This window comes from Numida meleagris, chromosome 3 (genome assembly GCF_002078875.1).
Source record: "Numida meleagris isolate 19003 breed g44 Domestic line chromosome 3, NumMel1.0, whole genome shotgun sequence".
Lineage (NCBI taxonomy): Eukaryota > Metazoa > Chordata > Aves > Galliformes > Numididae > Numida > Numida meleagris.
In genome coordinates, this window is record NC_034411.1 from 91,840,053 (window position 1) to 91,912,141 (window position 72,089).

Consider the following 72,089-nt stretch of genomic DNA (forward strand, 5'->3'; position numbering starts at 1 on the left):
TTTTTTTTTTTTTGCCTTCTTCACAGCAGTGCTGTGCTTTGGGAACAGCAAAAACTGACATGCCTATATTCTGTAACTACTGAAACACTCCAGTCCCACCAGAGCTTGAATAAGGATGCCACAGTTGATCAAACAATTTCCAGGCTGTTGCCGATCTTCTGAGAACTGCAGCAGTTTTCATTCATCATCACACACCCAAGTAATTGAACCTCCAGGGCAATTCTGTCAAGCATCGCAGTTACAAGCATATGACACTGGTGGTGTTGTTATGACTGCAGTTCATGGACATTTAGGGAGAGGAGACAGCAAGAGAAGAGAATGATTTAAATTACTTTTCAAAGTATTCAACTGTTTTCTGCACAAGAGATAGGAACTATATATTGGTCTTAATTTAGTATTTCTTTAAGTTTCTTCCCTGTATACCCATCCAGATATCTTAACCCATAAGTATAGAACCGTGTGAAAATTAAAAAAAAAAAAGTTAGTAATCAAATCAGTAAGATTTAACATTCTGTTATTTGATTTCAATTTTTGTAAAGATCGCTTGGTAGAAGTAAGAAACAGAAAGCTCTGAGGGAAGAGAGGGAAACCATCTGCAGGCTTCAAGTTTGTCAGCCTTCTTTTGTACACTAGCGTGAAAAAAGAGAAAATACAGAAATTGGTTTGGGCATCAAGCTTACCTAGGAAATGGAGTTGTTTTGTTTCAGGACTATGTTTAATTCCTTCTACATGTTTAAGTATAAAATTGACTTCTTTGCATTAACACTTTTTTTTTTTTTTTTTTTTTACTGATAGAAAACAAAACTGATAAGCACCCTACTCTCTGAAGCTTTGATCTGCACTCAGCAGCCCTCGAGCTTACCTTTGTTACTTGATGTAAACATCCAGGTGTGTTTTGAGGATCAAGGCTGTTTCCCCATTCAGTGCAGTAAAATGGCAAGAGGCACAAAATGACTTGAGAGTAAACAAAACATGCTGAAGAACAGACTGTTATTTTCTCTTTCAGTTTCTCATAAACATTGAAAACACAGAATCACATGTCAAGTGGTGAGATTTTGATTAGTCAGTCCCTGTAGGATGCCACTTGTTCCCACCTCAGTCTGAAATTACTCCCTGGAACTGAGAAAGGCAGGACAGGGCAAGGCTAGAGTGGTGAGCATTCAGAAGCCATACCCTTATCCAGGGATGTAAATTCAAACCCTCAGTATGCACAGTAGCTTCAGCATCACACACAAAAAGAATCTGCCTGTCAATGAGGAGAAGCCAAAACATACAGGCAGAACTCAGCATCATAAACTTCAGAAACCTACCAATACCTCACACAATAAGCTTTTCCTTTACACATTCCAAATATTATGCAGTAAAATTGCCTTTGTAAATAATGAGGCACTATCCTTAGTAATCCATTCCACAGTATCTCCAAAATGCAATCTTTCTCCAAATGTCTCCTAAATGTATTGGGATATATACCAAGATATCACGCTTTAGATCTGATTATCCACGTTAACATTTTTATAATTGGAAAAAATGTAAATAATAGCTTCAAATTATTATTCACTGAAACATATTCCCTTGTTTCATTTTTATTCCTTACAAATGGAATCACAAGAAATTGACTGAGTTTTTAACCATTTTTAGTTAACGTGTTTACCTATCTTTCTTGACTGGTTGTGGATAAACAACCATCAACTGTCTTGAAAGAATGATGATATACTTCACTGTTTAGGGCAGTCCTAGAAGATACCTATTCTACATGAGGCATTAATCCAGAGCAGAGCATTCATCTGGAAGGTGGGCTCTCAGCTTCAGAGTCATAGAATCATAGAATGATTTGGGTTGGAAGGGACCTTTAAGACCATCTAGTTCCAACCCCCCCCACTATAGGCAGGGACACCTCCCTCTAGACCAGGTTGCTCAAAACCCCATCCAGCCTGGCCTTGAATGCTTCCAGGAAGGGGGGCATCCACAACTATCTGAAACTGTCTTCTTCATACATACAAAAATGGCACAAGACATTTGGATGCAAAATTGTACTGGCAGTTTCTGGAGGAGAGAAGTTGAGTTTTTGTACGTATATCTGCAGCATCACACGTTCCTTGTTAAGCAGAGTAGGGACTGCAGAGTGTCTCACTTCTGAAGGCAAATTTGTCAATCAGCTACTGAGAGCACTTTTTTCACCAAACACTGGTAAGCACACAGTCACCTGCATTCTTACATTTCTGTGAAAAGTTTTCTTTTCCACAAGACTGACCTTTTCTCTCAAAATGAAGTTCAACCTAAAGTGTTGGTTCATCAATTTAAAATTAGGATTATTTACAGTTACTTCCCATGAGTGGGGAGAGATGCTGTTATCAATTTTATTTCACTGGTAACATTGGCCAGTAGAAGCAGCTTGGCAAAAGCTCAGTACTGCTAGGAAGCTTAACTTATCTCTGCATATTACTTCTCCAATAAATTATGCAGCATTTATTAATGAATGTATTGCCTACCCAAACAAGAAACAAAATCATCTACTGTGCATATACTAACAGTAGATAGAGTATGATACATTATGCTGCAAAGAAACAGAAAGAAGAATGGTGTGGCAATGTAGTGCTGTAAATTCACAGTGAAACAGGAGAGATGTTTACCACAGAGTGAAAAATGTTCCATAAGGAGATGGTGAGTTGAAGAGAACATCAAAGCTGTGAATATTACAATGCATTTATCTATTTCTAAGCCAGTAATAGAGGAAGATCCTGGCACTTCATGGAATTGCCCTGCTGCGTCCCACATTTTAGTGTGAAAACAATTCTCATTCATTTCTTCAAATTATGTTGAAGTGTTGCTTCTACTAAATAGTGTCACTTCCACTTCTCTGTACATTTGATCAATTTTTGGGTCATACAGTTTATTAAGCAGATCTCTATGAAATCAACCAAAACATTTTAGATATTTGAAATTTATAGTTTAATAACCAGCTAACCACTACAAAACCAGCCCAAACATCCTGACCAAAGCATATGTGTAAGGTATTTTAAACTAGCTATATGTGTTCAGCCTCAGTCTTCTATTGTCACATTCTTAGTCTAGCGAATGGCACAGCCCTGTGTTATGCTATCACTGTCAATTAGTAAGAGCTTAAAATGGGACATCGACTTTTTACTAAATAAAAAAAAACAAAAACCAACCAACCAAAAAAAACCAACTATTTTCTAAAAGAACCCTTGTTAGTAAATCAGGCTAAAAAAAACCCACAAAATATCCTTTGTTTGGGATTCCTACATATTTTTCAGTAATAAATTGCAATGTTTAATTGCAATGTTTAATAACATAGCTTTTAAATTTTAGAAGTCTTCCAAGTGTTGATATCTATGGGTTTTTTTTTTTTGGTTCTCTGTTGGAACCATTTAATTCTCTGGAAAAAGGTTTATTTTGGACCGACAAAACAGAAGTACTGAACATGTTGTAGGAGTGACTGTAATTTTCTTCAGATACAATGTTATGATATATTTGATAATGGATCAGCAGTATCCGAAAACACAATACGAAACTTCACCATCACTTTTTAATTATAAATATATGTCTCTAGAGTTTGTACTTTTAGACTGCTAAATGGAAAATATAACTCTTCAGGTGTTAATGGATATTCTCATTTTTAATTACAGACATAATTTAGGTTTTCTACAAAATTCTGGTTACTACTACGAACAGTAACAGTAAGTGTACTTTGATCACAAGACTTTGTAATATGCCAGCTGGGATAGCAGCTAATTAAACAGTATTTTGTTTCTGCGTTTGTTAGTGTCCCACTTTGTGTTGTCCTCCAATTCTGCCTGTTATCTCCATCATTCTTGGAGACAGTAACAAATTGCCTTCTTCTTTCCCCTGGGAGTCAGAATGACTCATTTGTCAATGTCTAGTTAAAACCTACTACACAGTAACCAAGATCTTGAAAAAGTCATAATATGTCTTCAAATCTTGATCTTTCTGAAGGATAATGTTGAAAATACAACACAGATGCACACACAAAGTTTTCAGCCCCACTTGTCTTGTAGAAGAAACTCACTGCAAAGTTCCCATTTCAAGCAAATCCATTGTGTTAATTTTGATGCCTTGTCATTCACCCTACATCAAATCCCAAGCTTGCTACTGTGAAGTAATTATGGCCAAAAGGTGCGTATGTAGCTGAGCAGATTGTGTGTGATTTTTCTATGGCTGTATTAAAATGCTAATGTGAGGCAAGTTCACTGTGGGTGTTTAATATGCCATCCATTGGAGGACTGAAAAAAAAAAATGCATCAACAGAATAGAGCAAGAATTCCAATGATGGAATCAGCCTTGGCCCTTCTTCCGTTACCTCTTTCACATAACGATAGCCGAGATCTTCTGCTAGATACTCCTGTATCTGTTTTCTCCGGTAAGAGAAATGGGTGTATTTAATCACCATCCAAAGTCTGTCTCCCACTACTTCGCAAAATGAGAATGTGAATCTCTGCTGTGTGGTTTCTGGAGATCATGCTCTTTTCTCCTCAGATTATGGGAAATCGGAGTTTACTGTTCACCTTTCAGGCTAAAGACATTGAATGCTAGCAGATATATAAGGTGTATGAAGATTCAAGGACTGCATATAAATCAATTTTAGCTTATGGTGACATAAGTCACAATCCAGTGCAAGGAAAACACATCTGACATAGTGTCATATGAAATACAACACAGGTAGACTTTCCCTTTTATCATTCCTTGCTGCTCTTGAGTATTCTTTGGTGACACTTCAGAGGTTCTTTTCTTCCATGATTCTGCTCTGCTGTAAGTCCTATCATCTAAAACCTCACTTCTATTCCACAATAGTGGCAATGCCTTTGTTAAACTGAATTTGACCCCTTCATTACCTGAAGTCCTCCATCAGTCACTTTTGATGTTGCTTATTTACCAATGCAGACTTGAAAACTGAGTTTACCCTGGGAAATATCTCCTGGTCTGTATAAAGAATTTCTTCTCTTATCGTTTTTAGATTTTAGATCAGCATGGAGATGCTCAGAAATACCAACTATAAGCAAGTCCCATATTTAAAGCAGAGCTCGCTTTCAGACCAAACAGAGTACCTCTGGTATCAAGCAGAATTCTGAAGTTACAAATAGGGGCCCTTAAAGAAATTCTAATAAAAGAAATAGTAATAACATGTTCTTTTCTATGAGTGTTTTTTACAATATGACATAAATCATTCCAAGAAATCCTCTCCCAGGCTGGGTTTAAATTCTCAGCAGCTGGCTAGCTAGGAAACATAACAGACACATAAACCTTATGGAAGCAAGGATAAGTTTTAGCTAACAGAAGAAAAGGGTAGTGTTTGAACTGCATGGGCTTTCCTTGATTTTAAAGTGCCTAGCATGTTAGCATAGGCCAAAAAAAGTAGCATATTTTGGCTTAGCTTCAGGAACATCCTCCAGCTTCTCTGTGCTGTTTCTGTGGTACAAGACAAATATTGAAGTGCTTAAACAATTACTTAATCAGCTGCTTCACCAGTGCCAGGAAAGTGAAAATCTGCATCTCTAGCACAAAACTGTTTTTAAAGCAATTGTATGCAATAAAGACAACGGAAATCAAAAGGAAAAATAAAACACATGTTCTTTGTTTGTACTAAGGGAATTCACTTCTATATCAACATGATGAGCTGAAAAGTACTGAGGAAAAGGTAAAAGTAAAATCTTTATATTGCAGTTCATGACCACACAGAAAATCTGAAGACAACAATTTAGAGCCTTACTTCAGATCATGAAATCCATGATTTGCAATAATCTACTTCAGGAACGTTGTTCCATTGTGATTTTTGGATTCTTTTGTTAAAGCACGTCAAAAACTGCTGAGATGGAACGACCTCAACACTAACTCTTACGTTAGTTGAAAAGCACTTTAAGAAGTTTCTTTTCAGAATGAAATCTGATTTGCAAACAGAGATGTTCTGTTCTCAGAAAGGAAAATGACATGTTATACTTGACAGGCAAAGAATACAATGACATATTAGAAATGTAGCATTTAAAAAAAAAACACCTCGAGAGCTTACTACCTCTCCATATTCTGAAAGTGAAATGATTTCCAAGTTTTAATAATTTGTCTATCTCATAAAGGAAGCTGACAATGGATATTAGTGAAACTGAGTGCAACACTCAAAGTTTCTAATTAAAAAATAAGTCCATTCTAAGAAGTGAAAAAAGTGACTCCTGAATTTTACCACTGAGGGAAAAGAATCCTCACTGACTCGAGTTTCAGTTCTGTTGTGCAGAGTTAAAACTGCAAAACCAGCACGGGCATAGGAGCTCCTTGAGGAGATGCCTCTTGATGCAACTAGAAAGCAAGTTTTTAAGAAACTGGAACAATAACATATCCAGATTTTTCAGAAATATTTCTTAGAGACAAATACTGAAGAGATTGCCTAACATTCAACTGCAGAAGCTAGTTGTTATTAAAACAGCTGTTGCCTCCACATAATTCATCGTTTTCATGGAGACTCCATCAGCAGATACAAAAAAAAGGGATTTCCAGCTACATAACCAAAGCTATTTTTTGTCACATATTATTACAGACAAATGTTGGCTTTAATATTTTATAAGGTGTGTGACCATTCCAGTGACTAAATGTGTGATGAAAGCTGATGGAAAATAATCAGCAAGTAGAGAAGTCTAAGTCATTCTGCTTGAAGCTCTTTGCTGTGAAAGCCCTTGCTCTTTTTCTACATAATACTTCCACTAATATCAGTTGTAGCTCTGCACAGGATAAGAACTCAGGATTTTCATACATCACTGAGGCGAACATTGCCAGAAGTTATCTAAGATTTATGCAAACACACTCTACAAGTCAGCATTCCTTCTGCATGGAAGTCTCATTTAAATTAATGCAGTTTTTGGCTTAGGGAAAGAATTCCTTCTAGCACACTGTTCCTTAACTTTGCAGATTGATGATCCAGAATCAAAGTAAAAAAATCATTCACGATCTGTTCTGTCAGAATGAAATGCATACATGGGTGCAATAAAAACTGCATAATTTACTTGGGTATGGGTTCAAAAGATGGATTGGAAATATTGCCTTGAAGGTCACGGTGCCTGGTGGTAGGAAGAAAGCATTTCTTTCCTTTCTGTTACATGTGTACTCCTCAAACCTTATGGCAATTGATTGTTTCATGTTTTTACATCTAATTGTAACTTCTCTTGCATACAGAAGATCCCATGATTCTATACAGCACTTTTTGCACTTCCCTCATGTTCAACTGCTAGAGTTAGCTTCACCTTTTACTAGAAGGCAGTAAATATATTGACAATTCCACTGCAGCACAACTTCTCCAATCTGAGCTGCAGGCTAAGGCAGGGCTAGCTTTCCTTACTGAACAGCTGTCTGAAGACTGCCCATCTGAGCTTGGGACTAAGGCACAGAGCCAGGGAATGTCAACTCTTGCAATCTATCCTTAAGCACAGGGGAGGAAGACCATCTTCAAGTGCAGACTATTCACACTCTACGAGATAAACGTTCTTATTTATGATACATCATCACTCCAAAACAACTTCTTAAGAGAAACATGGTACTGAAGAAATTAACATAACAGCAGGCACATCTGACAAATACCAACGAACACTCAAAACAGGATATGCCATTCAGTATAAAAACAGACTGAACAGCTAGCAAAATAAAACAATGAAAAGAAATGTGTCTCCATAAACATACAGAATTCTATTCCAAAGTTGATTTAAAACACCAGCATCTTTAAGGCTGCACTGGCCTTGCTTTTATTGGTTCCTACTCCAGCAAATGCCTGAATGCTGACCTCTATAGGACTAAATAATGTGCAGCTGTTGTCAGAGGGAATATTCATGTTACTAAAGCTGCATGCAACCTTAAGTGCGCAGTGACTATGAGCTTCAAGACCAGCTCTTCCCACACATACATCAAATGAGCTTTCCATTTACTCATTCACATTGGAGCAGGAAAGATGAGATGATTCTCATGTTTGTTTTTGTTGTGGTTTTTAATCACAACAATGTAAAATGAATGTAGGAATAAAACTGTCCGCATTTGGGATTACATCATATTTGTCCAAATTAAATCAGCTTTCTTTAGTTTGCACAACCCAGGAGAGTGAAACAGTAGATAAAAAAACGAGGACAACAATGCTGTTCTGAGTGCAGCTGTTTCAAATACATATGAGGAGGAGAAACCACTGAGAAATTAGTTTAATTTATTCTGAAAACAAGAGACAAATAAAGGCCTGGAAAACATTTTTTAAAGAAAATTTGTGTTACTTTTTTTTTTTTTTAAAGAAACCTGAGAACCTTTCTCTTTTACCACAAGATGTTCCATAAAGCAAACGCATAAAAAGAGAGACCATCTATCTCACATCTGGCTTACACAGGCTCTATTCCTTTAAATATCTCATTCCTGACTTCAGAACAAGCAAATAAAATGTGCAAATTTATTCCTTGTTGTTGACAAATGTTTGTATTACTAATGCCATATATAACCTTAAAAGTTTGCAAACTATATGAATATAAACTATACCATTTAGAAGCGTTCACACTGGAATCTTCAAATACTTCAAGTGTAATCAATCATTGCATGCTTTCTTTGCAACTAACTCTGTAGCAGATGCACTATAAACAACTTTTGCTGTCTGCTCAAGTGCAGACTTGAAAATACAATAGCATTATGTTTCTCAATAGTGTTTGAATAAAACCATACTGAAACTACTTCCTAACAATCATGACACACAACAATAATACATACTGTGAATATACCACACCTTGTTATCGTAAGGAAACTAATGAGTAAAATCTGACACATTAGCCTATTGAGAGATTTAAAAATATTTAGAATCACGCATTCTCCAGATTTTGCAGATTTTATTGTAAAAAGTGTCTAGTGTAATGTGCATATTTTCTTATGCTGTAAATGTAAAAAAATATTCAATATCTACACGCTGCACAATGCAGAATGGTAGCAATATATTTCTACGCAATTTGAAAAGGTTTCCACGAAGCTGAAAAGTCAAAGCACTCTGCTTTGAGAGTAGTGCTAAAAAGCATAAAGAGGTAGACATATTAGCCATACTGTGATCAGGAGGAAGTTTCATACCATCAGGGATTTTACCAGGACCCATTATTAAAATGTTAGCAAAGAAGCTCACACCAGCATATGAGCTTGACTGCTCCTGCAGATGAAGGAGCTGGCATGCACACAGATCAAAGCAAAATTCACTTTAAGTCCTTGGCTCTGTATTTCAGTAAAATCTTTCATAATGGCCAGAATAAAAGTGGAAATATGTCAATCACCACAAATAATAATTACAAGTAGTCATTAGGGCAATAGCAGAAACACTAATCTATATAACTATTTTAGTGGTACACACACAGAACAAGAAATTCGTTCTAATTTGATAAAATAATGTGAATTTTTTTTTTATCACTAGTAGAAAAATAAGCAACATTAAAATTAGGCAAAGTAGATCTTATTATGTGTTATTGTTTCCTTGGAAATGTCAGGATTATGCGTTGTGAAATGCACTTTCCTTCCACAGAAAAATTCAGGCTTTCTTACTGATAATTATTGGTGTCGTAAATACAGAATAAGTATAAAAAAGTTAAGAGTTAAGGACTCTTGAAAGTCATTGGTAACAGTAGTAAAACTGCCAGTTTTCAGTGCAGATTACTGAATGCTAAGATTAGCGAAATGAAGATTAGCAAAATTCTCTGGGGTTATTAACGTGCTTGTAAAGCTTTCCACTAGATACCAAGGGAAATGTTTGTATTGTAGCCAGAAGTACATAGATGTGGCACTGTCAATATTAAACTAAATCATGAATTTTAAGATACTTTTCTGAACTACCTCTGTCCAGAATTATTTATTTTAATAAAAGGAAAAAAAAAAAAAGACGTATTTCCCTCCAAATTCTAACATACGAGAATTACCGAGAGTACAGATGGCACCAAAGCTGGCAGTACCTGCTGCAAATGCACCACTCTAGTATTGACATTTACATGTACATACCCTAAAAAGTCATATTTTCCTCCAGAAAAAGGTTTTTGTTGTTCCTGTCAATTATTCACACTGAAAAGTTAAAGTACTTGTATTTCCTAAATTCTACTGAATATTTCATGCATCTTCTGAGTGAATGCACACAATTCAACAATGCCATTTGTTTTGATTATGAAACATTCAAAAAATTTTACTTAAAAAAATTACTTAATTGCATCCTTAACATTTAACTGTATTAAAAAGCCTTCCATATTTAATTGACATAAAATTGTGTATGGGTAAATGAGTCACCTACTCTCTAGCATTCTTGTAATTTGGGTACAAATTTTGCACAAACTCATTTCTTCTCAGAGATAGACAAAATAACGTTGGCATCCTAGCTTGAAAATGTACACTAGGCCTTAACAGAGGGGATACGAGGATTCCCAAAACAAACCAGGCCAACCGGGGCATTCACTTACAAATTTATCAAAACAAAAAATGAATCAATGGTTTATGAAGCAATAACTTATGCATAGGGGCATCATCTCCTTTATCTATGAAAAGAGAGATTTTTTTTTCTTGGTATAAAACCATTATTGAAAATAATTAGACTTGTCCCTATTCCAGATCCATAGGAATATTCTTACTATTCACTGAAACATGCAGCACTAATTTAAGTCAATCACAAAAGTCACATCATGGAAGTAAATTCCACAACTGCATTTGCCCTTCTGCATTATACTTGTTCTGCTTTTGAATATTTACTCACTCAGGATGTATTAAAAAACTAGAACGTATGGTTTTCCTGGTCCCATGGAAAAAATGGGATGCATCATTTGTCAAGAATGTGCAGTAGGTGTATTTTGTTTTCTTTGATTATTATCTTCTCTAAATAACACAGAGCAAACCATCTTGACATTCATTGGTGTAGGACTGCTCCTCACATATTTTTATCGAGTCTACTACATATCTGACTCCTACTCTCTTTGCTATGCTCCTTCCTGGTGGCAGGGGCAGTACAGATTCAACTTGGTATTTCAGGCTGGGGTACTTCTAACATGCATAGGTGGTGTTTTAATATACTGCATTGTACTCTCCATCTCAATCCTTACAAATATTCATATTTTATTTTTTGTTTAACTGTCATCTTAATTACAGGTCTTGACTGAACTATTCATAACGAAAGTTGAGTCTTCTTTCTATGCTGTTAAAGTTTCCACAGATCACAGTGACATACAGAAGTACTGTTACTCATATCCTTTCTGCACAGCAGTATCTTTCTGGAGAGCCAGACTTGACTATGAAATGCTGTGGAATTGAAAGGACATTTGCCACATCATATCTGCAGTAGAATGAAAAATGCATATTACAGTCTGTACATACACTGCAAGATCAAGACATACCAGATAACAGGGTGAACAATAGGCTGAACTGCCTACTACGTACTCCCCAGTCTTTGCCTAATTGCTTTGAGTATTCTGTTACTCTCATAATGCATCAGGAGTTCTACACAGAGAAGTTCATTTACATCATAGAATGTTTCTAAATAAATTGCAAATTGTTATCAGCATTGTACTCACAGTAGAGAAAGCTTAATACTTGCAGCAAAGTTAACACAGGCTTTCTCTTCAACAAATACATATTAAAAAAAACCCATACAGAGCCACTGAATTAAACTGATAAGAACACAAGCCCATAAGAACATCAACAGCAGGTCAGATCAAAGGCCAGTGTTTCCAGTGTACTGTCCTCCATGATTGCCAGCAGCAGCTACTTGGAGAAAACCATGTTTCCATTTTCTCTCAGTCTTAGGACAGAAATGTTTAAGTAACAGCAGAGCACGCTATGATGTTTTACCTGAATCCAGTAAACTATAGTTTCTAGCTTCCAGCAGCTAAAGGATTTCCTAAGGCGAGTTGAATCATCAATATTTTTTTCTGAGATCGAAATGCTGGACAGAACCAGAACTTGTGTTAATTCTCACACGTAACTAGAATCAGCTCTGTGCAGCGGTAGTCCTCTTTAGCACCACATTTTCCAGACCTCAGCATTCAGATAAAGTTTGTTTTAAAAAGTCACCTCTCTAGATTCTTTGTATTAAGAAGTCGAAAAGTGCTGGTATTGTACAGGACTGCCTATTTATCTTTAAGAAGGAAAGAAACAGAATGATCAGAAAATACTAAAGAAAAAAACCCCAAGCCATGAATAGAACCAGTAAATCACTAGCGGAGTTGTATAGGATATAAAATAGGTCTGGAAGAGAAGCTGTCATTTTCACAGTCTTTGAGAAGATAAAAGCAATCTACTGAAATCTTAACAGCCACAAAATTAACTTCTTCAGTGTTCTGGTAATATAGCAAATCATATTTATTAATATGATCCTTTCATGAACTTCTGTGAATAACTGACATAAGCTAGAACAGAAACAACATCTGCTTGAGGATTTATGGAAGTCACATCTTGGGACGGCACCAACCTTCTAACAGGGCACGCTGGCTGTCACAAAGACTCAAGTCAGACACAGGTCTATAACATGCCTTTCTCACTTCAAAGTTGAGCAGTAGCCAAACACAGTGTTTACCATGACAATGTAACCTGCCCGATGCAGATTACTTCCAGAAAGGAAACAGTTGTCATCTGCCTGAAAACACATCCTTGCTACCCTTGAACTTCTGGAAGATGGAGCAACCCAAAGTAGCTGCACTCATGGGATTGATCAAGAACACTACCTCTGCCTTCTGCAAATTTCGTTTCCTCCAGGCATAAAATAGGCTCCTTGGTTTTCAAACAACTCACATGGACAGGTGTAGCATCTGACATCCTTGTCAAAAAGCACAGATCAAACCCATGATTTCTGAAGCAGAACACGTAAGCCTTTGCAGTTCACACTAAAGACAGCTACCCAAACAGAGACCTCAGTGTTGACCAACTCATTCTCTTTAGATTGGGTGCAGAGGGGGACGCAACACACACATTTATTTACGGATCCACGAATTCCACAAGCAGTACCTTTGAATGACTGAGATGTGAAATGTTTATTCTTAATAATTTACATCTCCTTCCCACAGCAGATATTTTTTTATTCTGTAAAATATGCTTCTAAGTTGTCCCACAGATGTGCAGCAATGTGTGCAGATAAACAAACTTACTTCCCGAGCTACAGAACTAACTGCCAAAACTTTGCAAAGGGCTCCCCACGAAGAGGGGAGAATTAATAGAATTATTAAGTAGCATTACAGTAATGCTCTATTTGAGTAGGGAGTTTGGAGATCCAAGAGACATCATTCTTTGGAAAGTTCGACTCTATATAAGTGAAAACAGCATTATTTTCCAGAGGACCTTTCCTGCAGCAAAACATATCATTATCTTTTGATTATATGATTTTAGTTGCATACATGTTAAATATTTTTACTACTGCCTTATTTTATTTTTATTCCCTTTTTAAACCACCCTTATCCATAAAGTTGGAAATGCGGAAGAAGTATGAAAGAACGGTAACAAAAAAAAAGGAGAATTATAAAGCAGGCATAGTATGCAATAAAAGAGAACAAATCTAGTGTATAATGTCCAAGTTGAACAACCCTGTCATGAATGGTATATCTCACAAAAGGCAAATAAACATCCGTCTTACTTTTCCTTTCCATGTATGTATCTGTGGTATTATGAATTTATCAAACATAATACAGTGCAAACAAACTAAACAAGAAGTGGCTATTTATAAAAGGAATGCAAAGTCCAAAGAACATCTAAGACAATTATTTTTTCAGCAGATAACGAATGACAAATTTACTGAGTTACAGCACTAGCTGCAAGGTCTTAAAGTCCTTCGCTTCCAGACTTCATCTGCCTAACTTCTTCTTCCTAAATTTATGAAAGTTAAAAGCTTGAATTGTTTTATTGTTTTTCAGAAACTGTTCAAGATATAAAGCTGAACCTCTTTGAGAATAACACGTAATCTATAATTTTTTTTTTTTTTTTTAAGAATATACTTTGCTTCAGCAGTTACATTTGCTATTTTGGACTACTTTTCTTAGACAGACTCCAGATGGTTCATCTGAAGCTAAGGTTAACTTTTTTGACATTTTCTTAAAACAGCACCAATATGTGTGTAAAGAAGAAAGAGAGAGAAAGATTTTCTACAGTAATGGCCTGCCTCAAAAATCATACTCTCAATTCTGCAGTGTTTATTCAGGTAAATTCTGGGTCTCACCTTGGCATTTGGTTAGTCACTTGGAGGAAAAAAAAACAACCACAAAAAATCCTCAACTGGGCATATATTTGCACTGCATAACAGTTATTGCTTGATTATCCTTATTTCAAAAGCAATATTTATTCGCTTCACCTGCTAAAAAGTGTTAGCCTCTCTGTTCTCTGTAAATCATATCAAATATAAAAACATTTTCTCATTTCCCTTTTATGTCCAATCCCTTTGTTTTCCATCTGCAAAGCGATGTCCTTAGATGTCTCTTCACACTGTCTCTTACCCAAATTAGTTTGACAAACACACAAAAGAATAAGAAGAAAATATTTCCAATTTTTGCTCTAATGGAATATTTGTCCTTTAAGATATTTCCTGCCTCGAGCACGTACTGTGCTTTACTCAGTTTAACTCGATTCATTTTTGCCATCCAACATAGGGAAGAATGTCTTTCATTCATTCTCATCATTCAGATACCATTTCCAATCTCTCGCTCTTGTGTCATTTGAGTCAAGCGTTCACCACTAGTTGCTTTGAAAAATATGAAGAGGAAAATATGCTCACCTTCAGGCTCCCCACAGAGTGTACACTGTGACTCTGAAAAGAAAAAGAGAAAAATTATAGTTTCTTGTTTTTAAGCTCTGTGTGGTGCAGAGTTATGAAGTCATAACTACATCCGAATAAAACAAACCTCATGGAACTCAGATTTAGCATGAAAAATGCAATTCCATTTTCAGCATCTATTTCTTAACAGTTGCAACATAACATTCAAAAGAGTTTTTGCAAAAAAAAAATTTTCTAAACAGAACTATAAATGTCTCTAGTTATATTTATGTAACTATCACCTCCACATATTCCAATCGAATGAATGCAGGTAGCAGGACTTTTGGGTTTGCTGTGACTTTTTTCTATTTGTAGCTGTAGATCAGTGACAGCAGCCATTCAAATAAAAAGGTTAAGCTTCTTAATATTTTATCATTGGAGGCAGTAAACAGTAAAAGTGACAAAGTTGTTATATTCCTTACTCATAAAAGACTTCAACGTCCTTCCAGGCAAATGAATAAGTCAAATAGTCGACATAAAGGTGTTGTGATATTATACAAAATATTCAAGTATAGAAAAGAGGGAAGTATAGCCTTATTATAATAAACAGAAGGTCTCTAAATGTGCAGTTATTATTTTCTTTATACATCACTATTTGGAAGTTGACTGCGTAATGTACAAATGTGTACACACAGTGGAAACACTTTAAGCATTCTTTGCTTGAACTTGAGTTTTGTCAGGTGTTGGTATCAAGCTGCAGAACAAAGCTGTTATTTTGGACCCAAGTAACAGACTCAAATGAAATCACAGGGACTGTAATCAAGTTGGTAGGTAATTCTGATAATGCTGGAAAAAGTCTTACTTCAAAGCAGTGCAATATATTTTACAGTCACTACTACCTGGAATCTCCATCTTAACATGCAGATGAAAAATGATAAATTCAACAGCAAAAGGTATGCTGAAGGAAATATACATATACACAGGCATACACACAAGTGTGCGTATATTTTAACATGAATTAAGTACAAAAAACCCGACAGTTTAATGTTCCTGGTTATATACAAATCCCTTAACTAAAAGCCTGCTGCTATTTTTTGTGTCCTTGAATGCCAAATGGGAGACTGGACTTTAGCTCTGATTTTAAGAAAAACAAGCCAGAAACATAGAATATGAAATTCATACACTGTGATGATTGACCTTCATAGCACCACTGTGACACTGCCAGTTATTTAGAAGTTCTTTCTCCATACAGATAAGAGTCTATGACAAAATAGCACACTGTCGTAAAGGTACTTGACCCTATATCTTTCACGTTTTAAAAAATTTTAGTTGTTGCTTTTTATATTGTCAGAGGTTGTAGTGTATGTGATGGAAAGGAATGAGAAAAGTAATGTTTATTCAGGCAACTCTACTACTGCTGTTAGGCAGATCACAGTTTTTAAAACATGATAAAGTTTCATGAAAAATAAGATGAATTAATTTTGATGCAGACCAGCACTGTGAAACATGCACTTGACTGGTCTTTTGACAGATCCAGCAGCAATGACAAACTGCAAACAGCACCCCAACAGCTGTCTTGGGAAAACCCACCAGCAAAAAGTATAAAAAGTTTAGTGGCAGATAGCACAGGGCTGTTTCTTCCACTGCTGGATGAGAAATGCGCTTGTTGCAATCTGAAGTGATGCAGAGGAAACAGCACAGAGATTTTTTTTTTTTCACTTTTAATTCAAAGACTTTCTGAGGCTTGGCTGAGAGGGGCTGCCTGTCTGTCTGCACTTTATTGTCCTGATTGATAAGGAAGAACAAGCTGGAACTCGGTTTCTGAACTCGTGGCTTTTTGCTGATCCTCTATGTCCTGCTAACAACTGCTTCACTGGTTTGCTACAGCCCAAAGAGACTGCCTGACATTTTTTGCAGCCCTCGACACCTTTTTCCAAAGGTCCCCACTCAACAGCACAAATTAATAGCTTCCCTCTTCTCCCCATCAATGTATCTCAGTGCCAATACCTGAACAGAACAGTTCAGTTGGAAAGTTCATCTGTTTCAACTATCATCTATTCCAACTGCCTGACTTGTTCAGGGTTAAGCAAAAGTTGAAGTGTATTAACAACATTATGCAAATGCCTCTTGCATTCTGACAGGTACAGAGCATCAAATACCTCTCTAGGAAGCCTGTTCCAATGTCTGACAGTACAGAAAGATTTCCCAGTGCCCAGCCTGACCACCCCTGTGATTCCCATCCTGCCATCAGTGCCCAGGATCAGAGCCCTCAGCACCTCCCTCTGCTTCCATTTTTCAGGAGCTGCAGAGAGCAATGAAGTCACCTGTTGGCCTGCTCTTCTCTTGGATAGCCCCCACGACCTCAGCCTGACCCCACCCTTCTATCAGCCTTGGTGCCCTCCTCTAGAGGCTTTCAAGGACCTTAATACACCACAGCACTGTTGTAAATCTGCAGCACAATAGTCTAACTTAAAATAAGGCTTACAGATAAGACTGGTGCCAGAAAGTCGCCCAGAAGATCGCCAGTTCTCCGCAGAACTGCTGATGAACAACCACTCATTTTGGCTTTCTTCCAGGTGCTTGTTTAAGGCGCTGTGTTTGTGGGCAGGCTAGGTGCTTCTTCCCTTTCCATATGATATGGGAAATAATTAAGTCTATTTAGATTCACATATCCTCTGGTAATTGTTGAAAGACTGCATCTCACAAATTTCCAAGCCTGCCTGAATATCACACTCAGATATTTGTAGATTAATCATGAATACAGAAATTTTAAAATCTTGTAAAAAAAAGTGGGGTCTTGAAGCTTATTTTATTTTATTTTTTTTCTTCTTGAATGAAGTTGCTGCATCTTGGTAGGAAAGCTCTCTCGGGAAGATAGCTAAGTACTAAATACCTGAATTAATTTGGAATTTGTCCTTTTGATTTAATTTAAATTTCAGCTCTGGGATGGGATGGCAGCAATCAAGGACATGACAACAGTGTGAAAAGTTAGTACTCCATCAGGTGAAATGGCAATGCTGAGGTTGAGATGCAAGTAACCTAAGGATGGGTAGATCACCCACCATGCTCTCATTCACGTTTCAAATATAAATTAATATTTAAATATTTATTAATTAGTGGAAATCTATATTAGGATAAGGTAAATCACTTTTTCTAAGTACACACTTATTTTTTGTGTGTTGTGACTGGTCTTAAATATAGGCTCTGTCTTCACAGTATTATTCATGGCAAGACAGAAGTGTTTACTGAAGTGAGCTCTTGAGATCTCCTAGCTCTGCTGAAATAAGGCTGCTCCCACCCAAGTTCAGCTTAGATGGGGCTTTGAGAGCCTGGAAATCACCAGGGATGGAGTTTCCGCAACCTCAGCAGGCAACCTACTTCAGCACTGCTTCAGCATTCTACAGTCCTACCTGAATCTCTCAACCTGCTGTTTGTGGCCTCTCTTCCTTTTTATGCAACAAAGTACTGCCAAAAAGACTTTGTCTCCATGACTTCTATAATTCTTTAGACATATGTAGGCTGCTAGTGGATCTCCACTTCACTGGAATAAATCAGCCCAGCTTCTTCAAGTATTTTCTTTGTAGATTAAGTCCCCTGACCTAAGGGCCCACTGCTAGGTCCCTCCAATATCTCCCTGTGTTTCCTGAAGCAGGGACGCCCAGACACCGAATGTAGTATACTCAGGTATAGTCTCACCAGAGGGAAAGAACAATGCCTCAATCTGCTGATCAGACCCCTTGTGCAGTAACCCACCATGCAGCTTTACCATTTGCAATGGAAGAATGTTGTTGGCCTGTATGTAACCTACTTCAGAAGGAAGCAAAAGAATAAAATGAAGTATTAATAAGATCAGTTCCCTGCCTCAAGTCACCTGGCAATTATCCTGCTGCTAATGTATGGCACAAGGGAGGAATCTTGGCACAATGAGGCAGACCAAGGCTGTTGTTTCCAGGAGCCACCAGACCATGGATCAGCTCAAGGGAGTCATGAAATCTCAGCCTCAGGCAACTTCTGTATGCCCACAGTGGGTGAAATGAAGTCTAAAGTGAAAACGCTTAAGCTACTGCACATCGTAATAGAAAAGAGTGAGGGACATGATCCGTTACTACATTTCAGAAAAGAATATTTTTTAAACCTCTCTTTCTACTATTCCCTATTAATGGCTCATGCCTGTAGATATCTGATTCATCTAAAGTATTCTGATGATGCATTCACAGGAGATATTCTTTTTAACACATTGCTAATCAGATTCACTTAAAGATGCTCATCCTTGTAAACACTCATATGTGAGAAACTTCTGTCATTGTTCTCAGAAGTAAAATGACTAAGATAGGTGAATGTTTGGAGACTTAGGGCCCCATAAATCAACAGAACAAGGAAATATTGTATTCATATTATTAATCTCACTCTATCATTTTGAAATTGGCTAGCCAACAGAAACAATCTTTCCAGATACAAGAACTTGCTGACAAAGTAGGTCACAAGGAAGATCTTTTGAAGAAACAAATTTGTCACAGAGACATCTGCTCTTTCTTTCCCCCAAATAAGATGAATTTTGATAGTTTTGATTGTTTTTCTTGTCTAACATAAGTAATAAGTAAAATTAATAAACCCAGTCATGTAAAAGACAACATTCTTTCTAAAAATAGCTGAGTTCAACATTCAGTTTTAAATTAGAGTGAAGATAAATTATTCCGCTAAACATTTTCACCTTCGCTTGCTTTGTGAACAGCTTTTTAGGTACAGCTGGTGTAAATAGAGTAAAATCCACTGTAAAGGGCTATGATAAAGAAAACAATATATGGGCCAAAGGAAAGATACAAAATAGACATTATGAATAAATTATGATTTAAAGTGCTTATGCAAGTTTTGTAACGTAGTAAGACTAAACCAAAACAGTATTAGTAGTGTTTGAAATCTGTTTAAAGGAAATATTTTTCCTAGTTAACAACACTTTGAAGTACACTATACTCTCAGAGGGGTTTACCTAGATTATAGAGTTTGACCTGGATGAGTTTTGACCTAGATATACAAAAGTAATAGTATGACAAGAACTCATATGCAAAGGTCAGAAGCAGCACTGGGGATAATCTGTCCCCTCAGAATCACGTTCAGGAAATAGATGCTCTCAGTCCTTATGACTGCCCCTTGAATAACAGGGCACGTCCAGTGTTATATCCCTACTTCAGATCTGCAAGCCTTTTCTCTCTTTCAGTCTGATACTACCAGTGGCCATCTGCAGCTACACTTCTCTGTAGGATTTTAAATTTAACTACAAGCAAAATATTGTTGGCCTCACAGAACACAATTCTCAGATTTCTTTTTTTACCTTTTTCATTTTTGCAAACTACCAGAAATATTATTATTATTATCTTTAAATGCAGTGAAAAGATAGATCAATTCCAGTACAGAAAGTTAGAAGACAGTACTTAAAAGATTTTCATTTCACTTGTTCCAGTGGCATGAAACACAGCAGTTTTGCACACTCATCATCTTCTTATATCATTTTACTGCTGATGGTGAAATGGAACTCTACAACAATTAAAGAGGCATCGAGTAGCTATGCAGGATATCGAGATCTCAAGCAGCTGAAAAACAAGGCCTAATTTAAGGCTAGCTGTAAGACTTAGAAATATTAGACTAAAATCCTGAAAAATATTGGATCTAAACGTGGCTATAATAATGGCGATAAAAGCCAACTGCACTATGAACAGTGTTTACTATTCTCTAAATTCGTGCCTATTTTTTTTTCTCCTATGCATTTTGCCCTTACCTGTGTCTTTTCCTCTTGTTAATATCCTCTGTTGCACAATACCATCAGGAGAAACATTGATGCGATAAATCTACAGGATACACTGCAGTTTTTTCTCATGTCTGCCAAGAATCTCTCCTTTACAGTCATTCTCTCTGCTTCACAATGAAGCCAGAGCAAATCCTCTTGACGTCTCCCACTCTGTGTTCAGTCATCCACATAGGTAAGCGATTGAGAGACACCTACAAAACTCATCTAGTCCAACCTTCTGCAAAGTACACTCGGGCATTCCCTCTATATTTTTTTTTCTAAAATGTTTCCCCAAAACTTCTGATGACAGGAAATACAACTGTCTTCAGGTAAATTACCTCTGTTGCTAAATTATCTTTGCAGTTGGAGAGATTTTTCCTGTATAGTACCGACAGGCATTGGTTTTGACTATGGAGGTAGAAAGTAAAATCTCTAATGTACTTAGAAAAAAGTTCCTATTTCAGATACTCATTGTTTTCTTCCAGTCTAGTTTGTACTACTCTAAGCCTTGTTCATTCAGTTTTTCCAGCTGTGGTTTTTAATAGCCATCTCATCTTTGCTGTCCTCCTCTGGACTCTCTGCAACTTAGCCATGTCTTAAAGTGCTCCACACTGAACACAGTAAACCACCTGAACCCTTCTGTTGTTACAGTCCTGCAAGCTTTTATACTTGTAAGAGTGCGATTGGCCTAATTTCGGGCATCACTATTTTCTACCATGAAAAGAGATCTCACGTCATCCTTATCGACAGGGATTTGATAGAGGCACTTTCAGTACTTGCTGTCATAAAAATGAAATTTTAACACTAAGGAATTTTTTTTGTTCTACCTGCAGTAAGGACCCTGATCACACAGTCCATGTAATCCATGTAAACCAAGAGAAATCCACAAAGTGTTCCAGACTCTCTTTAAAACTTCTTGTTTGAAATTACGGAGTGGCAAAAACAATCAAAACAACACTAACAAAACAATCTATTTCTTACAGTATTTGGAGTGCTGGCAAATAGTTCTAAAAAAACCAGAATCTAAGTATATTTGGACTCATGCACTATCAGGGCCCTTGGCCCTGAACAGTCACAAAAGAATTAAAAAGTTTCATAAAAGTTATGCAATCCAAAGAAATGTATGGAATTATACATATATACATACATATATATCTCTCAATCTCCTTTTTTTATTTGCAAAAAAAGTTTTAAATGTAACAATAACTATCAGGAGTCAATTCATCATGTAGTACTTTTTCAAAAAGGCCGTAACAGCAACAGTTCATTACAGCTGTGGCCAAGAAATGCATTTAATCCCTTTGGAACCATTTCTACAAGCAATTCTTGTTGAGTGTAAAAGCCTGCTTTCCTGAGCACCTGCCTGCTTCTCGCTGCTGACTACTCCCCAGAGAAGATTTCCCCAAGTTTGCAACTTCTGATATGGGGAACAGCTTTCTTGAATATTTTCTTTCAACTGGAGTATTCATAACAAAGGGCCTTTTTCTGCTCATGATCAGGTCTTGGGGGTGGGAAAAACAAATATGCGCTAGAGTTTTGGAGAAAACGAAAAATATAATAGAAGAAAAATAGCTGCCTGTGATACTAGCAGCTGGGCTATATTGGGAAAGATAGAGCAAGGGAAATGAGTAGCCCTGGGAAAAGAAGAGACTGAAAGAACTTCAAATAAAAATAGAGTATAGAATAGCCATTATTAAAATAGAATGAGCTGAAAGCAGGAGAATAAAAAAATCAACCAACCTGGCTGCTGATTTTGTATCATTTTGAGCAAACAAACTGACGTCCAACCAAATGTATAAAGCAAGCACTAAAAGCCCATTATTCTCCCCAGATAAAAAAAATATACAGTTTATGCTCAAAGCAATGCCAGAACCTATTCACAGTACTTGCATATCAGATTCTTCTCCATATGGAGTTTATACATTGCATGTGCATTAATCAAGCCAGAAGAGATTTCAGAAAAGAATGATGAGACCAGGCACTCAAATATTTTCATAGGAAAACAAATGTAACTGTAGTGATAAAAAGTAAAATATAAACCAATCAAGAAAAAAAAAAAAACATGCCAATGTTTCTCTGGGTGATCTGAACACAAATACTTTCTTTTTAGAGGAGCAGCTATAAACATAGTAATAAAATGTATGTGCTTTAGTATGCTTCTGACACATTTCAAACGCACAGTACTGAAGAGTTCAAATATACTGAATGAGTTCAAAAAAACCTGGAGGTGTGCTTAGAAAAGGCAAATCTACATGCTTTTCTCATTTTTATACTCATTTTCCAGTATTTGACATTCTACGGTTAAAGTGAGTCATCTTCCTCAAAACTGAGGGGAAAAAAAACTCACCAACTTGCTAATCACATTGTTGCATCTTTACAAAAAGCACCAAGTAGAGGAAGCCAGAAAACTGTGAGCGTGGACCCATGAGAGTTATGTGAAACACTGCACCAAAGACATTCTGCACCTCAGGCTTGCTTCAAAACCCCTCTGAAACCAGTGCTAGTCTCAGCAGATTACAGTGGACACAAGGTCAAACCTCAACAGCATACTAATGCAAAAACTTACAATGCTATCTATCACCATTCTTCCTTTTCTATCTTTTCCTCCCCTATTCTTTTACTTTGCTCACTTTATGAGATCTCACCAAAAATCTCAGAGTCTCTGAAGAACAAGTAAAAATGGTACAAATCCAAGCTGAGTGTGATATAACAAAGAACCTGATAGAAAGTATAGGATGGGACAGCACAGTTATAGACTAGATCACATACTCTAATAATGTGAAGGTTAAATTGTTTGTTCTTTTTTCCCCCATCTTTCTCATTCTTATCTCTCAAATTGAAATCAGATTTCAAAAAGATTTGAAGGGGGTGGGGAGCTGGCAAACAGATTTAAGGACGTCATTTGAAATACCAAGGGTGTACAGAAGGTGTGGAAGACCATGATGCAACCATTAGAAGGGGTAAAACTGAGTTTAATATGAAAAGAGATGAAGTCATCATGTCAGGGTAAGGGAAAGCTTGCTGGCCAAGACCACTGAATGATGTCCTTCGTGTAAAGTCAGCAACATATACTGCCTTAGAAAAGTACAAGTTGGAAGAGACATCTTGAGTCTAGCCCTGAAGACAGAGTACTGTCAATTGCAAAGTGACATTCAGTTGTTCAGGGTTTTGTCCACTGCAGTTTTGAAAACACACTAGGAAGGAGAACTAACAATCTCTCTGGCCAGCTGTTCTGGTGTTTGACTACCTTCACCGTGAACAAGTTTTACCTTTTGTCAAACTGCAGTTTTCCTTGCTGCAACATCTATAAATTTCTTCTTGTCCTTTCACTCTGCATGTTGTCTGGCTGCATCAGATATCTGGCTCCATCTTCTCTGCAGTGACCATTAAGCAGCTGAGGACAGCAGTTAAGTCTGTTCTCCTCTTAGCTTTCTCTTCTTCAAGCTGAATAAACCCAGGTCTCCTCAGTGTCTCCTTGTGCACTGTGTGCTTCAGTACCTTAACCTTCTTGTGGCTGTACTCTGTACACACCCCAATTTGTCTGTGTCTTATGGTGGGGCAGGAGCAGGGCAGGGTCTAGAACTGGGCACCATCCCAACCACAGCTTCTCAAGTGCTGAAAAAGGAGACTAATTATCTCCTTTAAAACCTGCTAGTTGTACTAATGCAGTCCAGTACGCAGCTAGCATTTACTGCTGCAAGGACACACTGCAGAAATCCCAATAAAAGGACCCTCAAACATGAAAGAACTGATATACAACTAAAGCTTGGAACTGGTCCAGTCCTGAACATGTGGTGATCTCACATGCTAAGTGATTACTTGTGGAGGTTATAGCACTAAACTCTAATGTGTAATGTCTCCCAACAGGAATAGACCATAGTTCAAGGCCTGACATGCCATACAAGCCATTTCTATTGTGCAGAGAAGGAATCTGCTATGAATTCCTTTGTCAGTACATGTTGGGAGGGAACAAACTTGTTTACCTGAGCCCTGAGCTATCCTCTCTAAGGTTTTCCATCTTGAATGACCTACAATGCCTTTTGAGATCTAATGACATTGCTAGGTGTGCCTATATGCCTTATGAGAACAGCTACCATGTAACCTCTGCACTTCTGCTCTCCATTAAAGGACGCTATCTTCCAGTGAGTGACCAAATACACAAGAAATACAAATATAGTGTGAAACACCGAACTTTTTTTTTTAAGTTATCTGTACAGCCTTTGTCACCAAACAAGTGTTAATAAATGAGGTAGAAACTTTTTAAGAGTGAACAGACTAAAATGTGCTTGAACACTCTCAGAAAAAGTCCATGGATGAGTTCAAACACTTCCATCTTACTGAATTCATGAACATGACCACTGCCATTACCATTCCAAAGGCACAGAAGGCTCCGTGTGGGACTCAGACTTGAACTCAAAATGACAACGGTACTTAATTTTAGCTTTTCCAATAGAACATAAAGATTTCTTTGGGGTAACAGAAACTCTCCAGTTGTTTTAACAGAAAAAAAAGTTTGTCATTTTCTGTAAAACAGCTACTAACTTCAGCTCCGAGCTCATCACTCATTCTGGCACAGTGAGGCTCCACGCCTGTCCAGAACCCCTGTGCTGGAACAACTGAAATCAGGCACATCTGGAAATTTTTTTATTGAATGGCAAATATTCAAAAGCAGAAACAATCCAAAATTCCAGTTGCAACAAGATGAACATTAATAAGAACCGGAGATCTTTTGACAAAAAGATGTAAAACTGAGGAGCTGAGAGTCCAAAAATATTACATGAAGCTAAAACGGAAATGCAGTAGAATTCAGCAACTAAAGTCTGAACTTTTTTTCAGAAGCACTCATAAATTTAGCCTTAAGTAGCCAAAAGCAAAGTTGAGATAACAAATTTAAAGTTATTACTTCTCTTTAACTATGTGAGTAGTCTTCTTTATTTATTTCCATCTGTCATGTACATAGCTACAGATTATTGTTTCCAGCCAACCCCAACTTTTACATTACAGCAGCAAGCCAGTATTTCCTGTCAGTGATCTGACCTTCTCTTCCTTAACCCTTTTGCCATGGTCTGGTGATTTCTTCAATAGTTAGCTACAAGGAAGTCCAGATCTGCACTATAAGGAGTCTATATACAGAGCAGAATCATCAAAAGGAGCCCCAAGGTCTAAATAAAAAGTGCATGAATTGTTAACCTGCACTGCGACATAGTTGTAAATGCTAAGCACCATACATCAAGATACGTTGTTGAGAAACTCTGGGGAACATGAAGTGCAAACACTCAAAATTCCTACAAGATGCTTTTGTCCAGTTCTTAAAAATCACTGAAATTTAGAATCTCAGTGTAAACCATGTGAGTATTTAAGACGTTGTTATTAATATACTTGTAAAACTCTCAAGCTGAAATTAATGCATAATATACTCTACTAATTAAGTAAAAATCATTGGTATTATCATAATTGGAACAAACATTCATGGACAAGCCCAGCCTAAGGGCAGGATACTGCTGCTAGCTCCATCTGAATCTTATTGCATTTTGGAAATAAAATGCTTTGTTGTGTCAAACACAAGATCAAGATAATTACACATCGCTTTCAAGGCTATTAGAAGACACTAGTCCCCATAAAGTGCCTGAAAATTCTCAGATTAGTCAACTGAGTTTGCAGCAAAATCAGTTTGTCACTATCGGTTTTGTGTTCCAAAATCATTAAGTAAAATTTCTGTTGTAACTGAGAATCTCTCTTTCAACCTTAGAATAACAAAACGTTTTCTCTACTCCCTAACAAGATAATGGAAACAAATGCAAAGAAAAAAAAAATGTAAAATCACAGGTTAACTGAGAGGTTCCCCTTATAAGATATATCCTCCCGTGTTCAGAGACTATGGCAAGAAACTGCCACCCTATTTGCTTTTCTCCCCAAATATTTAAATGGGAGAAAATCTGCTTCAGCCACAAAAAGTTCCTGCAGCTTTTCTTTTAGATAACTGCACTGTACTCCGCGTACTGACCCCTCAAACAGCCTCTTAGTGAGGTTACCCGCAGGACTGGCATAACTTTAGAGATGATAAACACACAAATTTTGTTATTTCCACAGTGCTAGTGGCCTCTATTAAATCATATACAAGATGTAACTAAGGGGTAAGTGACTGAAAAATTTGAAACTAAGGGGATTCTTATCACAACGGGTATCATACTGAATTACACGTAAGAGACGATGAAAAAGTTAAGATCCGGTTTTCCACAGTAAAATGAAAAATGGTTATACAAAAGTCACAAATAAATGTCACAAACTGCTAGTTGGTGACATTAAGTTATCTTAATTGCAGAAACACCACTGAACTACTAAGAGACAGAAAACAGGCACACACGGGTGTGAAATTAGCTGACCGCCAGATTTAATACTTCATCCTTGAAAAAAAGGAGTATAACTTACCATGTCTATTTTTCAGCGCTATTTATCTTAAGTATTCTTATTTAAAATATTCTAATCGAGTGATGTAGTTAGACAAGTAGCATTTGCCTTCAAGAAACAGCTGAGCCTCAAATTTCGTTGAAAAACAGAAAGCATAACATTACCTAGGATGGAGTCCCAATGTAAACAAGTTTCCCAATATATATAATTCTTGATATCTCAAGCCCCATTAATAAATGTATAATCTTCAGAATCTAATGGTACGATTCACAAGTGATGCACATGAATCTATCCATTAGACTGAGAAATGCTTCAGCCTAAGTGAAGCAGTGAGGTATAAATTGTTTAACCTAGTTTTATGACATAAATAACAATCTAACAAAAATTCACTTAGCATCTAAACTACCTGGAGGAATCTGAATATGTCCTCTGAGAGCATTCATAAAACATATCTTCACACATATTTTTGATCTCTCCATGCTCTGAAGGCTCACAAGATTTTCACCAGGTTCTATTTAGTCCCATAGCATGAAATTAATTAAGGATTTTTTGGTAACAACAAAATAAAATTCTGGGTGTGAAACTGCATGCTTTCACATAAACACAGGGGACACCAAACCTACACAAAAAATACAACAGATAAATACATTAGATTTTAAACAAGTGATATTTTAACACTGATTTCAATAGAACTAAGTACTCTTTGATACACTTTTTAAAATGTGTCTACTTTGAAAAGGACCCAGAATAGGAGGTGCTTAAATGCCCATACATTATATAAATCTATAATATAAAGGAAATTAAAGAATATCCATTCCCTTTTCCTTGCCTTACTTTCTCAGTTAAGAGAACACAATCAGATTATGCAAATCAAACAGTAAGTTATGGAATAAATGTATCAATAATTAGGAAATATATGTGTGGAAAAGTTAAATTGCATTTGAAATGGGAGAGGAAATAATCTCCCACATGAAGCTTCAGGTCAGTTCCCAAATTAGCATTGCCTCACATTTCAGACACTGAATATGGTGCTTATAATCACCATTTAACTGTTATTTCTTTTTTGTTAAATGGGAGCATCAAGATCGGTGACATTTTGCTGTTGAAGTAATAATTAGGAACACAAAAGAACTGGTACCTCTAAGGAAATCGCGGTGTTTTTTTTTTAAAGAGTTGTCTGGCTCGCTTCTAGCTTACTAGAAGCCCAGACTCTGCTTTTAAGACTTTTGAAAAGCATACTATCACTGATTTACAAGATCAAATGTTACAATAAATCTGCATTTGCTATGTTTTCTTGTCCTTGTCAGGACATTTCAGTCATGTTGCTCAAACTAATGACTTGCAAGAGTTATACTTAAGTGAAACATTTTTCCACAGTGGAAAGAAACTGTTCTATATAGTTTGCATAGTATGTCTCCTTACGGTAATAGCTCCAAATCTAGATCGGCTGATTTGGAAATAAGAGAGTCTGTTATGAAAGAAACAGATTCTCCCCTGTAAAATCTAGCAAAAAACCAGCAGGTATACAGACAGGAACGAAGAACAAGAATGAGCTTTGTGATAAAAAGCTTGGTAACAATAATCTAGGATGGAAGAGGCCAACTTGCAAAATGAACGTAATTGTTGTCAAGATAGGAAGTACTAAGTGGTAACAAGCACTACAGAAACAAAGTAAAGGCTTAAAATATTTACATCATGATCATATATGCTGAGAGGCTGGAAAAAAAATCAATAGATGTGGAAAAAGAGGAAAAGATATATATAAAAATTATAAAGGTGGTTTCTTTGCTTTATTGCTATTTTTTTTTTAATGCTGTAAGCATTGCCACTGAAAATCACCTGCAGAAGTTCAAATATGCATAACCACAAATGAATGCTTTGCATTTAAGCGTTCATGCTTACTGACACAATGAGGCTCTTTGGAAGTGCTACTAACTTCCTATGAATTCCCTGGAGAGAGTACACTCAGAGCACAGATAAATGAAATACTCATTCACAGTAGGAGCTTGGTCTAAGTGTGGGAAACAGCACCAATACCATACATGAAAATCGAGAGAAGCATGACTCAGAATTTTTTTTTTTATTTTTTTTTTTTGGAAAGACAGGGAACTTAAAATATAAAACAGTAGGAAGTGAAAGATCAAGATCTCGGTGTGTGTCACCATGGCTCAGCCAAAAATCAAAGGAATCTCACTGTTTTTTTTTGTCAATTATTTGGCCCAAGATCTTCCAATCTGTGGGTAATAATGCAACTGGAGACAGAGCCCATAATTAGGAGATTGCAATTGGATTCAAAAGGTTTTCCTTTTTTTTTTTTTTGTCACTGGATGAGCAGATGGTAAATGCAGCTTAACACAGAAAAAATGTAAGATAATTAGCAGGGAAACCAAACTGCAAGTTAGAGGATATGTACTGAATGGAAATCTCATCTAGCAAGCTAATCAAGAGAGAAATTTGGGGGTTATTATGAAAAATAATTAAAACCATCAAATCATTTCAGAACTGCTGGAAAAAAAAAAGGCGGCAAAAATGATAGCAGGTTACATTAAGATAGATATACCACAAAGCAAAGCGATATTATTATTAGTGTTCAAGGAACTTATTAAGAAGCATCTAAAATGCTCCACCTGGCACTGACAGGCATGGTGCAGCAGGGAGATGCAGCTGGAAAGCCGTGATGCTCCCAGGGCTAGGGATGGTCAACCTTGCAATGCCTCACTTGGGACTTGACAAACTCCATCTGAGACCTCATCAGGATATTTTTGTTCCCACTGCTCCTACAATGCAGTTTCAGAGCCTCAGTCTTCGGTGGTTAAAGCCACCGACCCACATTTATTCATGGCCAGTTTATTCTATATTATTTAGACTGTATCACTCTTCTTCATTCCTGCTGTTCACCTCCTTGAAGTACTTATGGAGAGTAATCATATCCCTTGGCCTTCCTCTTGCTGTGCAAAACTTAAGACGTTATATTTTACTCTTGTAAAGTAAGCTCTCCACTTTCTTGATCACTACAGTAGCTGTGTAAGTTCAAGTGCAAGCTTCCACTCCACTGCAGATTTCTCCTCAGTGAATATGTCTTACACTTGCAAGAACACCTTACAACACTGATATCTGTAGCAAGCAAGGGGCCCCAGGAAGGGGACACATTCAGGTGTCATGGGAGCCAACAAGTCCATGAGGGTGGCTGTTGAGAAGAGCAGAACTACAGGCAGTGGGTTAGCTTAGACACATTGGAGGCAGCTCCACTGTCTGGACTCCATTGGGGTAAGAAGCAGATGGGCACAGAGCATCCCGTGGAAGCAGCAGTGGTGGAAAGAGTGAGACCACAAGAATGGGAGGCTCTGGGTTGGACAGGGAGTCTGGAGCTTGCAGCAGGGTTTTGGGGAGAGGATACTATGGGGCAGAAGATGGGGGTTAGGGTCAGAGAGTGGTGAGCTGGGAGGACTGGAGTTGTATGGGTGGGTGCCACTAACCTGGAGTCCCTTTGTGAACAGGGACACACACACACACACACACAAACTCCCACTTCATTCTACTTTTAATTTTCCTGCGCTAAGGAGATTAAATTTGACCCAAACACCTGACCATCTGGCAGCTCTCTGGCTCACCTGCAGTGTTCCCCTCACCTTTGCCCACTGCCCTGCATTTCTACAGAGAGCTCAATGCCTTGAAAACAAGTTGCTAAAAGATCTCAGAATATTGGCTTCTGTGCAGAGGAAACAGTAACCCAAATGAAGACCCCCCCATTGTAAAAGCAGCCGCACAAGCTCAGCAACAATCAGCTTTGTTCAGTCCTCCAATCAGCACAAGTATTATGTTGAAATCAACTATTATACAAGCTGCTTCTTCCCCAGCAGCTGGGATTTAGGGGACATGGGACAGAGCCAAGTGTATCAAGAGCAGGGAGGCTTAGCAGATGTTACAGAGGAAGTAAAGATATTACTTAGGATGAGGGGAAAGTTATTTATAAGGAATAGGAGGAGAAAGAAGTGGGATACCATCACACAGGAACATAGATCACAAATCCATAGATACTTTCATTAGTTCCAGCATTAATCAAACACCTTGCTTGCTTTCCAAATACAATAACTATTCAATGTGGAATTGGAGTGTTCAGCATAAACCTCATTTTGAACTAGTAAATTACTAGAAGTAGGCTCCAATGTATTCAGCAGAAGAAATTTAATATTGTGACTGATGTATTGCACTTATTAATTACAGTCTGGTCACAGAACATAACACATTTATAGATGTTTCCCTTAACTATGTCCCTTAATCTTGCAGAAAGTTATGGATCTCAAATTACTCTTTAATAAATATTGAAAAATCCAGTAAGATTTCTTGTGTAAAAAAAAATAAAAATAAACAAAGTCAGAGAATCTCTAAGTTACTGTTCTTCAGAACATCCCCCTAGAACATAGCTGTTCTTTGGAGTACTTTCAACCCACATTTACAGGACAGAACCAGACCTTTACTGCACACTTCCGTATGCCAACTAGTTCTTTTGTTCTTTAACTTTCCTCCTCTCCTAACTGGTAGGTGAGAAACATTCAGTCCTCATTTTACAATGCAGCCATAAATTTACTTGTACTGAGCAATGTGGTACTTCACTCCTGTTACTGTCAGTCAGCTGATTAGTACTTCTGTCAGCTAGCACCTGGTATGCATTGCTTCACTTACAAGGTAGTTTAGTTAACAGCTCAGAATTACTACCTGATGGTAAAGTTCAACATTTCAGCAATTGCTTTTGTCTACAACTATAGTAAAACCAAAACATCAACATTTTGTAGATTAAATTTCTCCTGACTAAGCTGAAATGTTTAACTTTCGCTTATCAAAGAGAAAGGAAACATACTTTGTTACTGTTCCTTTTAGTTTGGTCAAAGTCTCTTGTGCTGCTCTGGCTTCTCAGGCCTCCCACTACCCCAACAAGCAGCTTCCTAGCAGCTGGACAACTCTGTGATGTCCTCTAGTCCTATGAAAACACATGATCATGCATAATATGAGGAAAAGCTTAGTCCTGGAAATGTGATCCACTAGAAGAGCACAGATACAAGGAAGGACTATGTAGAAGGCGTTAAAACTGCACACATTCATGTAGTTCCTTATCTATCTATCACAGAAAGGCATTCCAACACAGCACAGCCCTGAAATGTGGCCAGTTCCCATTTATATGGAAATTATTCCCATCCATTACATAACATTCAGACCCAAGATTTGGGAATTTTTGATTTTCCTCCATCATAGAATATGTAATATCTGTTTAGAAGAGCTACAATCTTTATTAACTTTTAATAAGGGAGTCTACCATAGGCTTGCCAAAATCTGCACTATGTTAAATATTAAGGCAAATTCATGTTTTTACAATCCAACAGGATTTCTAAATGGTATCGATATTTTTATTACTGTTTTGTTGCAACTCTATTTTCTTCAGGTAGAAAATCAGAAGGAAATACTTATGTCATTTTAAAAACAACAACAGCAAAAAAAAAAAAAAACAGTACAGAAAACTACTGAAATCTGTAATGTCTCCCCTTTGGCCCTTAGTCTGCATTTCTGCTGGTCCTTCAAAGCTGCCATTCTGCTGCCAACACAGCAGCCAGCCAGAGCAGCCTAATACAAATGGTTCCCCCAAAGTGCAGCTGCATTTTCCTTTCTGGGCGAGTTTGCGAAAAGAGCACTATGCTTGAAAGAATCAGGTACATTTTACAAAATTCTGCTGCATTTAAAATCTAATCATACATTAATGCTTTGTGCCCACGGGTTCTTGTAAGTGCTTCCATTGTTTTGTCCCCAGTGGGTACTATCAAGCAATTTTGCTTTCTTTATGTTGGCAGTTTACTGCTCAACAAGTAGTTAGAGAAAGCACTGCGATTTTTCTGAAAGTGAACAAGTGACCATTGGGGGATACAAGTGTGATGAGCACATGTGTACAGGTCAGAATGCTCTGACAGACATTTTCATAGGGAACTAAAAAAATCTGACCCTGTACAGGGGCTAGGGCATGATAATGTCTAAAGGAGAATACCAGAAAGTATAATTCCTCTTGATATCAGTGGTGTTCACTTGTTTCTAACTTCAAAAGCACAGCCAGAGGTATAAGAAATAAATACCTCCTGCACTTATTTTTGCCCAGGGAAGGAAAATAATAATGATTAATAATTATTTTAATTATAGTTAATAAATTTGCACAAGGACTTCTTGCTCCTTGAGTACAGATTAAATCTTTCTCTAGCTGCCTTGCCTGTCCCTTTAGTGTCATTTTTTCCTTTTATGAAGGGGCATGAAAAAAAGTGATGTGCTGGCTAGCAGCATATGCATTTTTAGAAAATTAGCTTTACAATCCTATTTGCCGGAAAATTGCACCAAAAGAGTAATCTTATTAAATTTATTTGTTTAATCTGTCATTATAAAGCTAAAACAATACTGTTACAAAGCAACTGAGACCATATTAATATATTAGATTGCAGTAGCTGAGGAATAGAGTGGGTGTTTATAAAATAGGAACTCTGATATTCAAGGTTTGTCGAAATAGCATAGACAAAGGTCATTACATTATATCAGGCTTGTAAGAAAATGGATAGACACTCTTGCTTAAATTTCATAATACCTGGCTGAGGCTCTTCTCAGTTAATTGAGCAATGTTGGACAAACAATTGTATCCATTTAAAATATTCCCACTCCAATATCACCTCTCTTCTCTTTTATCGGAAGCACAACGCATATGTACAGATAGCTTCTCACTCCCTAGGCTGTTCAGAGCAGGAAGGCAGCTGCCAGTGCCCATAGGTGACAGCATCCCTCAGGCACAGGTGCAATGCCCACACACAAGATGTGGCATGGAGCAGCACCATTGGGTCACCAGTTGGGAGGACACCAGGAGCGCAGACGGTGACAGCAGCCACCACTGTCACCTGAGCTGTAGAGGAGAATCAGACTTCTTCAATGCACGGCAGCACACCTACCCATGCCAGACAAGTGCTGTTACCAGCTGCAATTAAAAATACAGCAGTCTCCAGAGAAATGTATTCTCCCTCCTGGGAGTGCAGTTTTCCTGCCATTCTCTCACTTCCCTTCCTCCCCCATATGACACTATCCTAAGGTCCAAAATGTACAAATGAACTGGTGACAGGCTTGACATTCAATATCTGGCAATCCCCACCAAGATAGCAAATGGCACTTCATGTTACTGAGAAGTGAACATTCCTCAGAAGATCCCAATGCATGTATCACAAACCACCCTTAAAACTGAGCCTTTTTTGTTGCTGCTGCACAGAAAGCTAGCTTAGGTCATTTTCAGTCGAGTCTCAGCAATTTCAGTTGCAAAGATACTCAGTATATTACAGGGATTTTGAAATTGTGTGTAGCTTCTCTAATATAGAGTCTCTAGAGGAACGTAACGTGATACTGGTGGTACAAGTGTTCTATGTAAATAGATCTTAACTTTTCAACACAAAAGCTGATGAAAACTTTCAGGTATTTTATTCACAATATATCACGTATGTTTTTCCTACAGCTTTTACTATATGTCATTGGAAGTTATCAGGCAAAAAAAAGTGGTGATAATATAAATGGGAGAAACTGTGTTTGTACAGATATCAAAACCATTTCTGTTTGTTGAAGAATCAATAGCACATGGAGCTGAAGTGCTCAACTGCAACACTCTGAAATAGCAAAGAAAAAGGAAAATGCGATTACTGTACAGACTTAAATATTACAAAACAACATTATTTAGGAAAAAACACATGCCCTACCTTTTATGTTTTTTCTGCTTCAGTAATAAATTTCAACAATACTTACATATAACAGAGGAATTTGTTCTACCAGACTGCAAACAAAACAGGGAGAATTACTTGAACACCTACAGCTTCTCAGGGATTGTACTATACCAGTTCTTGTATAGAGACAAACAGGTAAAGCAGTCTATAAAGAGGTAAGAGAAAAGCAACTGTAGTGGTTTATGTTTAAGGATGTTAGATGTATTTTTCTTTCTTCTGAGAGCTAAGAGAGAATGATTTTGAAGTCAGACTGATGTCCCCTACCGTGGCAAGCTGCTTGGATAGTACATCTAGGTTTTGGTCTTCTTCATTTTTCTCACCCAACAGACTCATAAGCCAAAAACAGAGAGTCTTCGCAGGCCACAACAGAGCAGAGGTGCCAATGATAAGGCTCCCAAAGCCACAAGGTGAGATGGCAAGGAAAAGGCATTATTGTGACCACAGCAGTGTCAAAGCTTTACGTATCAAAGCCACTCTCTCCCACCTTCTTTTTTGCCTATTTTAGATAGGGTCATGAGTATCTTACGGCAACGTAAGATAAAGACTAAAACCAGGTTGTCTATGACTTGAAAAGTCTAAATTTTGCCAAAGTTATCTACATTTGTTAGATGAGCTGAATTTTAAGTCAAAATGTGCTTAATTAGACAAGAAAATTTTATTAGCTAATTGTTTTTATTTTTGTGAACACAGCACACTAGAGGACAGTAGAAAATTTCATTTGGATCTGCACAACATCGGCTCTGGAGCTGTGATATACACATACTACATTCCTTACCCAAATGAATGACACAAAGATTGCTTGTCATAAGTGAAGTCAGTGAACATTATATGGAAAAGACATCAGAACAAAGGAGATAATTTGCAGATGATGTTAGTTCTGTGAGAATAAGAGTGATATTTTATCAGTGCCGAGTCAGAACAATAGAAATAATTTGCAGATAAAGTTTGAAAGAAAAGCGAGGGGAAAAAATGGTATTTTTATCACAGTTAAAGTCTAAAGTTTGTGATGATTGCTTTCCTGAAAGATTAGGATGATTCACTGTGGAGAAAGGAAGCTAAATAAATAATTCCCCTTCACCTAAAAATGTGTTAGAGGAAATCCATTCAGATTTGAAACATATTGTTCTAGAAGAAGGGGCTAAAAAACATTTTCTTTTGGTCTGTTTCTTTGTCTTGTCTCCTTATCTACCAAATACTTTATTCTAGATTCTTCCTGTGCTCCCAGGTCCCATGTAGTAATTGCAGTTCCTTTCCATCCACTTTTTTTTTTCCTTAACCCAGACCCAGGCTTCCTCCCAGGCTTCTCAACAGCTGTTGCCCAGCTGCATGCCAGCTCTGGGCCTGTAGGTACAGGCACACTGCTGCAGCAGCAGACTTCTGAACTCAGACCAAAGTCTTTCTGGCAATCTGATCAAATTTGGGTCTCCCTCCCTCCCTGCCATTCTTGCCTAGCAGTTGTCACAAAGCCTGCAAGCCTTCACAACTCTGGAAAGCTCAGTAGTATTCTGTTAAGAAGCCCTATTCATCCTGCTGAGATGTCCTTCCCCAGCATTAGGGAGAGCATCCTGGCTCTGCCACCCGCGAAGTCAGAGAACAGCAGGGCCAGTCGCAGTAGGTCGCTGTCCTGCCACAGGCTGCTTCGATCAGATACAGGCTGCTCAGCGGGTACCCCCAGACAGCGCCAGGCAAATGGGTTGCTTCACCTTCTACTCCATCATTCTTCCTCCCAAGCTCTTCTGTTTCACCACCCTTACCCAATTCCAAAAAAACAGCCCACTCTATTTTTCCCTTTTCTTCTGGACTATAGATTTGCTGACTTTATGCACCGATTTGGCAATTATGATATGGTTGCCCTGGTACTTCCTGTCTTGGTCAACAGTTGTGTTCAGCTACTGGTTCCCTTTCATTATCTACTGTGTCCCACTGTTCCTTGCGTGGCTATCTTATGAACATCACCAAGGGACAGGCTAGGCCACCTGCATGTCCATTTCTCCCATTCTGCAGGTTGGATCTGAACCAGCAGTGTACCCTGACAGCCCCAAGGGCCAACGCACCCTGGGGCGCCCCAAGCCCAGCACTGCTGTCAGGAGAGGGAAGGGGCTGTCCCCTCTGCTCTGCACAGACTCACCTCCAGCACTGCGTGCAGGTTTTGGGTGCTAGAATATAAGAAGGGCAGAAAACTATTAGAGAGCATCCAAAGCAAGGCTTGGAAGATGGAGAAGGGTCTGAAAGGGAAGATATACAAGAAGAAGCTGAGGTCCTTTGGTTTGTTCTGCTCAGAGAAGAGGAGATTAAGGGAGGCCTGAGATCTGCACTCTGATTACAGAGACAGGACCTGAAGGAAGGGCATGGAGCTGCGTCAGGGCAGGTTCAGGTGACTGTTAGGTTCTTCACTGGAGGGTGACTGGACAGTGGTCACAGCACCAAACTGCTGGAGTTCAAGAAGTGTTTGGACAATGCTGTTAGACTTAAGGTTTGAATTCTGGGTGATCCTGTGTGGAGCCATGTAGTAGGCGGCAACCGAAGGTACGGGATGGGACGTGATAGGACCTCCCCTGCCCAGAGCTTGTGGGCGTAGACGAAGCAAACAAAGAGATAAGGGAGATAAGGAAGGATATATAAGACTTTGTAACGATGCAATAAACGCCATTTTGCTGCTCACCATATTGGTGTGTGCATGCGTCAGGATGGTCGGGGACTAGGTGTTAGTCCTTGCAAACAGGGTGCAGTTCACGAATGGAATATCTGGTGCGGAGTAGTCAGCAGAGCCATAAGGTGGACTCAATGATCTTTGTTAATCCCTTCCAACTTGGGCTACTCTATGATTCTATCCATAGCATTCTGCAGTTCCTCCTGTCATTATCTTGTCAGAAATGCAACCACTCAGCCCTCTGCATGTGTACCTTAACATTTTGAGAGGAAGATTCACAGGCAGACCAGATGATTGTGTACACTTTTTAGCTTAAAACTTCAGAACAATGGCACATTCCCCTGGTAAGATCCAACAGCCAAGCAAAAATCTCATCTCAGTCCCATTGGAAATTGAATCTCAAGACTCTCCACAAAGAACACAGGAATAACTGATAGTCTCTGACGGAAAGCAGAATGAGTTTTGAGTTGGGATGCACTGAGATTGTGCTATCAGAGTAGGAGAGAAAATAGTTGCAAGAACAGAGATTTACTCATAAAAATATAAATCTAGAAATTAGTGCAATAAGGCTAAAATAGAAGCAACAGTGAGAATAATTGAATTTTATCTGACTATTTCTACAAGTCTGCAATATTAGGGTAATAGTAAGGAAAACAAAATTGTATACAAACATCATATGTATCACAAAGACATAGGGAAATAAGCGGATTTTTTAACAAGCACAGGCAAGGATTTGTTGAATTGCGCATCTATAATATAACACTTATTCTAAAATTTAGAAAGAATTAAAATTCTACTAAATGTCTCTGGGTTTATCTAGTAAGAACAAAAGTTTGCCAAGGGACAGGGGCTTGACAGATGACTTTTTTTTTTTTTTTTTTTTTTTTTTTTTTAAGACTCATAATTCAACAAGCATTTGATGCAAAGCTAGTAAAACTACTGGGGAGGAACCATTTTAGATTTGGTGTTAGCCAAACACAAGTTGATTCACTCAGGCGAATCAACTGACAATCCAGATGGGGTCATCATATAATAATGAAGTTTACTATATAAAAAAAGATTTTAAGTCCTTGCTCCAAGTTTACAAAAAAATTATTAAAAAAGAAAAAAGCCACAGTATGATATCTCAAGAAGATGATTTAATGGATATGGGTACATGGAAGCCACTACCTACTGAGAGAAACTACACTGAACACACAAAAAGTAGACTCCTTTTGAAGTGTAGGAAGGAAAAGTATGCAGAGATTACTCTAACTACATCAGTTTCTAATGATCAGAAAATACAAAAAAAATTATAAAAGTGGAAACAAGTGCACATGATTAATGGTAAGCATAATGGGTAGCTCACATGCTCCTTATGGATAAAAAAAATCAAAAGGCTGGGGTTCAAAATGTGTTTCAATTAGCTCGAGACATAAAAGGCTATGAGAAAACAGTCTGTAAGTTCATTAAGCAGTAACAGGAAGGCAAAAGAAAGGAAGAGACCATTATTTAATTGGAGAAAATATGGACAATACACAGAGAAAGTTAACACATTCAACACTCCGTTTCAGTTTTCATATATAGAAAAATTAATTCTAATCATCTATCAAATAGCAGACCAGCAAAACAAAAGAAGGCTGATGAATAGGTAGAAAAGGCAGACCTATCGTGTTTCAGATACTGAATTACTGTAGGGAGCTTTTCTAACTAGACAAAGTAGTCTCTCAACAGTAACATCACCTTGAAGAATGTGTGGAGAAAGTAGCAGAATAGTAACATGCCCCTGTCCCTACGGGGATAAAGAAACACCAAAGAAATTATACTCATGTTAACCTACATTTGAAAGTTAAATTACTGCAAAACAAGCTATCAGATAAATAAATTATAAGAACAGAAAACAGTCTTTAAACATTCAGTAAGAACTTTCCAATCACAGTAAATCCAATGAAATCGCCCACTGATCAGCAAATACGATACAACAATGGTTTTAATATGGTTGGCAATACTACCGCACATTTTTATAAAAGACCTCAGTAATTTTAATCTGAATATAACCACTACCACAGAGAAATACAACTGCAGGAGAAAAACCAATACAACGCATTCCTGCCATTATAAGTTGTTGGACATCAAACCTGGAGTCCTCAAAATTGGAAGATAATGTTAGTGCAAACCCAAACCTGGGCCCAAAATATATTTTCCACAATGATTTACATAATTGCAGAAGAAATGCATTCATACTACTCTAGGATCAAAAACATTTTGCCAAACAAGACCAGAATCCAAAATGATCTTGATGAAGTGGAGCGAGCTCAAAATTCAGAAGACAAAATTGAACAGAGGAAAAGTACAGACATTAGAAAGGAGCAATCATGCACACTAATATGGGAATGAGAATATTTGACTAGGTAAGAATTGGCTGATAGAAATCTAGGTGTTAACCGATGAACGTTAGATAGAAATACCAATGCCATTTCACAGAAGGGACATGCCTCTTTCTGGGTTGTTAATAAGTGATGCCTTAAGACAGGGTGCCGGCCTTTTGACTTTGAGCTGATAAACCCCTCCAAAGGTTATTATACCTTAAAAGGCAGTTCTCTTTAGGAAAGCTATAATCTAGAGCCAGTTAAGATGAAAACAAGACTAGCACATTCAAAGTGTTATAACCAGGATGCAAGATTGAAGGAGCTGCCTTGGTACTTCTGCACTCATACTATATGGCATGGTGTTACATGTAAACCTCTTATGGGCAACTGAGACACAGCATACTCCATAAAAAACAACACCTCTCATCAGCACACAAATTTTCTTAACAGCTCTCTTAATACAATACAGAACATTCTCTGTTCCTTCTGATTCCCATTAGGGTAATGACCTCAAACTGAAAAAAGATAGATAACATAGTTAAATAGAAAAACATAGCACTGCTGAAATAACGATTAGATCAGATCTTTTCGGCAAAGTAAAAAGTGCATTACAATTTACTGTAGCATTCAGTTTATCCTTCAAATGGTTATCAAAGTTTAGATTTACTGGAGCCACTAAGCAGGGCATTTGTATTATAGGGGCTTTTAATCCCTCCAGGACTTCTATAGTTCTTAACAAAAGGCTTCTTCTATGCATCTTTATGCTTCTTCCTCTTTTTCTAGTAAAACAAACAATATCCTTGCTCATCAGTGCAAAATGCAAAAAATTTAATCACTATTGAATGTAAGACACAACGTTGTCCAAAGTATGTGCAAATGCAGTAGACCACCCTGCTTTGTTTAGAGTATGAGCTCAATCTTGGCAATGACAGCAGCTGTGGTCAACAACAACCTTGCAGTGTCTTGTTAGAGTGACTGCTCAGTACAGTTATAATAAAGTCAGCATGGCAGTAGGGGTCCTTGAGAGAGAAAGCACAGGATGATAACAGAGGTCTTGAGAGAAGAGGCTCATGATAACACAAGGAGCCCCTGGGGAGTCAGCACATACTGCCAGTGGTCAGCTCCTAGCTGCTAAAAGAGTGCAACTTGGGGAGCTCAGCAGAATTGCTTTTAGAGCACAATAAAGAAAATAAAAAGCCATACGTCAAACACATAAAACTTGCTATTTATAGCGAAAGAAGAAAACAGAAAGATATGAGATCATAGATCGTACAAGAATGAGAACAGAGGAAGTGCTGCAGCAATGTGCTGTTCTATCTCACCTGGTTAAGGATGTTGCATGTGATCAATGCCCTGTGCAACCCCTAAAGGAAGAAAAGAAATGCCTTCTTGTTTGCTCTTCTCCAAATTTTGCTCTTCCAGTTCAGTAATTGCATATCAAGTGTTATTGGTTACTGTATAATTGTGTTAACTTGTGGCAGTATCAAACCAATGTGCAGCTAAACTCTACCACAACTGCTCTCTCTTACTCCCTCTCTTCAGAAGGACAAGGGGAGAAAATATGATAGAAAAGGGCTAAGGGTTGAGATAAGGACAGGGAAATTGCTCACCAGTTACTGTCACGGGAAAAACAAAGTCAGTGTAGGGACATCAATATAATTAATTGCCTGTAGTTATTAACAGACTAGAACTGTAAGAACCAAAAGCAAACTAACAGCACCTTTTACCCTCCACCCTCCTACCTCCCCATCTCTGAGTGCCACAAGGGAACAGGGGATGGCGACTGAGGTCAGACCATAACACACTGTCTCTGCCACTTCTTCATGGTCACTCTCTGCCCCTGCTCCATTCAGCTAGACATTATCAGTGCTGATAACTGTCATCCAATTATCCTGTCATCCCTCCTACATTTCTGTCAGCTCCAAGATGCCCATTCAGTTCCACATGTGATGTGCTAGCTGCATTCAGAAATGACAGAATAAACCTCTGCGGGTTGCTGTCATTGAGTAAAATGTCAAGAAACTTCCATTCAACCTGGACAAAGTCAGGGAGTGAATGCAACTCTAGACATTGGCAGGATGTATTTCAGACCACATCAGAATTGAATGTATTTGCTGCTCAAAACCATAAGCTGCTTGATAAAGAAAAATCCATGTATTGGTACAACATTTCCAAATTATCAGTCATGATTTACATAAGTGACTGAGCCAAAATAAATTTATTTTGTTTAGGCTGCTGTATCACATCTGGAGTCTCTGTAAAGATTTAGTTTGCAATAGAGAATGGAAGAACAAGAACCCTGCAATTAAAACCCAATGCAAACTACCCACATTTTAAGCCTTAGTGTGTAGGAGTAATCCAGAATATTTAGTTATATCTTCTTTGAAACAAGTGGGCAGAATGAAGATAGGGAGAGATGAGAACTGGGTGGAGTTTAAAGTCTTCTTCCCGACTTGGCCAGAACAGCTGCGCCACTGGAGAGAGATACTAATTTCCAGAAGTAAATTACTATTCCCTCTGAGCAAGGAAGAAGCAGAAGAGAAAATGTGATTCAGAGGAATATCTGAGTCACCACACTTCCCCAGGCTAGCATTACACTGATGCAGTTCACACATCGCCTCTTGCTCAGGGCCATGCCAATAGGCCCAGTCTTACCCTAAATAAAGAACAGGACAGTTGTGTCAGCACCTTACAGTTTCCATAACTAAGCTTTATATGCTGCTGTGTTTAAGGTTTCAGGGAAGATCAAGAATTTAGGAAGCTATAAGACAGAGCATTTGTTATGTTCGCACACTAAAATATCCCCGTGTCACATGCTTTGTGTCTTTTCCTAGCACAGAAAGTCCCCTCTGTAGAATAAAAACCCAGATGGATCATTTTATAATGATTAGGCATCACTATTTAAATGTAGACACCATGAATCACTCTGGAACAGCTGCCAGCGATTTGCCTTAGAAATAAAGCAATCACCCAACAAGTTTAAAGAGCTGCTTTATAGGAAAGAGATGGAATACATGTATTCAATGAGAAAAAGACACAACATTCCAGAAAAGGGAAATGATTAGTTTTGTCAAAATACTCTGTAGTGGTTACAAGCTATCATCATTTACACTGCAAGGACCTCTACTGTCATGTGGTCCAACCATTAGCTGAAATTGGGGCCAATTCAGACTACTTATGACTAAAATATTAATATTTACCATATAAATGTAATTTACATTGTTCAGGCATTCATGTTATTTATTTATGAGAAATGAAAGGAAGAAAGTTTTACTATTAACTAGTTGTGAATAACACCTGTTTGGCTTTTAATGATAAGCATATTATACATAAAGAGAAATTTATTATGATTTGTAAGTATAAAAATTCTCTTGCCAAAGCTGAGAAAATGGGAGCGGTCCTACTTTATCAGATTTTCTGTTAGGAAAATGGAATTAGCACAGGAAACAATCAGCAGATGGAAAGTAAAATATTTTATGATGTACACAGCTCACCATTCTATGAGCAGTGCTGTAAAACAACCAAGGAAAGAGTTGGCAACCTAAGTAAGAGCCCTGTGCACATTCTTAAAACTGCTGCCATATTTGAGCTGGTACAATGGTACCTCTTCAACTACATCTCTGTCAAATGCTCAGAGGAAGGCATTCTCAGGTTGACAGACCCCTGAGCCCATCTAAGACACTAAGAGCCTATAATTCAGCAATAAGATGTCAGCACCAGTTGCAACTGACATTGATAAAGCACAAGAGTGGTGAGTAAGAAGGAAAGGAACTGTTTTAATCTTTTTACACCAGCGTAGATGTGACCTTATCCAAGAAGTGGGAAAATAGGTCTCTTCCAAAGACTTCTTCAGTAGGAAGGATTTTGTTATCATGACTCTTTCCTTTCCCCAGGAAAGTGACCCGATTATCAGGTTGGAAGCATGGCTGGAGTGGGAATAATGGTCCCATTATAGTTGTTGTACTGGACAGTAAATAATGGAAAATTCATAGGGGTGACCAGCTAAAACACAGGACAAAATGTGATTCTGTACCTGCTAGGACATCCACTTGGGAATAGAAGTATGCACTTTCCTGTCTCTGCAGTCAACCTTGTCTACATGTATAGACACACACACGCACTATCTTCTGACAAATGAAAATGCTGTGGGACTTTGGAGAATTCATCTTACCACAGTACGTTACAGCAAAAAAAAAGTAGTGAGGATGTCATAGCAGTCTCCTCTCCCCAACACAGATGTGAACAAGAACACTGGCTCTTGTTATACAGTTCAGTTACTATAGAAACATGGTACTTGCTACTTTAATATCTGCTTATCTGGGCATACATCCCAGTGTATGCCCACAGTCATAACAGGAAACATCCAGTTTAATCTTGTTCCATGAAAAAGTAACAACATGAAAGTTTTGACTTTCTAATCTGGCCACTCATGAGTTTCATTTTGCCTATAGGCCTGGTGACCGGTATCCTTCTTATCAATAAGTCTTACTTCAGTCTTCTCATAGACTCACTATACTCCTGAGCACTCTTTCATTATGTCCTTACCAGAACAATTTTACATTACAGCAATGATGCAGCAACCAGTAGTCCATCCCTCAATCTAAAAAAATAATTTACTCAGGAAATGGAACAAGGCACTGGATACGAGACCCTTGCCCAAAAGATCTAAGTTGCTTGTTGAGAAACTGTAGAACACAGGAGAAAGAAGTTTTTTCACTGCAGATGCCCCCTAAAAAATCATCTGGCCTGCTGGTTAGCTCACATCTCACAGAGAAATGAGCCAAATCACTCGATTCTCCACAAAACTAGAAGCACCCCATCATAGAGCTGAATGCTTTAAAAGCATTCTAATTATCACAGAATTAATTTATTTATTTTTTATTTACAATATAAAATACAAAAATTACCTCTCCACTCTTTAAACATCTACATATAAGATTTACCAGGATGTGACACACAGTATTCCTCATGTTTCTATATAAATGACACAGTGAGATAAGAGATAAAAGTTCCCCTTACCACAAATGCCTGCATTTATCTGACTTTTTGATGAAAAGAAATCATATCCATTTTGAAATCCTGCTGTGAAAATTTAGCTTCAAAATATCTGACCACATCAAGGATAAAAAAATTTTCTGTGGCTATATAGTTTTGTGGACATTTTTATTATCTATGAGTGTGATGTTTAATATGAAGAAAAAGGGGAAAAAAAGAGGACAATGTATTCTGCAAGACTAATGGACAGCTAAACAATACATTAGATCAGACAGGCAATGCATAGGAGGAGAAGTTAAATCAGGCAGCAATGACCTTGGACTGAACAGTTTCTCTAAGTTAGTCTACTTGATTTTGAATTTACTTTTTTTTTTTTAAGGGAGAGTGTCCTTTTTTATTATGCAACAAACACTATAGAATGGAATTCATATAACCAAATGTAGATGACTCCACTGAATTGCATATGAGGTAGCTGCCTCCCCATGAACAGAGAGAAATGGTCACTCTAAGGGCACAATTCATCTCATCTAAAAGACCTGAAAGAAGGCAGAGTTAAAGACACCTATTACTCAACATCCATTACAGAAGAAGGGAGAGGCGATCAGTTCAATACACAGACACCTGTATTATACCAGTATTAGATAAAATAAAATCCAGACAGACAGATAAAGTAGTTCGGGTCTTTACAGCCAGCTTCAGGCATCCAGCTTAAACTCCAACCAGGGATTTAATTTTAGAACTGAGGGTGAGGAACATACCAGATATAATAATGAGGCTTACCTCCCACCTCCTTCTCTAAAAATACATTGCAACTGGGAGACAAACTGTATACCTCAAAATGAGCAGACTACTGAATCATGCAAGGGAAACAGTTCCTTTTAGGTATCTCTTCATTTGTGGATTTTTTTTCCCCTTTTTTTTTTTTTTAATCATGAAGAATGTTTTTATTCATCTTAAAAGGTCTTAATTAGAATTCAAGGAAAACCAATATGAAGCTATGTATCATAAGCTTCATATATCATATTTCAAGAAAATATTATAATAATAGTAGAGATCACTATATTTCTGACCTTCAGTCTTAGACCCTTATTATCAACTGCACTCTCATTTAGCATCCAGCGAGGTTTACTTGTGTTGGCAACAGAGGTGTGTCTAAGGGAGCAAGCACAGTCCCTTCATCAGGTCTGCAGGACTTGGGAATTGTGTGGCACATCTCTAGACAGACCCAATGTTTTCTAGCAATTCTCACTGCATTCTGTGCTGTAGAAAGCAGTAAGGCTTGACACAGCTGAAATCAGTTGGTAAACACATGTATCCAGCTGTGACGCTGTGCTTTTTTTTTTTTGCGTGTGTGTTGTTGCTACATAATGACTTAAAAAGGCACGGGTCATAGTTTTCAAGAGAAAATACCAAATGAGTAATGAAACTGTGAGAAATGAAGCTTTCAGAATGTAAGATATTATTAATCTGTCAAAATCATAAAAAAAACATTAAACATCCTTTTCTTCCTAGAAAGAAGGGCCATGCTACCCACAAGGTATACCAGTATTGGTTCCCGTTGAACTACAAAGGCAAAAAAAGCTTTGAGTAGTTTATGATTCAAAAGTACCTTTCTGTAAGTGAAAAATAGGAACAATTTCGGCATACTACGTTATGTTCTGTTCATAATTATTTTAATTAAGCTTATTGGCTTCTGTCCTGTCCAAGAAATATGTATTTGTATTTAGTTATATTTTGGGGGGTAGTAAGCTAAGTTTCAGTGATTGTTCTTGTGCTAATAGTTACACCAGTACTGAAGGGCTATGAAATGTTTGAGTCAGTGCTGAGAGCTGGTGACAAAACGCTGCACAAGCTTCCAGTTATTGCCAAGACATGGCTGTATAGAAGAGAAAGCAGGGCAGGACTGCTGGGTTCTGACTCCACCAATAGTGCCGGTTTCCTTTTCAGTCTCTTTCAAGTTGATATTTCTATTCTGCGTTTTCTGTTCAGAAGGCTTTGAGATAATAAAGATTAGGTCACCTTGATAAAGACCACCAAGATATGCAGACCGCAAGCTTCAGGGAAATGCAGGTCATTTTAATAACACAAAACCAGAGGTATATATCTAGAATAGCATAAGCTGCATATTTGAATCTGCTAAAAAATATAATGGTAGAAAAATTAAATTTCTATAACATATTTCAGTAAAACAGGAAAAGATATTTGCCACTATAAAAGCCAGCCTAAAGACTATTTTGAAAATGCCTTCAAAAGCTTCATCTACTGCAGTGACATTCAATGAAGCAAATTCTCCTTGTTCTTTCAATTTGCATACCTTCCATTCCACACACAAATTTCTTTTTGTTTGTTTGTGATACACAACACACATGAAATTGGGTCCAGCTTTCTCTCCTTTTGTTACAGACTTTTCCCATTCAAGTCATAGCATAGGGAAGCCTACCTACAACATTTAGGTAGGTAACATGGCTTAAAACACCAGACTATAATGCAAACAGCTTGCTTGATTTCCCATGCACACTAATTCAAATCCTCTGACACACTCAGAATTTCCATTTTGCTAGCACTGTACAATTACTTTCTCTCCATGCAGGCACCACACTGTAGTATTCCACAGCTTCCCCGATAACTTTACCAGAGCACAACTAACATTGCACATTTCCAGCAAACAACCATTTGCAAAAGCATTTAGTCATACTTCTGAAGTTAATAATTTATTGTCTCTCTTCATTAATTATAAAAAGCTGAAAATTTTGCTACAAGTGTCTGTGTTAAGATCTAAGGAAGACAACCTTTGGATGTGTTACATAAAAGCACGCACCAAAGGATCTGCGTTACATCTTTAAAGGGAAAGATGACTAACACTGAAATCCATCAATATTTACCCTTTTGAGACATTTGACTAGGAGATAACCGACCTTGAAATAGGTTATGCATCTTCAGTTTAGGATGCATAACAAGTCATGGTCAATTAATACACAACAGAGCCCATAATCATGGAGATTATTGCCTGATCTGGAGAAAACATACTCAAGGGCATTACAGCCTAATTTAGCTTCACAGTCAAATTGATAACTTCGACACCTCAAGTACTCAGAAACCACAGCCATCAGCACTCTGGAAACACACACAGATCTCTAATAAACACTGACATTCTATAATGATGCTTAAGAATGAGCTGTAAAACTTTAATAAAATAAACATTAGGCCCATAAACCTCATTACAAAACTTCACTAACTCATAATAGCATGGTCCAGAACTTGTCCCCTGCAGCTATTTCTCAACACAAAGCAGCCACTCAGGATGAAGGATTCAGCCCTAGGCTTCTCCTGCTCAGAGAGAAGCAAACACCCTCCAGGAAAAAGGACAACGGGGCAGTTTCTCACGGGGCCAGGCCTCTGAACCACTCAGAGCAGACCACCACTGGAGATGCTCTCCCTGTTCTTCAGAGCCCGCAGTGAAGCAAACTCAATTCATTGCCCCCTCTTCTGCTTAGATCAGCAGATGGCCCCCTCTAGCTTAGATCAGCTCTACTGGAGCAAAGGCTACACGTGCCAGACAAAGAGGGTGATTTAAAAACATGGAATAAAATTGGAGGATGCATTTATTTTAGAATTTGTAAGAGAGCTTTGCTTTTAATGCTTATGTTCTGCTTTTTCCTGTAGAATATCTGGACATTAATAAAACAGAACTCAATCATTCCCATTGCAATGTCTGTGGATGGTTTTTATCCAAAGATGACTCCCACTCCCCACTGAAAAACGAAAAAAAAAAAAGATTTAAAAAAAATGGGCCCCAAATTACATTTAACTGTTTTTAAATTAGAAATGAGTTTTACATATGTCTTGAATCAGATGAAAACGAATAATAAATAATAATGCCTTATACTTACAAATGAATAATAAATAAGAATGCCTTATACTTACAGTATTTGGAGCCTTTAATCTAAGGATTTTAATAGAGCTTAAAAAAGTATTTACTAATTAACCCTGACTTTAGTGAGAGCAAGACAAATCCTTGTAACCTTCCTTTTAGCTCAGATGAAAGATAAGAGGGGAAAAAAAAAAAAAGAATGAAAAGGTGTGATTTTCCTATTGCACGTTCTCAGTCAATAAAGTACAGCATTAGCTGGAGGTGTAACTCCTTGATGCCATTCTCCACATACAGGTCTCACAGTGAAACTATGTTTAAACTCCAGCTAGCTGTCTGATCTGGAGATGAGGGCTGAAGTTCAAATGCTAGTAGCATGCCGGCTGCTAAAGAAATGAGGAATCAGAATAAAAAAAATGAGTAAACTTCTGTTGAACCTCAAGGCTCTGAGGTGCAGAAAGCTGAAGAATGCCTCTTCGCTGGCCTGAAAAGGAGATGCTGAGGTTAAATGAAGTTAAATTCCCCTGTCCTAAAGGAAATCACTGCATTTAGCACAGCAGGGCTGGAGAGTCTTCATGGCTCGGTAGCTGCACCAGTAGTCTTAGGGACCAAGCAAAGCAAAAAGATCTGCCACCAAATTCATCCTACTCAAATGAGTGAACCCTGTGAAACTGCCTTTTTTTTTTTTTTCCAAGCAAACAGACTATTCCCAGAAAAAAAATCACCCAGCCTGACTCAGCTATTCTGTGCAGTTAATCCAATCGCTTTGGTGCACTTTCTTAGTTACTTTTCACTTTAACTTCTCTCTCCAGGCAGACTGAATTGACAGAAATGAACTCAAATTCTGATTTTTCAGCACTTATGTCAGTCAGGTTCAATAGGTATTGATTCCTCCTTTTTCCACATGAGCTGCTGGCATGGGATGGGGGGACCAGGAAAGAATAAAGGAATTTTAAAGATTATCTGAGATACAGATCCTCCTTCTCAGGGAGGAGAAAGGGGAGAGAGGCCTTGGTAAAAGAAAACGCTGACTGAAGATTTCCATGCCAGTGAACTGAACTGCTACCAATGGCAGCAAGGATGAGGAAACAATGCAGATGGCCATGCATGCTATCATCATAAAATAAATCATGAGTTGAGTTTCAAAAATGATTGGAGGGAAGAGTAAAGGGAATTTTGTAAATGCCGAGCATTATCTGTGCGAAAAGCTTCAAAGAGCTCTAAAATTTAATTGACACCATCAAAACAGTAACCAGAACAAATGCAAATCCATGCATTCAAAAGGTGTGCAATAGTGTATCTCTGACTCCAAATTAAAACTAAAATTTCCTGGAAGTAGTAGTAATCCTCATCCTATTTATTTTACAAGATGACATATAGTATAGCACTAACCTTATTAAAATTCAGTGTTTGTTTATCGGTAGCAGTTCTGTGTTTAATACCGAGACGCTAAGACTGAGAGACACAAAACAAGATTTCTATTGATTTTATCCTTCCGCACATTTAGGCACAAAATTCAAGATTTCTGTGCACTTTATTTACTCATCTCTTGAATTTGTTACTGTCTTTCAGTTGTAGCTACATGACAAAAGATCTTGCGACAAGATCAAAAATGAAAATCAAGTGTTTTGTTGTTGTTTAATCCAAAGCTCAAACAATTCCCTAGCCTCGTTCTAAGGTTTGACACATCATCATCCTCACAGCCTGCTTCTCCCCATAGATCTCTTAGGATGCACATCATGCTTCTGTGCCTCCACGCTTTTACCTCCATCTCAGAGCACTTGTTACAACATATTCATTCCAACTGCTCCAGTTTCAAATTTCACTCAGCGGACTCTCCACTCAATTTCCGCACTCTGTGTGCTTCTCTGTAACAGAGTTCCCACAATACTCTCAAGCCTTTCCATCAATGTTTGCAGTGCTGGTATTGAGTCAAGATAGTCTGTGCACTGTACCAGCCAATACACGTGTCAGTTACTCAGCTGAGGTACCATGTAGAAATGATTCTATCTGAGCCATCCTTGCCTCCCATCTTCCATTCCCTCCACTTCCTCCAGCCTTGATGAGTGAGGCACTCCTCTATCAATTTTAGGTATGGGTTCATGATGATTAGGGAAGGGATTGCTAGACAGAGTGGTCATATAAACCTGGCCTGCTAACAAAACAAGGGCACAAAAACAAGGCTACAAAATAAAAAAGGTGAGGACAAACAGAACACATAAAGCTGAGGAACATAATTTAAAGCATTTGCATCATCAGTATAAATATACTCTGAAGACAGATTCATAGCTAGCTTCTATTACATGGAGTACACTGTGACTGTATCAAAGGGCAATGTCATTAAGCCACCCTCATTAACAGTGCCTACCAAGGACAGGCAGAACACAGCTCAATGGAACCACAATTCGTATCACCCAGGAGCAGGAATGTAAGAGCTGAAACTGCTCATAGTATAAAAATCATTTAGCAGGTAACTGGTCAGGACAGAGATGACTTGAAACATGTTAATGGGAGATGGCTGATTGTCCAGCACCTTCAAGGAACAAGGTTGGTCCCAGACTTCTTACCTCCAAGCAGCTGCAGGACCTGTACTGCCTTTCTGCTCCAAGTGCTTCAGCACACGCTATGAGTCAGGAGCCCATGCAATCCCATGAGCAGGCTGGTTCAGAGCATTTGCAGTTTGCAGTGATGCCTCCCACCTGATCTAGCTCAGCTGTGCTTGTGACTCACTTGGGCTGCTAATCCAAGGAGAGGCAAGCTTCATCTCATGCATGTTCCTGCTACTCTGCTGCTTTGCATAGTTATTGCATGATGGATTGGAGAATATTACTAAATTGCTGTGTTCCTGATTGGATCAGACCAGCTAGTTTTCATACTCTTGTTTCTATTTTGTATTTTCCATGGCGTAGCTTTTTTTCTGTTTCCATTGTCCCATCTGTTCTACATCTTGAGTTGAAATAAGCCACTTATATTAATCTCTGCAGTCTGATACAGACAGTTACAGTGCTGGAGTAACAGACGCAGGCAGACATGTTCACAGGAGCAAGGAACAGAGCTATAACCCAGAGACACACCTCCCTCAGCACAGTGTAGATTACCAGGCTGCACACATCCACTAAAATGTGATCAGAACCATCTCGCATATCTAGATGACTCATGGCGTGGATAGAGTAAACGGGAAATGTTCTGCTTGTATCCATGCTCTCACCTAGATAAGACCAACTTACACATACTTTCCTTTGGTGAGTACCTTTAATCCCAGAATTTCCAAAACGTCTAAAAACTATCACTATGCTTAGAAGTGAAAATTATTATTTTTGTTGCTACTATGTAGATATTTTATGCTTTCTTTCTGAAGACTGAGAGGGGATCTGGTAAATGTTTATAAACATCTACTGGGAGGTGGGAGGCAAATGGATGAGGCCAGGCTCTTCTCGGCAGTGTGTAGCAATAGGACAAGGAGAAATGGCCTAAAACTTGAACATAAGAAGTTCCGTACTAACATGTGGAAGAATTTCTTTACGGTAAGGGTGATGGAGCACTGGAACAGGTTGCCCAGAGAGGTTGTGGAGTCTCCTTCTATGGAGATATTCAATGCCCACCTAGATGCCTACTCGTGTGACATATTGTGGGGTACCTGCTTTAGTATATGGGTTGGACTCACTGATTTCTTGAGGTCCCTTCCAACTCCTGCAGTTCTGTGATTCTGTGATATATACACTCCGAACTGTTCAGTTAAGTTCTGCATATTTATACCAGTGCATGCCTCTTAAAGACATAAAGTTTGGTCTGTTTTCAAGGCAGCTTTTTTCACAATGTTACACTGTGGAATAAGTTATCAGAATAATAAGAACACTTCAGTGAACAGGCAGAAACCTTTATATTCTCAGATCTTATCTCCTCCTCATAAATAGAACTGAGTTCAAATCAAGAGATTTGAATGTAATGTTTTCAATAGTCTAATTTCCTTCAACAGAATATAGCGGAGACATATAGAATTCAGGACACCACCCTTTCAGCATAGCTATAGGGCAAATTACACAGCCTTGTTTGAGGACTGTAGAAACATAAATGTGGGTAACTCTACATTACTTGTGAGAGTTGTACTTAGCTAAAAAGTGACAATTCAATTTTGAGTCCCCTCTGAGATCAGCGTGATCCAATGCCACAAGGTCATCTTAAAAAGATCTGTCAGAATGCTGTAACTTAGGGTCTCTTCCTAGCATCCTGGGATATCAGTTCACAACAGGAAGGAAACTTCTAAAATGGTTGAAGATACTCATACTGGCAAAAGCATATTATTTTATAAGATATTTAAAACTAACTTTAAAACATCTTTCTTACTTTTTTGTAATTATAAACAGGAGAGTTGTCAGAGAAAGAACTACAGATTAAATGTTCTAAGATATTTACTTAGAAATAAGCACTAACTTTCTATCTCGAAAAATCAGAGGCAACATTTTAACTACCATACTAATAACTAAAAACTTTACCAGGTGAGATTGCTAATAAATATATTCAGAAAGTGCTCCCACTGCTCTTCCATTGAAACAACCCATTATGAAAGAGACACTGCTCCCTACGCATCTAGAAACAACTCTTTTCCTCGAGTTAATTAGAACTAAGGTTTTAAGAGAAACCCAGAGAACCTGTGCCATGTGCCTGGCAGGCACTTTATAGTTTAAAGCATTTTACACTGTTAATTCATTGCCTTTTTCATACTTACAACATGAAATATAAGCTTTAAAGACCACAGGGAACTGATAGTTAAACACAGAACAAAATTACTAGTCTCTATTGTATCAAAGATATTTGCAAGAATGCAATCTCACCCTGACAGGGTTAGCTGAATTCAAAATACATTTTTCTATACTTTCAGCCTTGACGATCTTGTGATATTTATGTTCCCTTGTAACATAAACTTCTCTTAGTTGATCATGAACAACCAACAAACAAAATATGTTTTGGATTTGCACTATAGATATCGAAGTATTATAGCAGAAGGTTGTGTGGAAGACAAAGAAGAAATATTATGTTATTTATGGTCCTTTCATGGATGGCCAACTTTCTTTTCTTATTGGAACATCTATTAGTATGTTTTCTCCTGAGGACACTTCTCTCAAATGTGTCCTCTCTTCAAGTCTGTTTTCTCTGGTTCAAAATATTGAGTTAACACTAAATCTTTTTAAGTCATACAAATTAATTCTTCAAAGAACAGAAGAACTGGTAGCAGGCATGCTGTCTGTCCTGGGAGAAACCTTACTCTAATATCTGATTTATACTTTTGATGAAAGCAGGTACTTTGTGAACTTCTACTGCACCATTGTACAATAGATGACTAACATACGGTGGCCTAGAAAGCAGAGAAAGGATTTTATTTTCTTGACAACAGGATAGCAAGACTTTTCTTTTAGTCTGCATGCATCCAGGTTCAGCTTCCAGCTCAGAATGGCTAAGTCTATACTGGAGAAGCTCATTCCTTAACTTCCAAATTCACTGGAATACACTGTACTATTCTGGCAGCACTGAAACTTTAAAATAAGAATAAATATAACTTAAATCAGATTATTTTATATTGTTTAGGATTGGAACTATGAAGCTGACTTGATCTCCAGTGACAAGTCCTATGCTCTTCACACATGTAGAGCCTAATAAGCTGCATGCCTGAATGTTTTTACGCTATTGCTAAATCTTTTGCAAGAGTTACAATTGGTAAGAATGCATCATGCCCAAAGCAAGCACAGTCAGCCACAAATGATTATTTAGCAAATATTATTCAAGCTGGATTTTGTCTGTGTGCTTCCCTTCTGCTGGTGTATCCAGTCATACTAACCACTTTTTTATTCAACTTTATCTCTTCTATGTTGTCTCTCATCTCTGCTTCCAATTAGCTAATTATTAAATCCTTATCATTTAAGAAATAGTTTTCTGTCTTACAGAGAATACTCACATTTTCTGAATTAATCAATTTGAATGGTATCTTTACAGTCTAAGAACATTATTTTGGTGCTCTTTGAAACAATGAGCAATTCATTATCATATATGCCTGGAGCATCTCCCACATGAGGAAAGGCTGAGTAACCTGGGTCTGTTCAGCCTGGGGAAGAGAAGACTGAGAGGGGATCTGGTAAATGTTTATAAACATCTAATGGGAGGTGGGAGGCAAATGGATGAGGCCAGGCTCTTCTCGGTGTTGTGTAGCAATAGGACAAGGAGGAATGGCCTAAACTTGAACACAGGAAGTTCCGAACTAACATGCGGAAGAACTTCTTTATGGTAAGGGTGATGGAGCACTGGAATAGGTTGCCCAGAGAGGTTGTGGAGTCTCCTTCTATGGAGATATTCAATGCCCATCTAGACGCCTACCTGTGTGACCTATTGTAGGGTACCTGCTTTAGCAGGGGGGTTGGACATGATGACCTCTTGAGGTCCCTTCCAACTCCTGCAATTCTGTGATTCTGTGATATATACATCATATATACATACAGTGCTAAGAAATGTATACTCAGTGTTTTGCAAAAAACTGGGAAAAGTCAGGCCCTATGCAGAGATTCCCAGTACAATTTCTACCGCAGCATAGCAGACTGGTAGTAGCTAATGTATATGGTGGTCAGAGAGCACAACTAATCACTCAAGTTTGGAGCATACACTGGAAAGGTATCTTGCTTTTCCTCTGTTCGGTTATTTTTTCTAATTTAAATTCATGAAGAGATTTCTGAAATCTTTGTACAGTTATTGCAAAACAGAATTAAGGATAAAAACCTTCTAGATCTGATCTGGAGACTGTTTCCTAGAAGAAGCTAAATGTATTTGCTATACAAAAGGGTTAAGCATAGAGCTAGAATAAAATACTGACATAACTACCAAAAGCTGCAAGATTTGATGTATGAACAGCCAGCCTACTAGTACTGATAATTATAGGCAACATACAAATATTTTTTAGCATCTTATAATGCTAACATATTTGTGGTGTTTTGCACAGTATAAATATAATGCAACAAAGTGACAAAATTTGCAGTAGCTAGTAACGTTGCCATGGTATTACCAAAGGGCAGAGAACACAGGAGAGAACTCTTTGTGCATGCATTACTGCTGGAAGTACAGTCAGGAAAATGCTGAAATTACTCATCCAGTTAATACTAGATAAGAAACAGGAAATCTGTGTGTGTGCATGTGGATAAAGTCTGTAGACTTACAATTTAATGTGTCCTTCCACCCTTCTATCCATTTTCATGTGAACAGAAGGCTCTAAGCACCCAGAGGAACTGCACTCCATTGCCATGAATGAGCTCATGCATATAAATGAACAACAAGCATTAGGATCTGACTTAAGTGGTTCAATTGGATTTAATGGGACAACTCAAATGCACCTGAGAATTCAAATCTGATGCAGTAAACAGGGATTCCTAAGAGAAATTATCGTGCTAGAAGTTAGAAATCTGCCACAGAACAGGTTAACATAAACCAGTATACAAGGCCTACAAAAAAACAGTATTTGACTATAAAGCACTAGAACAATTAGTCCTTACACTGAACCAGAGAAGTAAGGCTACACCTCAAATAAAGCAATACCAACTTATTTTAATTGACGTGTTTAACTGACAAAATAAAATATAGCACTGAGGATTTAAAAATGTTCTATACAGATTAAACAATTGTGGCAATTCTGAGCTATTATTATTCATTTAGTTCATAAATTTCAGTAGACTTCTGCTGAGTCACACAAATGGCAAGCCTGGCCAACTGGGTGGATATCTGACTTGATTACTATAATGAGACCAAATACCCCGTTATGCTTCTGCATCATACCTTATCTTATTGATTGACTATATGGACTGTGAAATTCAAATATACAAAGAATGGAAATTCAAATTCATCAAGCAACTTCCCTCATTCATAAACACACAGTTGAACTGGTATCCATAAAAATAAAAGAAGAAAAAATATTCCAGATTAGATGCTTTTTACACACGTATCTTCTTCAACAGGTATCCCAGTTTCAAGCCTTGAAAATGCTGTGTGACATGAGTCACTTCATAGCCATCCTAACAGCGTGAAGCCAGAAACTGTTTCCTTTATATGGCTGAGCAGTGCTCTCACCCTTTTGGGCCAGAAGGTACTGAGTATGAAAAGCCTATTTGCCTAAACCTTCAAGTGTCTCTCCAGTAGGAGAAAGGAAGACAGCAACATTGCAGAGGAGGGTGTGAGAAGCAAAAAACAACTGTCCTGGAAGACCATGAGCAGGGACAACCTTCGAACTCTGTCTACAGAACAAAGCATTAATACCACCTGGACCTGTCTGAAAAAAAAAACATTTCTAGTCATTTTATACCTATTCTATTTTTAATACACATTTTATTTTCAAAACTACTGTTTTGAAAGGTATATATATCCCAGGGGCGGTCTGGAGAACAACAACATATAAATGAATAGTCATTGATGAGAGCCATTTGCACTGTGTATTTGTATATTATTATTGGAATGAGCCCTTACTGTAACAGCAATTTTGTATTTTAGTTCCAGTGAAAAACAAGGAAACATGAATTTCCTGTGCAGTAAGCAGCGAGTCAGTGCCAGCTTGATCTTCCGAGGGCGTGTAATTGTTTCTGAGATTATTTTACAGGTCATGTTACCTTCAGTACTTTTTTAATAAAGGGAAGTTCTTGGGTGAGCAAAATAGACTAATTTTTCAGGATAAAAAAAGGAAAATATCTGTAAAAGCCTTCAGTCCTTGAAAGTTTCCTACAGCTTGGGTTTCATCTTCAACTCTATCGACCCCATCTCAACTTAGACATGGGCTTCTTTGTGAGGTGACCAATTATGAGCTTACAAGCTGCCACTAAATGGTCACAAAAGCAATTAATATTAAAAAACTCAACAACTTTATGGGGCATAATTGGTAAGGTTTGGTTGCAGAAGCTGCCCAGCAATGTGTGTGGTGGGTGGCTGTGCACTGCCCTGTGCACCATTGGTCCCCGTCAGTCCCAGCTGGTTTCAGCACACTTAGTCAGTCCTAGCCAGTTCCCAACCAGCTCCACAACCCTCCCCACCCTGCCCAAAGAATCAACCTGTCAGCAGGGTTATGGCACCTCCTCAGAGCTGTTGTGAGGAACGGATGGCAGCCAAGAGGAGTAGGACTTCAGGAGATGCAGGAGGAAGCATGTGGAAGGGTCATGGCTGGAGAGGCACCTCATGCCTGTGAGGCAGCCTGTGGAGGACCTGCACCAGAGGAGAAGAAACAAGCAAGGAGGAGGATGCTGCTGAAAGAAACCACCCTAAGTTCACCCTCCTGAGCTGCTTGAAAGGCCTATGGTGGTAAGAAGGGTAGTAGAAGCCAGGAAGTGAGAAGAGGTGTTGGACCTAGAGCTGGGCCTGAAGAAAGGCAAGGAGAGGTGTCTTCCTTGAATATTTAATTGTCTTCATTTCTCAGTACCCAAATCAGTAAATACATTAATTGGCATTAAATTAAGGAGAACTCCTTGAGCTGAGAATGTTTTGTTAGGACACACCATCATTTTGAAGGACTAGTGTGTTATGTGTTATGATGCGGTATATTTTCTGAACTGCTGATATCCTTAAAAAAACCTTTTTATGTATGAAGCCTGCTCTGAAAGTAATGTCTCCTTTTTTCTTATGTTGGCCCACAATGTCAGAGGCAGATGGTGGTGGTATGGCAGTGGAGGTTGAACCTTCCCACCAGTATTCCATTTGTTGCTGTGCAACAGATGGCAGCTGAGGGGCAGTCTGACAAAGTGGCGTCTGACCTGGAAGTGCATATGAAGAAAATGTGTGTAACTAAATCCCTCCATGTGAAAAAATGATGCCCATTGACAATCATTGACGCTTGCTGAATGTTTAAGGAGAGCAAACAGTGGATGTGAGAACAGTGAGGCAGTGAGGTGTGCATTTCAGCAGTGGCAACAGTGATGTGAATGACAAGCCACATTCCTGATGGCCATGCACAGCTGTCATACACAAAATGAAGAGAGTCTTGATCAGCTCATCCATGTGAATCAGCAGATTATGATCAGGGAACTGTATACAGAGCTGAATATTGGCTTCAATGCACCAGAAACTATGGTGACCACGTTGGAATATCACAGTTTGTACCAGGTGGGTCCCATGAATACTTACGCAGAAACAGAAAGAACACCATAAGCAAGCTTGTCAGGACCTATTGAACCAATGCAAGCCTGAAGGTGACAGTTTGTTGCATCACATCATTATCAATGATGAGACACAGTGTCACTACTATGAGCCAGAGTCAAAATGGCAGACCATGGAGTGGCAAGATATGAATTCTCCATCGAAGAAAATGTTCAAGATGCAGCCTTCATTGGGTCAAGTAATATGCACTGTCTTTAGGGATAGGAAAGGGGTGATCCTCCTGGATCTCCTCAAACCCAGACAAACCATCAGCTCTGACTGAGACATTGCAACACTGACTAAGCTGAAGGCTTGAACTTCCAGAATCAGGCCAGAGAAGAAGACAAACTTTCTCTTGCAACACAATAATGCCAGGCCCCATACCAGTTTGACGATCATGGAGTACATTGTCGATCCATTTGTTTGGGCCCATGAAAGAAGGACTGTGTTGGCAACATTTTCCTAGCAATGATGCTGTCAAAGAATCTGTGAAACAGCAGGTCACCTCCACTTGTGCAGATTTTTATAAGGGCGGCACACAAAATTTGTTCATCGCTGGCAAAAATGCATAGCTAATGGTAGTGACTATGTTGAGAAATAGTGTTTGTAGGTGAGAATTTGCTCTATCATGTATTGTTCATTGTGCTGTTTGTATCTGTTGTAGTTTCCATGAAAATAAATAGGAGGCATTTCTTTTAGAGCAAGCTAAGTATATGAAGTGATTCACATTAGCTCCTACTAGAATAAACTATACTGTGTCAGTAAAAAAAAATACATTCATAGACTAGCATCACGTTTTCTGTACTCATAATCATATATGGTAAACCTCATGCACTATTTATGCATACATACACCTAACATATTTGCAATATTGAATGATCAAACAAAGGGAATCAGAATCATTACTCTGACAGTGTACACGTATAGTATTTCATACACAGATGTGTTTCTTTCCTTCCATTTTTCTGTTCTCATTCCTTTAAAAGGAGTGACAAGCTGGCGGCATCCCCTAGAAGGTGGCAGAAATGGCACATCTCTTTGGGAAATGCAGCAGCCTCTGCAAGACAGAGGCTGAAAAAGCAGAGTGAGAGAAAAGCATGCCCAGATCCTGCAGATCAAAGAGAGCCTAAATGACGGCTAAGAGGAGCAAAAGGCTACAGGGAGACTGAGAGGAGATACTACCAAGGACCATTTGCGCATTCATAACTTGTGAGAGCTCAGCAGTGAATAGCTGACTGAAAGCAAAGATTGTCCTGTGAGGTCACAGGGGGAAGAGGGTCACTGGGTTATAAGCCCTGTTGTCTCTCCATTCTACTTCATCAGGCCATTTTGAATTCTCCATAGCTTTTATTAACTATTCCAGTTCGTAGTCTAAGAGAATCTGGCTTTTTTAATTTCAAAGCCATTTGGATCCTCTTTGGAAAGCTCTTTATGAGGAAAAGGTTCAAGCTATACTACCTCAAAGCTCTGGGAGTTTTAGGCTATCATGGTTCTCAGTTCTCAATGAAAGCTTAACAGAAAGTACACTTTATCATAAGGAACATAATGTGTTTCACAAACTATAGAATTGAACCACTGACAACATAAAGGGCTCACTTGAGTATGTCCTGTACCTCCTACAGATTTGATTGATTCAGCCATGTGATTCTTCATTCATGCTGTTGCTCTCAAAAAGGAAAGAGACAGAGTAGTATCTCTGATACAGAATGTCCAGGCAATGAAAGCACAGCACTAGTGTCAGCAGTGAACTGACTGTGTGGCATTGAAGCTGGAGTCCAATCTGGGTTAACAGTACATTAAAACACAGGTAGTTGTAATTGTGCCACCAATCTGTGCAGTTGCATAGCTAGGACAGAATTTTAGCACTTAGATGTGGCTTTCTGGTATGAATTGTCATTTACAGCCCTTGGTCTATAATACCTGAACTTTGCATTTGGAGGCAAGTCAACCTGACAATATTTGAAATCTACCTAATAAAAGCTGTCGTAACTAGCATTAATTTCCAAACATTTACTTAAAAAAAAAAGTCTAAAGAATGTTGCAATGATCAAAGAATTCAGGTTCCTCATCAACTCTAAAATGCTGCAGTAAGTCTTAGAGAATCGAATTACTGTGATGCTGACTTGACATGCCTTCTTACTCTGTGCCAGTGTAAAATGTCATGCAAATATAAAGCAGCATTTGAGAAGAATGCTACATATGTCCAATTGGATAATATAGGAAGCTGTCAGTTCAACAGTAACAAACTAGCAGAGCAAACAGCAAATAAAAAGGGAAAATATCCTCACAGAGACAAACTCACTTGATCTCAGTCATGCAAATTGCTTGTCAGATTAGTGCTGTGGAAAATAGAAAATTTGGTCCAATGTTTTAAAGATGATTACTATTTTTTTTAAAGGAAATAAAGCAATTTCCTAATATTGGCATTGGAAATTTGATATACCTGTGCTGTAAAGGAAGATGTACAGATAAGCCCCACTGCTCCAAAAAAAAAAAAAAAAAAAAAAAAAAAAAATTCCAAACATACAACTAAGAAAAGATTCTCAGTGAAAACTAAATAGGATATTTGAATTAACAAATGTTATAAAGCAGTCAAACTGCATAATACACTATGAATTGGCTACCAACATATTAGTAGAACAAATAAAGTTTCAGGCTGGATTAATCAATATTCTGATGTTACCAATAAGAAACTTCTAACGTAAGTTCGAAGCTAAGGAGAATTTGCTTCCAAAAATATTTAGATTTTATTCTTCTCCAGTGGCTGCGTAATTTGGGAATGACATTGATGAAAGCTGGCTCAAAGACTTCTGAAGATTTCTGGGATTGTCTCAGGAAAAATGAACAGGTATTGAAAGGTGATACACCAGAATGAATGTGAATTTACTCTGCTTCTAAGTGTATGGAGCTGTTTAGAGTAAGGTACAAAGCGACATTCACCTTCAGTAAGGGAGATTTCACATGGTTCCTTGTGCAATTGTTATTGTTTTGCCTTACAACAACAGCAGCAGTCATGGCAGAGGCTATAAGATAGAAATCCTTCCGTGAGTTCTACTCCTTTACTCTTTTTCCTAAAGAATACATAATGCTTCAACACGTGACAGTAAAGATGGCAAAATTGTCACGCACTCTTTGTGGATCCACTGGCTGTGAATGTGAACTGAATATGTGGATTTGAAAAATGGTTGCCAAGATGTTTTCCTGGCTTGACAGCAGACATGTGAAACAATTGTTCTATAAAAATAAAAAGTTAAACTAATGGAAGATATGTAGATATTTATTTCCACTTTTTTATCACAATCTAGATAACCTCATACCAGCCTATCCATGCTACATTAATAACAAACACTTTGCGCCTACACCACATCTTTCTATTCCCAAATGATGAAAGATATCATATATCACAAATAAATTTCATAAAAATCATTCTGGAAAATGATTACTTTACTGAGACACTGATGAACATATACACACACAAAATCTATCTCATACACATTTCTTATTTATACAAGGGCTGCTTTGAAAGTAATGCCTCCTATTTTATGCTGTTGGCCCATGACATCAGAGGCAGACGTTGGTAATATGTCAGTCGAGGTTGAACCTTCCTACCAACATTCCATTACGTTTTGTTGCTGTGCAACATATGGGAGCAGAGTCAGCAGTCTGACACAATGCATCTGACATGGAAGTGCATACGAAGCAAAGATGTGGAACTGAATTCCTGTATGCAGAAAAAATGGCACCCACTATGAGTGCCAACTCATCTACATTTGCTGAACATTTATGAAGAGCAGTGGGAACAGTGAAGAACAGTGGATGTGAGCACAGTGAGGCAGTGGGTGATGCATTTCAGCAGTGGTGACAGCGACTCACCTACACTGGTGCAGATTTCCACGAGTGTGGCATACAGGCTCTTGTTCTTTGCTGGCAAAACTGCATAGTTAATGGTGGAGACAATGTTGAAATACAGTGTTTTGCAGGTAAGAATTTATTCTATCAAATAGTGTTTATTGTGCTCTTTGCATCTGTCTGTTGTAGTTTCAATGGAAATAAATAGGAGGCATTACAGTCAGAATGACCTATGTATATGCGGCCCAAGAAAACTCCTCTTCACACAGTGCAGCACAGGCAAGCCAAATGTTTGGACACCCAGGGTGCAAGACAATAAGATTTTGTTGTTTGTCCAAAACCTTATGAATAGAAAGCGCATTCTGACTTTTCATTACAAGCTTTCTAAGTTTTGATACCATTGATGTGCATCACATATAGAGAATTGTGGATGCATGGTTCTTCTGAAGATACAGGTGCATTTGTTTAACAAAATTCTGAATGGAAAAAATGAGGTAATTCTGAATATTTCAGGAGTGTCTTTTTGAGAAATGCAATGTCCTCAAGCAGTGGTGTGGTTATTGATTGCTAATGTGTTGTAATACCATATGGTTTCTACAAAGCTCCATTAATAGGTGAATATGTCAAAATAATGTACAATGTAATTTAAAACAATTACAAATCCTTCCAGCTTAACAAGCAAGATAAAATTAAATGGTGTTGTGCTGAAGGGAGATTATTTTCAGATGGGTATTGAATTCTTTAACTCTTCATTGAAAATCAGTGATGCAGAGTGGCAGGTTCAAAAATAATACACTTCTTGACATCAGCAAGTGTCTTTAGAAATTACAGTTGGTACTTACTTTCATTTTATATATTTACTCAGCACCTGCAACTACGTTATTTGGGTTTTCTTCAGCCCCTTTCATGGGGGGCTTACAGAGAAAAGTACAGAGAGACGAAGTTTAGTATCACATAGACCATGGCCCTTCTTAGGATCATTTCTGAGACCAGCATCCTGACCATTAAGTTGCTGAACCTCACAAGGGTCCTTTCATTCCATTGAAATCACCTTCATTTTCTCGTCTTAATCCTGCAAATGGCTGTCTGATGATCAGCCAGTACTTCTGCCCAGAGCCCTAAAGTCTGGAAGAAGTTTTTGGGAGAATCATGAACAGAGCACAAAAATAAAACTATTTAAAACTCTGTTTACAGATGGCTATGTTTTCTAGTAAAAGAAAAATAAAAATGGACAGTGCTGTGTGTGTGTTAAGTCCTACTGATAATGTTATATGCCTGAAGCATGTGGATAATTTAAAAGAGTAATAGAGATGGGTGTTAGCAACAGAAATGCTGAGAAAACTTTGAAGGCAAGTAGGAATAATACATCAACAGTTTCATACTGAAGGGCTTTTGCTTCAAAAGCATGGGGAAATTCCACATATCCCAAACTATGCATTATTTTTGAAGCTGCATTCTTGCTACACACTGTTATTTTCATATGTAAAATGCTATGCAGGCTATGTTAAAATATCTTCTTTTCCAGAAGTCTTGCTGGCAAAAAAATATCCCTTCTGTATAGTTCACGTTATAAATCATGGCTATCCCACCATTTCTTGACAATATATGTATTTCTTACTTCTAAAATCAACTTAATCATAGAAATGAAAACTTCTTAGCTTCTAATGCAATGCTATGTTCCTACGACAACAAGACTGTAACTACTAATTTCCATAGTCAGTTTCTTTTCTTGTTCGTTATGATGCCATCTACACAATGGTATTGCCTGGCACAAGAAAACTATATTATTTTTCTATGTGATGGTTCTGAAGGAAAGTAGCCATTGCTGAGGGGTCTCTCAGACTCCAGGCATGCAAAACTCAAATTAATTTGATCTTCAATTTTATAGTTTTCACTTGTTATTTTTCCCCACTGACTTAATATCTCTTCATTGGAACCTCTGAATTTTTATCATCATTCATGTTTCTGACATTGGCCATTACAGTGTTCTTGATGACCTAGGCGAAAACCACAGCCAGAAGAGGACGTAACTCTTCTTAGAAGTAACTGTCATTCCTCTAAAACAAGGTTCAAAGAGATCAAAGAGCAGAAATAGATAAACAAAGTGTAAATAAAAGGAAAATAATAAAAAGAGTGATCTATGTGAGGAGCTTAGATTGTTTTATTGTACACTTGACATCAAGTCAAACTCAAGGGAGCAAAGGGAGCATTCTGAGTACATAAGGGTGCAGGCTGCCTTTTAACCCATTTTTTAATGTTTCATAAAGAAACCTAAAACAATCTGAACCACTGCCAAGATGAAGGTTTTAACTGAAAGGCTTCACCTATGTTTATAGCTAAGGAGCTTTTGAAATTGTAAAGAATTTTGTCCAAACACTGAGGAATAGTTATCTGAAGAGTTTGTCAACAGCTAGATGTGCTACTCTCTGCTCATAAAGAGAGACAGAAATGAATGAAAGAAGTATTGATACAAATGCTTTCATTGTTCTTCTGCCTTTCTCTCAAAAATAAATAATGAAACAGTGGTAAATAAATAAACTCTAAGAATGGTAACCATGAATGTATCTTTTGCTTTTACTTACTAAGCAGAACAATGATGTGAATCTTAATGTACAAATAAATTATGACAATATAAACAAAAGTGTCTGTAATAACTATTACTGTAATAACAAATTACTGAATTAAAATACGGCTGAAGGCTGTATCACCGCTCCAATTTTTAGATACTTCATAGTGATGTTTTATCAGACTCTAGAAATAAATGCTTTCCATAGCATTAAAACAGTATAATTATTGCTCCTTTCCAGGTAGGTGCTGGAGGCCCATTCCGTTTCCAAAATTAACTCAGTAGGTAGGCAAAATCATTCTGTCTGCCTAAGCGTGTACGTAATAAGAATAACAATACAGAAGGGAGCTCTATAAAGTTATTAGGAAAAGAACATTTGATAACAAGTTGCTAAACTTTCACCAATAATTCTGCTGTGCTAGAGGTTGGTTTTCCTCAATGTATGGTATGCACATAAATCAAAACCAAGATCTCTCTCTTCAAAAATTTTCAGGCTTTGGAAAATCAATGCCCAGAACAAAGCAAATCTGTGAAGTATGAATTTCCCTACTAGTTGGTCAAAATCACTAGTGTTTTTCTTTCTCTATTCAGAAAGATGAAATTTCCTGCTATGTTACACCTTAACGTTAACTCAATGAACCAGTAGAAAAAGAGGCTAGAAGGAATAAGCTTTCACAAGAAAAAGAATGGGTTAGCTTCCCTCCTGTTTCAAAGAGCTGTAATTTGACAAATGGCCTCTAATCATAAATTTCACTGGAAAAAAATTCCAGGGAGGAGAAGAAAGGCAACACAGACATGTGTCATTGCTTCAGGGCAGGACAAGGGAAGGGCAGATGCAAAGGTGCTCACTATGCTTTGCATAGCCTGAATAAGAGACTTGAGTAGAGAGCTCTGTCAGTCTGGCTTCCTTCAGGGGCCCTACATTTATTTACTCGTAAGAGTAAATACAGAATAAAAAAAAATAAAAAGAATATATAATGTGCTAGCAAGAATCAATTTTTACCTTCTAGTGTAAGATCTAACAGTACTATTATCAATGGATCTTCTCCTTTTCTTTCTCCTTTTTTCTTTCTTTCTCTTTTTACAGGTTGTAAAAAGAAGCAAAACATAGATTTTTACAATAAATGAAATATCTCACTGAAAAGTATTCTGACAATGTTAGGCATGCATGAATACATATGTCTTGATTAAGCCAAACTTGTAGGAATATAAAGAAGAAAGCTTCTTCAATGTTCCACACATAATCTGGACTTTATGAAAAGTTTTTAAGTTATCATCAACATAATGGTTTGGGTGTTCACATGGAATGCATCCATTTAATCTAAAAATTTTTAAATTTAAATAAAAAGAGCCCATCTGAGCACCTCTAACAGATGCTGTAGTGCTCTGAATTTGCTTCTCAGTATCTTTCAGAAAAATCAGATCCACGAAATTTTAACAGTTTTCCACTGCCTGGGTGATACATGACATGGATCTGAAAACATATTCCTGGCTCACTTAGAATTCCCACTTGTATATGCTCAAATTGTACAATTATCAAATTTGTTAAATATTTAATAAATGATTTTTTATTAACTCTTTCTTTGTACTTTCTTTCCCAGCCTCTCTCTTAAAGACAGTACAAGGCCAACTCAATGCAAGAAAAAAAAAGTGAGAAAAATTCTTCAACGGTGTGTCACTTCTAAGCAACTAATGAGATTTCTACTGAAATCATTTATCTCCTAAACAGGTTGATATATGCCTTCTTTCACAAAGATAAAAATGCTAACAGAGTCACGTTCCATTATGTTAGTTAGCTCTTCAATTGGAAATAATATATCTACGTTTTAAATAATGTCAGAATATGCCTGTAGTTCTAAAGTAGCAGGAAAATGGAATGTGTAGCTAATTTAGGTTTGTCTTAGTTGTGTTTCCTACCTTACCCAAGTATAACTTGTTTCTGTACCCTACAGTAACTGTACTTAAGCAGAACAGAATTCCCACTGATTTAAGTAGAAAGAAGGAAGAAAAGATCTACAGTTTGCTGAAGTTCCAGCACTCAACTTACTGATAATGGTTTTGTTCTCAGTTTAGGAGACAACCTGCAAAACAACAATGTTCAATTTTCACCAAAATATTAGTTAAGTTTATAGTATACAACCACACACCTACTACAAAATCAATAGATTATTTCCCGGTGTTTCATTGTGTGAGTGATTTACAGTGAGCTAAAGGCTTGCTTACTTTACTTCGAGATTAAATTCACACAATGACCAATTCAGTTACCACCAGGAAACAAAACTTACCTCCAATATTTAAAAAATATGAATTTCAAGCACTCCAAGGAAATGTTTTTTTGTTTGTTTGTTTTTTCAGACTGTTCAGATTTTTGCAGAGAAGATCTTTAGAATAATATTCCATCTTCTAACATATGTTTTCAGACCTATTCCTTCTTCCAAGATAAAAATAAGTGGAAAAGTAAAGTATCATTTCTAAACTGTACACAGTATCTCTACCATTTATCAAGTTTTACTCTGCCATATAACAATTGTATTGGTAGTAAGCTGTCTTCTCATACGGGTGAAAAAATATTATTATTTTATTGTATCCCTAAGTCTCTTTTCACTTCTTCATAGAATCATAGAATGGTTTGGGTTGGAAAAGTCCTTTAAAGTCATCCAGTTCCAACCCCCTGCTGTAGGCAGGGACACCTCCCACTAGGCCAGGTTGCTCAAAGCCCCATTCAGCCTGGCCTTGAGTGCTTCCAGGGAGGGGGCATTCACAGCCTCTCTGGGCAACCTGTTCCAGTGTCTCACCACCCTCACGGTAAAGAATTTCTTCCTGATATCTATTCTAAATTTGCCCTCATCCAGTTTAAAGCCGTTTCCCCTCATCCTGTCGCTACCTGCCCTTATAAAAAGTCCTCCCCAGCTCTTTTCTAGGTCCCCTTCTGGTACTGGAAGGCCGCTAGAAAGTCTCTTTGGAGCCTTTTCTTCTCCAGGCTGAAGAGCCGCAGCTCTCTCAGCCTGCCCTCATAGGGGAGGTGCTCCAGCCCTTTGATCCTCTTCGTGGCCCTCCTCTGCACTCGCTCCAATATCTCCATGTCCTTCTTGTGCTAAGGGTCACGAAACTGGACACAGTACTCCATTATTTTATATTACCTTTTCCTTCTACTCTATTATTTAGTATTATAATTGCCTTGATTATATATAATTAACAAACAGCTAATACACCTAGATTTATATCTAGATATTGCATGTCTTTCAAAAATAATTATTTAAGTTTATAATTTATTAAAAACTGCAATTCAAGTATTAAAATGCAATTATGCCTATGGCACAAAAATGAACAATATAATAAAAAAACATTTTTTTTTTCCAAAGTGGGAAGGTTATGTTTTTGTCTTTTCCTTGAGGACCTTGTTTTTAAAGGTGTGATGTTTATGTGAGCATGATGTTAATTCTCTTTAACATTCTTCTAGTTTTCTGATTATTAACAATGGAAATTTTCTTCTGAATTTTAGACACTTCTCTTGCACTGTCTGAAATTTGCTGCTTTTTTTTCAATCTGAAATTTGCACATTTCTATAGAAATTTGTTTCTGTCATTGAAGTATATGAGTGTGATTTGCTTAATAATGCTTAATAATGCAAAGCATTTACTGAGCTTTCACCGTCAATATTCTGTGATAGCAAAACCAGCTCCTGAAGGACTTAAAAACTGAGACCACAGCCCACTACTCAAAGAAGTCATGAGACAGGGCATCTTTTATACATATTGAAAACAATTTTGTTGCAACTGGCAAGCAAGTACTAAGAAAAGCTTAAGTCCATTCGAGTCAGCCAATATGAATGTGTTGTATAACTAAGCTGATAGAACTCTTTGAAGATAATACTGCTGTGATAGATAAGAAAGTGAAGTGGACAGCATGCATTTTTCAAGAAGTATTTGATAAGGTGACATGTCAAAGATAACTGGTTGTCATAAGGAAACGTGGCTGAGAGTATAACAAATTTTAGAGAACTAGAAAGTGCATATTGTCCTAACTATACAAAAATATTCCTCTTAGCAACCATAAATTATAAGACAAACTTAAGATACGCAAACTTAAAACACATAAGTGGCACAGACAACGCTGGATGCATGAGAAATACAAACACCTGGAAGCTAGTACAGTGGACATTCTGCTGCACTGAAAGATACAGGTACATACTTCCCAACATTTCAATAATCAAGACAGGCATCCTCATTCTGGATCATTGATGTGATTGGATCATAGATCACTGATCACTGATCTTTTCAATTTTGTGTCAGTACTTCTACGAAAAATAAGGTACATGGAGGTGTAGCATGGAAGTTGGCCTCCATTTTTTTTTTAATTGGACGCGAGAAGTCAGTTGTATACTGCTATATTTATTTGAAGACCCCTTTCTTGCCATTTGCTTCCTTTTCAAGATACTACGCTAAAATTAAATTAACCACCTAGCGCTGTAATTTAATGGACTATCAAATAATCTCTAAACAAAAGTACAGAACTCTTTAAAAGCTTTTGTATGAACTAGATAAAGCATTAGGAAAACATACTAGGCTGAAAATTCTGGTACTGCAGTAGGAGAGATTAGACAGTTTAAGTGTTCTCTGAACAGTGAATGACCAAATTCCCAACTAGTCTGTCTCCTTTGAAATGAAGTCCCCAGAGTCTCCGAAGGTCCACCACTGGTCAGCTCATATTTTCATGTTCTTATCATAAATATTCCTTTGAGATGTGTGAATCTACTGTTCTTCCAGAGCAAATGTAATCCTGTCGCACCAGATCAGTATTCAGGAAGTGTCATCAACAACTGGTAATTATTACCAGAATTGTTACATTGCTGTTTAGGCAAAAAAACTAATAAAAATTCAATCTATTCACAAATATTAGAAAACCTAAACTTAGTCTTTGTGCTTTTGATGAATACTGAAAAGTTAATAGTTACTGTTCACTTTAACTCATAAAAAGTTTTTACATCTAACCTCTGAATCTGTTTCATAATGAACTCTCAATAATGACAGACTCCACTGAATTACTGTCTAGAATATCCAGGGACTGACTGAGCCCGTGATGATGAAACAATTGTTTTCCCAAGAGCATCTGTGCTTATACAGCATATGCAGTAATTCATCACTGGTTTGATTTTATTTTAAATCTTACACTGAACTCTTTAGCCTACTTTCCATATGTCTATAATATACGAAATACGGCAGCATTGATCATAAGTGCTTATTTTATCTAGTGCTCCTATTAATCAGCCTTCTATTACATCCTTGTAATCTCTCTTGCATACGCTTGTTTTACTTCTATGATAAACATCTTTCTTTATTTTGAGTTGTTTTAAGGAATATTTTATAGCATAGCTATTTTAAAGCTATATCCTGGTTATGCCAATTGTTTCAGACAAATACTGATAATACTGGAAAGAAAGATGATGAACATCAGTCAGGACTGTTTACTAATCATTATTTCCCAGTGGTCTTTTGCTGTCACTGTTGCACCAAGAGAGAGTAAGAATTATGAAGGGTAGACCATTAGGGACTTGTCTAAACTATAGAGAGAGCAGTAAAGGAATGAACTCCTTATGCTTAAAACTATACTTCAGCCACTTTTGCAGTCTTTGACAGCTTTTAGCATTCTTTCAAGCATTTGCTTTTTAGCAAAATATGCTAAAAAGCACTGGACAAAAAAAAACCAACAAAAATGTGCAAGCTTCCCATATGCACACATAATTGCTTTCTTTTACAATTAGAACGAGCCCTATTTTGGTTTTCACTAACACTTCTATCTAGCAAAAGTTCACCTGTAAAGGACTCAGTGGTAACTATTTATCTGGGAGAAAATTAAATTTGCAGTTTGGGAAAATAATTGGAAGGTATTAATGGAAAAACAGCAAATGTTGATTACTATTGCAGTCTTAAATTGTACTGTATGAGAAATTTTTAAAAAACTGCCTTGTGACAATTTTAACTAAAAAATCATGTAAGGATACTGCACACAAAATAAGGAAATGAATTTGCTCTTCTTTTTCAGTTAATCCTTTTGATCCACCTAATTTAACCAAGGTTCAAGAGTTTCAGTTAGATGCAAGTTACACCAGAATTAATCAGATGAATTATAGGCTGCAGAAATGAGCCTTAGTGTGATATGTCAGTCCATCATGCCCTTGGGCCAGCAGCATAGAGTTTTGCATTTATTTTGACAAGAGAACATTTAACTCCTAGGCCTTCTATATTTCTTTGCATTCAGAGTCAGAATTAGTGCTTCCATATAACTATGCAATAGCTTACAGGATATAGCCACCATAAATTTGGTGCTCAGTGACTCCATACAGACTCACAAAAAATATATTCCCATACAAAGACATACAGTTAGAATTTATATTTTTGTAGACATATTCATGGAATTCACTTCCAATAATTTGATCTAATTCAATAATTTTAGACTTTTGGCTTCGTAAAACAGATGTAAATACATTCTGCTGTCATTTTGCAGCATTGATATATATCAATACAGATTTGAATCAGGAAGCAAGCCTTTCAGGATGGATGTGAATGACTCACAATACATCCGTCGTTAATACATGTACACCTGCACTGATAAGAACACAAAAATATCAAAAATTTCCTTATGATCTCATTTATATTATCCCATTAATTTATCAGTCAAACGAAGTTGTACATGAAAAGGAATTCTGTTGTATTTACTGCAGTAGCACAGTGACAGAAAAATTGTTCTGGAAAACAGGATGAACACAATTGTGAAGTATAACTTGTACAGCGTAGTGAAACATATAAATTCGAGATCAAAATAAACTCATTGCCATCAAACAGAACAGAACACTATCTTTCCTTATACCTAAGACTGGGAATTATAAACATGTGAACAAATTTTTTGTTATTAAAATTGCACAACTCAACCTCACCTTCCTGTTTGGAAAGTTTCATAGAGTGACATACGTATTC

The 72,089-nt window shown here is 37.6% G+C and overlaps 1 long non-coding RNA gene across 1 annotated transcript; it reads right to left on the reverse strand.

Moving 5' to 3' along the window:
- Positions 10,606-51,209, reverse strand: LOC110396679. The gene is made up of 3 exons (XR_002437165.1): positions 51,122-51,209; positions 14,744-14,776; positions 10,606-11,323 (listed from the first exon to the last, which is right to left on the reverse strand). It is a non-coding gene; the product is annotated as an uncharacterized LOC110396679 (long non-coding RNA).